The sequence below is a fragment of the Triticum urartu genome, chromosome 5 (assembly GCF_003073215.2).
Source record: "Triticum urartu cultivar G1812 chromosome 5, Tu2.1, whole genome shotgun sequence".
NCBI classification, from domain to species: domain Eukaryota; kingdom Viridiplantae; phylum Streptophyta; class Magnoliopsida; order Poales; family Poaceae; genus Triticum; species Triticum urartu.
In genome coordinates, this window is record NC_053026.1 from 191,853,842 (window position 1) to 191,925,930 (window position 72,089).

The 72,089-nt window shown below is 48.3% G+C and overlaps 1 protein-coding gene across 2 annotated transcripts; it reads left to right on the forward strand.

Annotated features, from left to right (window-relative positions):
* Positions 1-3,013: 3,013 nt before the first annotated feature.
* Positions 3,014-31,416, forward strand: LOC125508366 (tryptophan decarboxylase 2). Of its 2 annotated transcripts, XM_048673061.1 has the most exons (13): positions 3,016-3,173; positions 3,266-3,419; positions 4,378-4,450; positions 4,566-4,796; positions 8,918-9,081; positions 9,278-9,418; positions 15,357-15,416; positions 15,978-16,142; positions 16,271-16,327; positions 18,198-18,262; positions 30,626-30,749; positions 30,887-31,024; positions 31,112-31,416. In XM_048673061.1, coding segments are annotated over exons 1-13 (1,497 nt in total). In that variant the 5' UTR covers positions 3,016-3,171; the 3' UTR covers positions 31,235-31,416. The 2 variants fall into 2 exon arrangements, with proteins under 2 accessions (XP_048529019.1, XP_048529018.1); XM_048673062.1 differs by lacking the exon at positions 4,566-4,796 and having other exon boundaries at positions 3,014-3,173.
* The last annotated feature ends 40,673 nt before the right edge of the window (positions 31,417-72,089 follow it).

Here is a 72,089-nt window from a genome sequence, read left to right on the forward strand (position 1 = left end):
TCTTTCCCCGCCCGCACCTCCGACATGGTTTCATGGCCGCCGCCTGGCCCGCCTATGGAAACCGGCACCATCACACGGCCAAATCTTTGACGCCACCATGCACGGTCAAGGGGCAGGAAGCAGATTAACACGACTAAATTCATTGCCGGGGGAGCTGCCAAGGGCGACGGATCATCGTCTTCGGCGCCAGGGGCCAGCGACGGTCACGCACGACGACGTGTCTGCGATGGCGGATGGCGGTCAAGCCAGCGGGATGGGAGACGACGAGCAGCAGAAACAGTCTTGCTCCGGTAAGATCAACAATCCATGCTTCCAGTTCTTGGTTACGTTTCTTAATTCATCTGATTTGTCAGCGCCATGTTGTTGATCGCTAACGGCGCTTGCCTCGGAGCCCGACTGCTATCGCCGCTTCCCGTCGCGACGCAGGTATTAATATCCCGAAGCGCATATTCACCGCGTGTGCATCAATTTCAGTCGGGCATCGGCGCGCACCGGCCATAGGCGACCAACACCTGCTCGAGGGAGGACGCAGCCCCGCCCCCAAGCACTTCATTCAGAAGAAACGGCAACCATGGCCGACGCCAAAGCTCGCCAGAGCAACATCGTCCTCCAGAGGTTCCTCTCGTTCGTCTATGGCCCATGGCTCCTCGGCTTCGGATTGGGTAAGGGATGTCAGGGCGGAGGACGCTTGTCAACCCAAGCGCATGCACGGTGTCGAGATCTTCAGGACCAGGGACGCGAGCCACGCCCGCGCTTAGCCGCCTTGGAGCCTCGTGCGGTGCATCATCGTTATCAGCTGAGGCGCCTGGACATCCCGCGGGAGGATCTACGACCTCCTTGTCGTTCTTGGCGCTTCTCTGGTGCTCAACGTATTGTCATGCATGATGTTTTACATCATCGGCAGAAAAGCGAGTCTGGTCCGTCCGGAGAGAAGCAGGACAGGGTGAGCATTTTTCAGGTCTGTAGGTTTACATGGGTTCTGATCTGATGGTTCCATTTTTTTCATGCTATTTATTTTCTTCACTAACAGTTAGTGATCTGAATGTTTCGGGATTCAGCAAAAGGCCTTGGAATTCCTTATCTGTATACTACTTCGTTTTCGTTCGACCTAGCCCTGCTACAACATATCATTGTTATGTTCTGTTGTGCCACGGTGATTTGTGTGTAACTGAAATTCAGAATGAACTCAAGTTGGCATGTGCCAGTGCCTGCGATATTCTCAGGTTGCACGTTCTCGAATGCTGAATGTTTAGTCTTTTCAGACTCCAGATTGCCTCCAGTTGAACGAAGTCGAGCTGTCGCCCGTCACCTTGCTGCCGTTCTTCTCCCCTTCCGACCGGCGGTAATTTACCGATGCTTCCTGGCTTCAGTTATCAGTTTAAATATGCAAATATTCACCTCCTTTCGCAATTCTGGTCAGTTTAAATATGACTGTTGAGGATCCATTTATACTTCTACATGGTTTTAGAATATGGATAAAATCACTATCACAGTAATGTGATTTGTTCTGTAGCTTGTGTTTGGCACTTGGAAACAACATAATAGAAATTTGGTTGCTCAGGTAAGGTAAGGGAAAAAATTATTGCCCCATTGTTTTTCTGTTTGTCTGCTTGTGATCATAATCTTTTTTAAGCCCGTATAATTTTATGTTGTTGTGAAAGTGCTATACTTTCAAATGATCCTTCGTTATTGGATTATCCATTTGTATTTAACCCTTGCAAGTTTTCATTCTTTCATTGCTTCTGATGTAATACTATTTGTGCTATACTTTCAATTAACTGTTTTGAAATTCTGAGCTTTGTAACATTTGTTCGGAGTTATCATGTTGTACCCATGGCAAGTCGAACATACATGGCATGTTGTGTGTGAGAGAGGAAATTAGTGTCTTATATTTAGAAGATCATGGTCCTAATGTCTGATCGGTGTTGAGGCTCCTTTGCCATTATTATTTTTCTTATCCATTATACGTTGTTTAACATTTATGCTTTTAAAATGCTGATGGACAAGAATAATCCAGTTGCACATCCATTTACGTCAGGGGATTGTTCCCCATTTAAGGACGTACCAAACTCATTTGTAAATGGAAATGCAGAAAGTAATCATACTCGAAAACCTAAAAAGAAATGTAGTCAATCATGGTATGCCAGAATATTTGATGAGAGGAAAGCGGAATTCCTCAAGAAGAGTCGTGTCGCCCGGCAACAAAGAAGGTTGCAGCCCTGGGTAGTGTTAACCATGCACAGAAATCATGTGCACATGCTTCTTCAATAGGTCAGAACCCATCGATCTCGAGGTTGACCGCGTGGTCGCGCCAGAATACGAAACTGCTGCCACCGAGATAATTTGGCACAGTTGTGTCTGTCTAGAGGACAAAATTGGCGTGGTGATCGAGGAGGTCCTTCTTTGACGGGCAAGGCGCTCATGAACAATCCACCACTCATGCCATTGCGCTTTGCTTCCACTTCCATTGGTATTTCTTAGGCGAAAGAATTGTCTTCCCTATCTTAATTTTATTTCCTTGCTTGTTTTTTGAATGGTGCATCAGCTCAGATAGTTTTTGCACTCATGTTATCTGTGATGATATTAAGGTTATGATAATTTACATTTTACCCCCAGTATATATATGCTTCTAGCTGCATTGACTTAATGATCGAAAGGAATGATGTGTATGATGTTACATTTTTCCATCAATGGCATTTAGGGCATTTACAATGTCAGCCGCTTATACACACGCTTACGAGCCAACACCAGCTCAAGAACAACGTGAGTGATGTCGTGAAGTTAAATTCCTTGACTCCGTACATAAATACTTAGGTACATTAAAGAGTTTTTTTCTTCTTAGTTATAGCTCTTCCAAAACTTCAAGTACAAATTCCTTTGTAATAATATTTCTTTTACTTTTATGATTGGACTATTTTCTTTGATATACGTGAATTTTTACGTGCACGCTTACTAGTTTCATCAAAAGTGACACGCATCCCTTCCCGAGCGGGTAGAGGATCGGCCGTGATTCCGGACGGCTGCGTCGCGAGTGCTCCTAGTCCACCTCCAGTTGTCGCTGACTGAAAAAATCCACCCCCTTTTCTCTTCCTCCCACGTCTGGCGCCTCTCTCTCCACCACCGTATCCTCTTCTCCCCCCTCCTGCCATCGCGTTGCAAACCCTCGCAATCATGTGAACATCTCGCGATCCTCATGTACGCAGTTCCATGTGGGGCAATGCCCCTGCGCTAAACTTTCATGTTGTTTTTGTTGTTGTCAATTAAGGGACGGGAGCGGTACCAGCGATGGCGGGGACGGCGGCGGGTCGCTCCGGCCGATGGACGCGGAGCAGCTGCGGGAGTGCGGGCACCGGATGGTGGATTTCATCGCCGATTACTACAAATCCATGGAGACATTTCCCGTCCTCAGCCAAGTCCAGGCACGACCACTCTTTACTCTCGGCTAATCCTGCAGTACAACTTGTTCACGTGCTGCTTCCGCACCTTTATCGCCTATATTATGACTTGGCCTATTGATTGATCCATCTACTAGCTTTAATCCATGTGTTCTGTAAATAACTCTCCGGTATGGAGTATATAACTCCGCTACTAATAATGATATAAGATGCAATACCGAACAATCAGAGCCTTCAGTGTCGGCATACTTAGCTGCCACTCAGGAATACTGTTACCATCTGTTGCCGGATTTGCAGCGGGAAAACCATACAGACCAGAGCTTGAATAGAGAGGTAGAACTATGAAGACTATATCTCAGATGTGTATGGAGGCTATGAATCACCGTAACAAATATTAGAAGTGATGGCTGCCGGGAATATGAGGAAGTAGGAGTGGAGCTGACTACCGAGGATCACAAAGACAGTAAATAATGTGGACCGAGGTTCAGAAGGTACCGTGGGTTGGCGAATATAGTGAATGGAAGTTCAGAACTGTCAAAGTTTACATACAATAGATGGTGTGGCTAACAGAGGAGAAAGTGCAGATTGTGAGGGATAATATGGTACTACTGATTGTGCCACTGAGGGAATGCAGTCGCGGGTATGGCTAAGTTTTAATGGCACACACGTACAGGTAGCAATATAACAAATATAAGTCCCATGGGCCATGGCTATAGCACATTAGGTGATTCTCGGATAATTGATACTGAAGACTCTGACATATTTTTTACTCACCCAGAATCGGATTTCATGCCTTTTCTAGTTCAATTAATGACATTTTAACGGTTTGAAAACTCTGGATCCTTCATGTTGTGAAGTGGTGATGTTGCGATTAAAAATTTAAGAAAACAGTCAAATTTACTACTCTTTTTCTAGAGAAGATGGATTGTGTGAAGGAGTATCGTTGGCACTGACTAAGATCTGTGCATCCATTTCATTGCAGCCAGGATATCTAAAGGAACTTCTTCCAGATTCAGCTCCTAACCAACCTGATACTTTGGATGCCCTTTTTGACGGTGATCTTCCCTCCAGTCTACTTTGAAGTGATATCGGAATTTAAGTTATCAATTGCATTCCATGTCTTTGCCAAAAGAAACCTTCATTCATTCAGCAAATTGTTCTGATGCCCAGATATTCGTGAGAAGATGATACCTGGAGTAACTCATTGGCAAAGTCCAAGTTATTTTGCATACTATCCCTCAAATAGCAGCACTGCTGGATTCCTGGGGGAGATGCTTAGTGCTGCCTTTAACATCGTTGGCTTCAGTTGGATAACCTCTCCTGCTGCAACTGAGCTAGAGGTTATAGTCTTAGATTGGTTTGCAAAAATGCTTAAGCTTCCAAGCCAATTTCTGTCAGATGGTAAAAATGCAACCATATATTGTGGTTTGATACATAAATTATTTGTGAAAAAAGTCCATTTTACTACCCTGAATAAAGTGGGTGGTTCACTTTACCCCCTGATCTATTTTCTGCTTCTTTTGCCCCCCAAACAAACCCAAACCAGACAAAACACCCCCTGGCTAGTTTTCCTCCACCCGCTGCTGATGTGGCACTAGTCAACGGCGTTTTTGATCTGGGTGGGCCCCCCTTGTCAGGTTTCTCTCTCTCTCTCTCTCTCTCTCTCTCTCTAGGTCAGATCCGCCGCCGGCCGAAGGAGCTCGCCCCGGGCCGATCCGTGCCCGAGCCACCCGCGCCCCACCTCCCTCACCCTGTGTCGCCCAGGAGCCGCCGCCCTCTCCCTGCCATCGCGCCGGCGTCCTACCAGAGGAGCCCCGTCCCGTGCCGCCGGGGATTGCCCCGCCCCCGCGCCGCCGCCGCCTCGCTGACCCCGCCGGCCACGCCATCACGCCGCCGCGCGAGCCCGCCCCGACTACCCACCACCGGTGTTGCCTCCTGCCGACCCTGCCTGGCCCTGCTCTGCTCGCCGGTGCGCCACCGCCTCTTGCCGACCACGCTGGCCACACCATCCCGCCGCCGCGCGAGCCCGCCCCGAGTACCCACCGCCGGTGGTTGCCACCAGCGCCTCGACCCCCCGCGCCACGGCCTCCTGCCGACCCCGCCTGACCCTGCTCTGCCCGCCAGCGGGTGCAGCGGCAGCTCTATCCCAGCACCACCTGACAAGGGGGCCCCACCTAGGTCAAAACCGCCGTTAACTAGTGCCACATCAGCAGCGGGTGGAGAAAAACCAGCCAGGGGGGTGTTTTGTCCGGTTTGGGTTTGTTTGGGGGGTAAAAGAAGCCGAAAAATAGATCAGGGGGTAAAGTGAACCACCCACTTTATTCAGTGTAGTAAATTGGACTTTTTTCATTATTTGTTGATCTCAACATTATTTTTTGCAATTTAGTTCTTCTATAATATGTATCACCTCATAATTAACTGGCATGTCTAGGTAAAAAATGAATGAGAATGTTTGATTGACAAATACTGCGTGAAAACTTTGCATACTTGGTTATTCGGTATTTATTTATTGTGCGTTGCCATTCTGTATTTGTTCAACTATTTATTGTTTCCTTCTTCCTTGACATATTGAGTGTCTGTCCCTAAAAAAAAACATATTGAGTGCCTGGTCTCCTTTTATGGGTTTGAGTCCTAGAAACAGCCTCTTGCAGAAATGTAGGGAAAAGCTGCGTACTATAGACCCAAAGTGGTCGGACCCTTCCCCGGACCCTGCGCAAGCGGGAGCTACGTGCACCGGGCTGCCCTTTTTTTTTGTCTGGTCTAGTTTTACATAGAATCCTTAAGTACTTGTTCAAGCTACTCCATTAAAACATGCGGTCGTTTCTTTCTTTTCCGCGAGCGCCATAGCATGACATTGACTACAATTTCCAAATCATATAGTAAAATAATCGGGTAACTCAATATGAACAATCTGGCAACCACACACTATAAATCTGATAAATGGTACAACAACAACAACAACAACAACAAGAAAAACAAAATCTTTAGTCCCAAACAAGTTGGGGTAGGCTAGAGTTGAAACCCATAAGATCTCGTAGCTAACTCATGGTTTTGGCACATGGATAGCTAACTCATGGTTGTTGTACTCCAGTCCTTCAGATCTCTCTTTACGGACTCCTCCCATGTCAAGTTCGGTCTACCCCGACCTCTCTTGACATTATCATCACGCTTTAGCCGTCCACTATGCACTGGAGCTTCTGAAGGCCTACGTTGAATATGCCCAAACCATCTCAGACGATGTTTTTTTTAAAGGAGGAAGACCCCCGGCCTCTGCATCTAGGCGATGCATGCAGCGACTTTATTAATTATTCACAAAAGACCTTACAAAGTAATACATCAGTAAGACTGAAGCCACCGTCTAGGCAACATTTGTCGCTACTCCTATCCAATTGATGAAGAGATGCTGATAGTCTGGGCCTAATACCAAATAGACCTCGCAGCCAAACCTAACATCTAAGACCTGAGGCCCCAACCAAGCCACCTGCCGGGTATGGGGCAGCCACTGGTCCGGCGCACACTCAGAGGCCGCCGCCGCCACCTGCCACCAATCCATCTTCAGAGCTGTACTGATGCATCTACCTTGCCCGGTCTAGCTGCTGTCGACGCCACCACGATGCCAGATAGTGTCACCCTCCTGCGCGAGTCCATCATCGCACATCAGACACCTAATCTCCAGGACGCCATGCCATCGAGATCCGTCGCCATCAATGTGTATGATGAAGCACCACTCCACCGAGTCCATTGGTCCCTCGAGCCGGTGTACACCTCCAAGAATGATGCCCCCAAGGGGGAAATGAGAAGCTTTTCTTCAATCGGTGATACCCCAACTCTATCCCATATATCATCATTCCGGACCCTGTCCTTCCTTGATGTAGGGTAGGAACCCTAGGGGCCGATCTTTCACGAAAGGAGCGGATCCCGCGAAGAACACGAAGAACACAAGGGGGAAAACGAGGGAAACACGAGGGAAAAATGAGAGGAACACTCAAACTAACAAGAACAAGTCACACATGTGCTAGATCCTCGGATACATAAGAGTTCACACGGTACACGATCAACTAGGAACGATACAAGGGTAACGGTCTTCTCCGTGAGGAGGTCTTGAATCCAAAGGGATCTTCTCCGAAGAGGCCGCGGTCTCTCACGAGGAGTAGATCCGATGTGGATGAGCGAAGCTCTATCTCTCAAAATGAGCTAAACCAATGCTAACCCTAACTAGGAGGAGGTGGAAGAGTATATATAGTCTAGGGACACGAAGGGGTAAGTGGGGGATACATGGGCCTCGGGCCCGATCTCTGTGCACAGACAGGCGCCGGTCGTCCGACGGGTACCGAACGTCCGGTGGCTCACGAGGGTCCGGTCGTCCGGTACTTGTCGGACGTTCGGCGTTTCGGCTCGGTTGAGGTGGCGCCGGATTTCCGGGGGCGGTCGGACGTCCGGACGCTGGAGTGTGTCGGGCGTCCGGGACTTGTCGGACATCCGCTCATTTGGCTCGGGTGCAGGATCGCCGGTCGTCCGGTTGGTCTTCAGGCGTCGGATGTCCGGTCCCGGCCGGTCGTCCGGTGGCTGGAGCTTCTTCCGTAGCCCTTCTTCTTGTTCCTCGCGCTTGGTGTCCTCGCCTTCTGGTCCATGGGCTTCCTCTTGGTTCCTGGACATGCATAGCACACAAGTTTGAGGTAGTAGCCATGTCTCACATGTGGAAAGTGAAAGTTCGGAGAGGAGCGAGTTCACCTTGTGTCCAATGGTGTATAGTCGAGGTCTCATCTTATGTATCCTTGGGGCTTGGAGAGTAGTCGGAGTGTACATGGGGATGAACGTGGGATGCTCCGCATCATTCCTTGTGTGGCCACACATCCATCTCAACACGTGCATCTCCGCTACACCTAACTGTTGAACATGTCGCCTTTTAGTCGGCCAACAATCAGCGCCATACAACATTGCGGGTCAAATCGCCGTCCTATTGAACCTGCCTTTTAGCTTTTGTGGCACTCTCTTGTCAGAGAGAACGCCAGAAGCTTGGCGCCACTTCATCCGTCCGGTTTTGATTCGATGGTTCATATCTTCATCGATGTCCCCATCCTTCTGCAGCATTGACCCCAAATATTTGCATAGATTTCTTGGTAGACATCGGCAACTCTGTAAGACTAAGTGGGGGATGTGCTCCGGTTAGAGTTACACGATGCCACTTGATTATCCTCCTACGTGCATCGGAATCGAAATAGTTTGATGCAATCCTAGAATCATGTGATTCAGACCGTGATTTGGACTATCCCTGATCTGAGATATCTACTTTATAGATGCCGCTTTAGCACAATGTAATTCCCTCCATAAAGAAATATAAGAGTGTTTAGATCACTAAGGTAGCAATCTAAACGCTTTTATATTTCTTTACAGAGGGAGTACTTCGCTGCTATCTTTTGATATAGTACATGTATATGTTTTTCCTTAGTGTAAAAATTGCGGACTTGTGTTCCTAGCTAAAGTCATGCTTCCGAGTTTCTCTATTGCATCTCTCTTTGCAGTGCCTGGTGGAGGAGTAATCCAGGGTACTGCCAGTGAAGCAGTTCTTGTTGTACTATTGGCTGCACGAGATAGAACTTTAAAGAAGCATGGGAAAAAATCCCTTGAAAAGTTAGTAGTTTATGCATCTGATCAGACACATTCTGCTCTGCAAAAGGCATGCCAGGTATCCAGATATCTCCAACCAAAGTCCCACTAGAATGTTTTCCAGTTATTTGTTATGAAGAAATTACCTGTCTTTTGTGTTCTTCAGGTTTGAAGTTATTTCAAAGAATTACAATTAGGTAGTTAGATAAATATGCATTATGTTCATGTACTTTTTATTTTATTTTCTGTTGACCTGAAGTAACATTCTGTTGAAGATTGCAGGAATTTTCCCAGAGAACTTCAGAGTTGTCAAAGCTGACTGTAGTAAGAACTATGCTGTTGCACCTGAAGCGGTGACAGAGGCCATTTCCATTGACTTATCATCTGGCTTGATACCATTCTTCATCTGTGCAACAGTAAGCAATAAGCCATGCTTTCTTCGCGTGCAAACTTCTTTGAATTAGATAATGGAAAACTTGTATGTGAATTTCAACATTATATTGCTAGAGATATATGCATTGTTGTTTCCCATTTATATTAGGATTCCTACTTATCTCCTCTCTAGTACATGTATATATACTGGCCTTGAGCGCATGGAACAGATCAAGTTGCTTACATCTCAACATGATTTACTATACTATTTTAATGAACTACTTGAGTTAATATATACTCATATACTCCCTCCGTTCACAAATATAAGATGTTTTCTATATTTTCAATATGGACTATATACAAACTGAAATGAGTGAATAAACACACTAAAACGTGTTTATATACATCTGATTCAGAATAAAGTTAGAACATCTTATATTTATGAACGGAGGGAGTAGTTACTAAAAATTTGAGATCCTGATATTAGACCAGCGTCTGTTTATCCTATTGGTCATGTAAGTTTTTTGGAAAAGGAGGCTCACCCCCGGCCTCTGCATCTGAAAGATGTATGCGGCCATATTATTAATAAAAGGTTCGAAAAATAACAAGATCTTAGCTCCATTACAGCTCGCAAGAGGAGCGAAAACAAAAACAAAGAGAACTCAATGCCACAACCGGCAGGATAATAGGACTAGAACACTAGACGCCTATCCTATTATGAGACCGCCATCCAAACCGGTTGAATATAGCCCGTGCTACCATCTCCCACTGGGTGCACCCAGTAACCAAAGGCTCCCTGGAGTCCATAGGAGTGAGTAAGGACCACGTACGGATCCATGTTGTAGCTCTGAAGATGACCTGCAAGAATGTTAAAAAATGTTGTCTGTTCAAGATCATATCATTTCTGCAGTTCCATATAGCCCAAAGAAGCGCACATATTCCAATCCGAATACGAGACGCAGTAAGTAAATCAACTCCAGCTAGCCAGGTCCCAAATAACGCTTCAATACTAGTTGGAGGATTAATGTTAAAGGTTATATGAATCGTTCGCCAAAGTAATTTCGCGAGAGGGCATTCTATGAATAGGTGTTGTGTTGTTTCATCATGATCACAAAAACAACATCGTGCACTACCTACCCACCGTCGCTTTAGTAAATTATCTTTGGTGAGGATCACTTGCTTGTGGGCAAACCACATGAAAATTTTGATACGCAAGGGAACCTTAACTTTTCAAATATGTAGTGATCTTGGGATTGGGCCAGAATTAATTAGATCCACGTACATAGATTTTACCGTAAACACACCGTTTCTGGTTAGTGTCCAGTGAAAGGAATCAGGTTGGTCGGTTAGTTGAACTTCCATCAACCGCCTCACCAAATGTAGCCAGGAGTTCCAACGCTCCCCAACTAAAGATCTCATAAAGTGTATATTTAAGGGCACCTCCTGTAGAATATTAGCCACGTAATCCTCCTTACGTTGAACAATATTGTATAAGGTGGGGTACTGTAGCGCTAGAGGCGTCTCCCCTAACCACGTATCCTCCCAAAATCTTGTTGTCATGTCAGTAATGTTGAATAATATTGTTCACGATGTAAGTTTCTGACGATGGGAAAATATTACATGGAAAGGTTCCTCAAGTTGTAAATTACATGATAATAAGCAGAGTACAGGTTTCAATGCAACCTCAAATAACTTGTAGTTCTACGAGAGTGATTTAATCTCATCTACGAGATAAAAATGACAAAATGCACTACTGGTATCCATTGCATGGTCACTAAGCAGTTGTCTTTTTTGTGTCTCATAAATGAGATTGAATTTGATCCTTACATTTTGCACTGGATATAGGACATCCATTTTCTATACCTACTGATTATTTATGAAGTTTTTGGAACTTCTATACCATATTGTCCCAGGATTGCAACCAGGACATCCTGATCATATAAGCCATTCTAATAGATATGAACATTATAGTGTTTGCAATACACGAACTGCTCCCGCACAGAATCAGGTTTGCAGTTATTTCCACCTGAAAGATATTGCCTTAGAGGCTTAAAACCATACAATCCCCGTACCCCCCGGTTGTGTCTTGAGAACACTCCCCCTACCCCCCCCCCCCCCCCCCCCCCCCCCCCCGGGGCCGGGGGGGCTCCCCCCCCCCCCCCCCCCCCCCCCGAGCGGGGCGACCGGGGCGGCCCTCCCTCCCCTCGCCGCCTAGCCCCCACCTCCCACCCCTCCTCCCGCCGCTGCCGCCGGCTGGCGTGGCCGGGCGTTGCCCGCGCGGCGCCATGGCGAAGCCGGCGGCGGCGGCCCTCTTCCTCTCCTCGCGGTTCCCCGGCTCGGGCGGCGGTTTCCGGCGACGGTGCACCTCGGCGGGCGGCGCTCCGGTGTTGATCGGGCGCAGATTCGGCGGTGGCGCGGCCCTTTGGCAGCGGTGGCGGCTGGCGGCGGGGACTGGCCGGCGGAGCCCTGCAGGCTCAGATCTGGGCCCTTTTGGGCCCGATCTGGGTCAGGGCAGGTTGGTCTGGCCTCCGGCGGGTCTCCTCCGGCTGGGCTGGCGGGATGCGGTCGTTGGGATCGGCGGCTCTGCGCTACGTCGGCTGTAGCGCGGCAGCAGGAGCTTAACATGCCCGATCTGGGCCCGGCTGGGCAGGGGGTCCGGCGTGCTCCCGCGCCTGCGTCCGGTCTGCTACGGCTTGTGCTAGTGGAGGTTGTCCCCTCCCACGTGGCTGTGGTGCTCCCAGTCCCTATCGGCGGTGGTCTCGTTTGGTTTGGCCGGCCTCGCAGCGTCTGCGGTGGAGAGACGACGGTGGTGTCCTCGTGACTGTGGTGGCGCAGGTTGGTGGGCGGTTGGCGTGGTGGAGCCGCCGGTTGGTCCTGGGTTGTGGGTATGAGGGGTAGGGCGAAATCCCTCTCGGGTCCGCCCGGCACCGACGCGGTGACGCCTGCGGGCGCCATCAACCTTCTTGAAGGGCGTCGGGAGTACCTCTCGCCTGCTTCCCTCCGTGTACCGGGAGAAATCCTAGGATTCGTCCGGGCAGCAGCGTTGTCGTCGTCGCAGTCCTTCTTGAAGGTGTTGCTTGGTTCACGGCGACTCGATGGCATTGGAGCATGGTGGATGTTTCCGGTGGGCGCAGCGGTTGCGGGATGCTTCAGCTTTCGTTCTTCCGGCGCTGCCTGCATTTCTTTCTCTTGCTTTTCACTTGTTTTCCTTTTGGGCATGATTGTGCTGTTTGCCCCAGCGTCGAACTTCTGGCTGTATCGGGTGGTTGCTATATTAATATAGCGGGGCGCAAGCCTATTTCGGTAAACCATACAATGGCAAATCTAAGCTGACAATAAAATAAAATCTGAACTCTTTATTCCCAGTCGGATACTCTTAAGGCCTTGTTCGGTTGACAGGGAATTGGAGGGTGTTGGTAGGGATTGAGGGGGATTAAATCCTGTACAAGTCAAAATCCCCTTAAATCCCCTCCAATCCCTTTGAGAAGGGGTGTAACTGAACAAAGGCCTAAAGGCAGTGGTGCGAGTTTGTTTACATTACATAATTCCAACACCACTTACTGGTGTGGTATGTGTCCAGTGTATTTGTTAGCTGTGTAGTTTCCCCTTTACATAGGCTTCTATTTGCATATGTACTGGTTACTTTAACGATGACCTATGATCAAGAAAACGGGATTATCATGCAACACATGATCTAGTCTTAGAGGCGAGACTAGGAACCTATTTTGTGTTTATGTTTCCACACATGCTTATGAGTTTTCCTCTAAATCTCACATTCAAGAACCATGGCAATTATAGCACAGAAATAAATATTAATTACAAATGTGGAAATAAATAATAACATTTATTATTGCCTATAGGGCATATTCCCAACACACGCGGGAGGCAAATCTCCGACCATGCGCTTTACCGAACAAGACTTTCGCCCCGCTTTATATATAAAGCACTGAGCATCAGACAAACCGATAAAAACGCACACCACCACCACACACGACACACGCACCCAAGGCAAGATACACAGGTGCCGAGCACCGCCACATCACCCCAACGCCACCAAGCCCAGATGGCCACCGAGGAGGGGTGAGACAGACCACGACGGAGCATGGACTCCAAGACGGTGCCTCCAAGAAGGGAAACGACTACAGAGCGACGCCACTGTCCGATCCCGAAGATCAAGTTTTCACTCGGAGCAACGCGATGGGGAGGGAACAACCACGACGGGGCCTTCAGGAAGGGAACGAAGTCCGCGGACGCCGCCGCCGTCGACCAGTGCAAACTGGGCAAGTAATACACCCCGGCTCACCCCCCGCCATTGCACCGAAGCTTCGCCGACCACCAGCACCCATGCCACCCGCATGGTCATGGCTGCCCGCCCGCACCTGAGACGCTCGCTCCGCCCACAAACGCCGCGTCTCCCGCCGCCAGGGCCGCCACCCTGCATCCAAACACCCCCGGGACCAACCAAAGGCCTTGGCTTTGGTCCAATTGGCAGCCCCAAACCAATTGAACAACAGTAGACGCCCCGCCTCGGGGGAGCGGACGCGTCCGGACCGGCACACCCCTGTGCGAGCGACGGATGCCCCGACTTCATCGGCGCCTCCCATCCCTCCAGCCAACCTTCCCACCAGACACCCCCTGTGTCGCCCCACCACGGCGCCGGTGCAGATCCGCGCGAGGCCACCGACGACCACCTGTTCACCAGCAAGGGACACCACATCCACCACCGCCAAGCGCCAAGGATGCTCACCGGGGAGTCAACCCGCGCCGCTCGCCGCCGTCCAACTGCCGGAACCAGTCGGATTCCGGCCAGCCCGCCTCTGCTGCGCCTCCACCACCACCAGCCGGAGCCATGGCAGGGCGGACGCCCGCAGCCCGCGCTGCCTGCGCCGGCGCAGCAGCCACCTCTGAGCCCCAGGCGCGCTCGACCGCCAAGCTGCCCGTTGCGCAGCAGCGGAGTCGCAGGGACGCCGCGTCCGCCCGCTGCTCCGCCGTGACGCCCAGCACCGCGACACGCTCCGGCCCACGCCGGCCCAACGCGAGCGGGAAGACCAAGAGGCCCTGCCGCCGCCGGCAACGGCTGGGCTTCGTCCGGCCGCGCCCTCAGGCGGCGGCGAGGGAGGAGGACGAAGGGGGGGAGGGGAGGGCCGGCGACGATCTAGGGTTTCCCCCCGATCGCCTCGCGGGGGGCGACGCGGGAGGGAGGGAGGGAGGGGCGATTAATGCTATTCTATTTCTGAATACAATCGACCATGCGCTTTTGCATTGGGTGCCGGTGACCACGTCGGTGTTGGCCCAGAAGAACTACTGATAGCGCAGCAGGCATCCCTTCCGGAAGTTGCAGCCTTGCAGGGCAGCCATGGCGTAGGACGGGAGGGCAGAGAGCACCGTGTTTGGAAGGCCCCCCCTTGCCCCCGAAGGTGAAGCCCTCGTTTTGATGTGGAGGTTCTCAACGAATCCTTCCAGGATCATGCTCGCTGGCGAAGATCACCAGGCTCCGATACTAAACTAGTATGAGCCTTAAATGTGATTGAGAATTGCCGGATTGCTTGACGGGGGCTATCACTCTAGCCATGGCGCTCCAGAGCAGAGGTTATAGAATAGGTAACTGCATAACACTGTAACAGAATAATAGGAAGATATATATTTGGGGTTCTTGCTGACATTTGTTAGATAGACAGCCAAAGCATTATATAGCTGGCTTTACCACAAAATTAAGGAACTACCAACTTGTGTACCAGGAAACTAATTATATGCAAGTGATTAGTAAAATCCCTACTTGCTAAAGGTAACTAAGATACTTATCCCCTGGGTAACTGGGATCCTTATCTTTAACCCCTCTTTGTAACATGATTACATGATGAATGTTACAAAAAAAAAACTGGAATGGTGTTCTCCGATGTGTAATAAGCTTATCTTTTTATCTGGTAACACATATTTTTTGCTCCTTATTTACTTTCTAAGGAAAGCTCTTATTTGTTTCAGGTAGGCACAACATCTTCATCGGCCGTGGACCCCTTGCCTGAACTAGGAAACATAGCACAGGTGTTTAGGCCCATTGGTTGTGATAATTGGGAAATTATATTTGTATAATGAAGTAATATAATCAGTCTTTATTTGATACTTTCTCTTGCTATATTTTCTATAAGTATTTTCCAAAAAATTGACGATCTTCTGCCAGGCAGGAATAGAACACGGTTGTGTTGGTGCTAGTTCGAAACCTTGTTATGTCCACTTTTGAGGAACAAGTCTGCGCATTGATGGGTAGTAACTGGTAGCTGGTAGGTTAACAGTGTTTCCCAAAAAAACTATATGGGACCAGAACTTGAAAAATAGTCCTTGTAAATTGATTTTTTATTTTTTTGTCCATATGTTAATCCCAATCAATCTAAATTTGCGGTACAGCTAAAACTAGGTATTTATCAGCTCTCTAGTGGGAACCAATACTGTCCTATGTCTGGGATTTTTCTGGAGCATGTTTTTGGGATGTTGGTTGCACCCCCACTGTTATTAGCAACCTTGTTTTTGTATGACTTGTGCAAATTGTACATATTGTTATTCATGAATGTACTTTCACTAATTATTTCTGTTTATAATTTTTGTTAGGGCCATGACATGTGGTTCCACATTGATGCTGCATATGCTGGAAGTGCTTGTATATGCCCAGAGTATCGACATCATCTTGATGGAGTGGAAAAAGCTGATTCATTCAATATGAATGCACACAAATGGTTCCTCACAAACTTCGACTGTTCTTTGCTATGGGTTAAGGTAAGCCATGTGATACTGTTCCAATTGGGATAACATGATTTGCGCTTCTAAATAATCTCGCTTTTCTTGTTTTTTCTAAGTATATCAATATTGATATTGCACAAACTGACATCACACATAACGAACAGGACAGGAGTTATCTTGTGGAAGCATTGTCTACAAATCCAGAGTTTCTTAAGAATAAGGTTAAAATCTCCTTTCCATTTTTTTTCTCTTGGAGATTTTCATCATTTCATGGAAGTGGACTTTAATCTACTTTCGGAACTGAATTCTGGATGCTTGTTCGTTTATCTTTTTTTCTCGTACATGCATCAAAGTGCATGTCTTTTTGTATTAGGAGAAAGTGTCGAAACGATGTGCATCTTATACAACTCAAAGGAACAAAAAAGTAAACTAAATTTAACAAAGAACGAAACCTAGGCAAAGAAACGGAGAAACCGAATGAAACAAGCCAAGAAACAAAAAACTGTACAACTGCCCTACTGCTGCTGTTACAGTGGCCACGGCCTCGAGCGTCTTGAGACAATCTCCTTAGGCTTAGGGACTTTGCACCAGTGTTGATCCCCAGTTTCCAAATCCCAGTGGTAACCCGCTGGTTATCACTGGACCTGTTTGCTACCGGGAGCTATTTTTACTAGTGGAGTAAAATGCACCGGAGGTTCTATAAGTATGAAAAAGCACATGTAAGTCCTAAAAGTGGATAAGTGGTATGCACATGTAAGTCCTAAAAGTGGATAAGTGGTAGTGACCACCTGTCCAATGGAATATCTCACCCAAGCAGCAGCAGCGCGCGCTCGCCATTGCTGTCACGGCCGCGAGCTACCCCTAAGTGCTGGTCACCCTGACCAGTGTGTCCCTGTCCACCGGCCAATGTGCGTAACAGTCTACTCCTTGATCAATTCCCACTTCTGCACATTCCTATGCATATCAATTCTCTCATGCTTGGGCATTGGCGTGCTCTTGCACCATCGTGAAGCTCTCATGAAGGTGCTAGGGTGGTACGGCAAGCTGCTGGATGATGGCACCTGCAAGACCGCTGAAACCACCAGCAACATCTGGAACCACTGGAAGTATTACACACACCTGAGATGGATTGTCCAGGTGGATTCTGCTCGGAGGAATAGAACCAAGCCTGAGAGTCAGGCTACATAGTCTCAGAGGTTCCAAATGTTGCTCACTGGGAGGTTCCAAACAAGAGCTATCAACCTCTGTGGCATCCTGTCTAGTTCGAACACCTCGCTTAGAGTATCACCGGTGCAACTCTCTGAACTCACTTGGAGGGACAAACAACTAACACTTGGTGGCTCCAATCAGGAAAATCACAGAGAAGATTATGAATGGAACTTTTGAGATTTGATTGAGTTTTTTAAGGTTTGAGTTTGAGCACTTAGCAAGAATTTCTTCTCCTCACTAGGGTCAAGATTTCCCTTTTGATAGTACTGGCATATTTATGACTCAAAGTGATCCTGTATCACAAAAGTCTAAAAAGTCCTTAATCATGCTGATTTCTTTGCAAAGATTTTGAGGGGTCGAAAACCATTTTCCAACTAGCATCTTTTAGGACTTTAGCTTATCATCACTAGAGTAAATTATTTGTTGTCCTGAAATATCAAAAGCCACTATGGTGGCCTAGATGCACTTTCAGATGGGAATGGCCCAGGGTAGGGCCAAAGTGTTGGGTGATACTATTCCTGGAGAGTAAATCCCATCCTCGTGTACGAGTGTGCGGTTGGCCACTTTTTCCCAAACCACAATGTAACAAAGTGTTTCTTTTCAAACAATGGTATGCAGAGCATTTGAGTATTCAGTCCACGAAGAAAAATTATCCCCTGCAGTTTTAATTGATTGACTTGACAAACTGAAAAATATATTTTCAAAAGAACAAAAAGAGTGTGTTGAAAGAACAATGGCATGTCTGTATTCCTGTAATGTGATCAAAAGAATTACGTGTAAAAGCTCATTACTGAGTTTCTACATTTGGAAATAAGCCAGCTTTGATGAGTTTACGTAAAATTATGTTTCGATTGTGACATAACAACTGTTTTACATTTTCAGGCTTCCCAAGCAAATTCTGTTGTTGATTTCAAGGATTGGCAAATTCCACTTGGTCGTCGTTTTAGGTGAAATCTTTTTGGCGACTTTGATAACCACCATTTGTCGAATGTACTGTTTTTCTTTTACAAATTTAATAGTTTGGTGCTTCCAATTTTGATAAGGAATTAATTTTCCCATACTTATATGTATTTGTTATTTGCTCTATAATTCTTTTTCCATAGAGAAATATATAGAGAACCCAGCATTCAAGGTGTGTCAGCTAGGTTCTATAAGCATGAAAATCTGGTCACACGTACACTCGGTTTTCCAAAAAGAATAGACCCTAAAAATATATTCTAATTTTAGAGGCCCAACCGCTCACAGCTTTCCACAATGTCGGCATTGTATGTGTCTACCGGTTGCTGCTCAGCTACGTCTATTGCCCACTTTGGATGAGGTTGCCAGTCCCCCCCCCCCCACCCCCCCCACACACACACCTAGATACTTACGAGCCCCCAGGCTTCTTCGAATTCGAAGATATAATTTTGAGGGTATTTTTGTTGAAAAATAGCGCCTGTTTGGTTTTGTGTCGAATATTTTGTCCAAGGTAGGTTACAGTTGGACTCTGAGTTGTACGGTGTGTAGAGTGTAGACAGGGTACGGAGTTATGTCCTTGTAGGACACTTGTATCCTAGGCCTCCTATATCATGTGGGGGTAGACACCTATATCATGTGGGGTGAACCTATGCCAACATAATAGCACAGACACACAGGGAGAGCCAGTGGCGTGTGCCAGCGCCAGGGCGGACAGGGTGCAGTATTGCGTCAGTATCATGGGGATGTAGCCGAGTTCGGTGAACCTTGTTAAAATCTCGATGTCATGCCTCATGTGATTGCTTGTCCTCGGTAAGATCAACTGCATACCTCAGTTTTTAATTTTAACAAGTGGTATCAGAGCGAGGTTGCACAAAAATCTGCCGGAAGCGGTCTTAATACCGGACAAAGTCGTCGGCGAGTTGTGATCCAGAAGCAGACATTGGTCGTATCGTAATCTTTACTGAAGCAATCAAGAGGAGCAGGTCGATTGCTCGATCATGGTGGTGGTGGAATCATGTAGCAACAGGTGTTCTCAATGTCTGAAAGCCGATGAGATCGATCAAAGTGGCTGCCGCATAACGCGCACACTCCAGCGCGTGGTGTGGCAGCGTGGAAGGGCCAGGCCTAGAGGCCCTGTCGGTGTACAAAAGTAGGGGCTCTCCTTTTAACCCCTTCACTTGTGCACGGGCAGTCAGAGCCGCGCCCGCGGCCACACTTAACAAGGCAGAGGAGGGAAGCCAGAGGGAAACCAAAGCATAAGACGACCAAAGCAACGCCAAGGCCCAAGGCGCAAAGAGAGCAAGAGGGCGAGGTGGACTCCCCTGGCAAGACCCTTGTCGGGGTGGCTTCCGCAGCCTCGGCAAGATCCTTGCCGGGGCAACTTGCCTGACGCCAGCAGAGTGCGCCACCCTTGAGCCCAAGGGATTCCAACACCATGTTGGAACCAAGGCTCGGGAGGCACCTCCGTGGCGGCATGCAGATCTTTGTAGAGATCTTAGATACGCAAGATCAGATGAGGACCAGAAGACGACGACCCCCGGCGAGATCCTTGCCGGGGACGACCACGACGCCATGGCAAGACCCTTGCCGGGGGCCCGGCAAGACCCTTGCCGAGGACACCAGCAGGGCCGTAGCCAGGCCCACGTCTGCCAAAGCTACACCGCCGTCCCCAAGCAGCTGCTAGCTCAACCAGCTGGGCGGGCACCTGCGTGGCGACGAGAGGCCTCTACACCGACTCAGCAAGCACCTGCGTGGTGACATGCAGATCTTTGTGAAGGCTCCACCACCGCGCCAGCCCAATAGCTAGCCAACGTGGTGCCACGACACCTCGTCAGCTCAGACGCCTGTCGGAGCCAGGCGTGGCGGCGACAGCTGGGACGTGCTTCCTTGCCGTCCCCGATAAAGTGAGATGGGCACGTCGGTAGCGCATTAAATGCGTTTGTCCGACGGGGCCAGAGGATAGACCCACCTACTGTAGACCTTTCCACCTCCTGTGTGCCACTGTGACAACCCCTTTTCGCCTATAAAAGGAGGTCTGAGGCGTCCAGGAGGGGGATTCAGATCTTTTGGGCAAAGTTGCACCCCGTAGCTAGCTCAAGAACACTCTCAATACACCCACCAAAGCAGGACCAGGGTTTTACGCATCTTTGCGGCCCGAACCTGGGTAAACGATTTGTGTGCTTCCTGTCAGACCCGCTCTTTTCACAACCCCGCGCCCGCCAACCGTAGAAGGGATCCCAGTGACCCCATAGGTGTTGATTTCCCCCGACATCTTTGGCGCGCCAGGTAAGGAGGCGCAGTTGTGGGAATCCGGCCTGGACGAAGCAACGGTTTCGTCGTGGTCGTCACTTCAAGCAAGGAGACGACCGAACAAATGACGTCGTCGGTGGACGTGGCAAACGCTCACGCAGCGACAGAAAAGCTAAGTCATACAAAACCTTGAGTAATTCTTTTTTACATATATGGTTATCGTCCTCGACGATCTTACCCTGTGTATGGCAAACCTGCACACAATAGGGCCCTACCACTATTGGCAATGCCCTCGTTCTGTTTCGAGTCCGCTCAACAGTCTGAGCGGCTGCGTCAAGAACGGCAGGGCGACCTTCTGCAATTGGCAACGCTCTTGTTCTGTCTCGAGTCCGCTCGACAGCTCGAGCTGCCGCTTCAAGAGCAGCGAGGTGGTTCACCCGGCAGCAAGCATGCCCGGCAGGCCATTGAGGATCCATCCTCAAGATGCCGCCTAGGCTTCCGCGCCGGCAAACCTACCCGAATAACGTAGGGCAGACATACAAAGGGAAATCGAACAGGAAAATAACATGCATCATTTCAAAAGTACTGCAGAGTTATATTACATCATTTGTCGCTGCGGTTCTAAATAAAGATAAAAATTGTCTTGGTCTTGAACCTGCAGCGGCGATAAGAAATGGGGTGCCTAGTCCCGACGCTGGCCTTGTACCCTCCGAACTCCGCCGATGCGGCCGATGACGGGCTTGGTGCGCTCCTCGAGCGGCGCGGGGTCCACGTCGTCTGGCAAGCTATCCAGCGAAGCTTCGAAGTCGAGGTCAGGGTTCCAGTATGCTATCTTGGTGAGGACCTTGGTCATGGCGCCCCGGCAAAGCCTCCGGGCCTCTTCGGCCAGAGAGGCCGCCCTGTTGGAGTGGAACCGCTCCAGGGCCCCGAGAACACCCTCGAAGAACAGATTTTGCCTGGCGTTAGGGCTCACGTTTGGCTCTGGGATGTACCTCACGTTTGGCATCCCCATGGAAGCCAGTTGCGTGGTGATCCTGTCGGCGACATCGACGAGGCGGCTGATCCAGAGCTTCTCGCCCGCCACGAACTATGCGTGGCTGGCGGCGTCGTTCTTCCGCAGATGTTTCTCCTCCAGAGTCTTGGTCAGGGCCCCCTCCCGGGCCCTGACCTCCGAGAGCGTCCCTTCGAGGCCCTCCAGCTTCAGCTTCAGGTCCTTGATGGACTCGTTGGCCGTGGAGAGCAGCTCGGCCTTCTCGAGGACTGCGGCCTGCGCGTCAGCCAAAGCGCCCTTGGCCGCGTCCCTCTCCCCCGTCAGCTCCTGGGCCTGCCGCTTCAGCCCGTCACGCTCCGCCTCCAGCTCGTTCACCTTGTCGGCGTGAACCTGGGCCTGAGCATTGAGGGCCTCCTTGTGCCTCTGCTCCAGTTCCCGGGTCCGCTGCATGACGAGCTCTTGGACCTCCTCGTCCTTGTCGCGGAGTGTCACGGCGAGCTTCTCGGCAAGGTCCTCCTCCTGGGAGTTCAGCTCGGCCTGGTGCTGGAGCCGAGCGGCCTCCTCCTTGGCGGCCTGTCGACTCGCCGTCTCCTGGGCCTTCTCGATGTCGGCCTGCTTCATGATGAGCTCCAGCTTGCGCTCGGCCAGCTGGTCCTGGACGGCCTTGAACTCCTCACGAGCCTGGTGGAACCAAGCCTGCGCCTCGGCGACGCGCTTTTCGAGGCCCGCCTTCGCCTTGTCCACCGCTGTCATCCTGGACTTGGCCTTGTCCAGGCGGGCACGGTGAAGTGCCTGGAGCTTGTGGAAGCTGGCGCTCATGCTCTGGAGGAGCCGCTCTTCCTGAGAACCGCCGCCGCCGACACTCGGTCCGTCGACGACCTCAAGCCCGGCGGCGCCAAGCACCTCATCGTCGAATACCTCCCCCTCGGCAGGCGCCCTGGCGCTCGCCGTCCATGGGAGGTGGACAAACAAGTCGCCCACCTTCAGATACTTGCCCGAGCCTGGGGGGCGGAGGAGGGAGGCTGGTCGTCGACCACCACCTCCTCGGCAGCGGCCTTGCTGGCCTTCCCGGCAGGCCCCTTGCCGGGCTCCCCGGCGGCATCCTCAGCAGTGTCCTTGGCGGCCTCCTCGGCGGCGATCCTCTCGGCCTCCGCCGTGGCGTCCTTGGCGACATCCTCGATGATGGTGTCTGCGTCCTCCCGATCCGCCGAGGGAGGATCTGGATATCAAGAAGGGGATGAGGCGAAGCCAAGGCCAAGATCTAGAAAGAAGAGAAAAAGAAAAAGGACGGAAGGCAAGTGGCTTACCCGTGCCGGGCTGGGAAGAAGAGGCCCCCTCCCCGCCAACATCTGGCGCCGAGGTGTGGCCACCAGCGCCCAAGCTTGCCTCCTCCTCCTCAGTGTGCATGGGCTCGGTGCTTGGCGCCCTTGCCGGGGACGCCCCTCGGGGCGGCGTGGTCGACGGAGGCGGCGTGTTGGGGGTAGCCCTCAGTGGCTCCTCCTGCTGCTGTCCTCCTCCTGCGATCACGGCAAAGTCAGCGCCAAGGATCGTACCCCCGACACACGTTGACGAGGGGCGGGTGATGAGCTTACGCTGGGGGCTGTGCCGGGGGCTGCTGTCCGGACTGCTCAACACCACCAGCGGTGTACCGGAAGTGCCTGCCGGGGGCTGGCCGCCCGCCGAAGACCTGGCCCTCTTCACCCTCTAGGCCAGTGTCTCCGCATCCCTGCCAAGATGAAAACAAATCAAGATAAGTGGCACGGTCCGAAGGGACGGAGTTGACAAAAGTCGAGGCACTTACTCATCCTCCGCTTCTTCCGCTGCCTTCCTCTTCCTCCTCGGGCTAAGGGACCCGAGGTCGAAGAAGACCTCCGTGTCGTCACCTGTGGGAGGAGGGGAAGCAGGTGGAGTTGGGGGACGCTTGGACGGAGAAGGGGCAGCTGCTTTCTTCTTCGCCACCGCGACCTTCACCGCCTTCCCCGCCGCCGCGGCCCTCGTCTGGCGCATGGACACCTCGGGAGTTTCTTGTGGTTGTGCGGCCCTGCCGGGCCGGACCGGCTCACCAGAGACGGCCCGCCGCAGGACACGCCCTCTCCTCGTGACCGGGGGCTTGACAGCCTCGGCCTCCTCCTCAGACGACTCGTCGGCGTCATCTTCGATGAGAGGGGCCCCGGTGCCGGCGCCGCTGGTCTTCCCAGCGGATTCCACCCATTGGGCGAGCTCCTTCTCCTCCGCGGCCGTCGCGGCCTCGTCCTCCACGCCGCTAGCGCTGCCGGCCTCCCTGGCGAGCTCCGCTTCCGTCGCCCTGGCGGCAATGTAGTCCAACTCCGCCTGGGTGGTGTCCTGGACGAGCAGCGGCTTGGCGCGGACATACCCCTCCACCAAGGTGTCGAAGAACTCCTGCACCTTTTCCTCCTCCGGCTCGGCCCAATTCGGGTTGAGGCCGTGTGCGTTGAAGTCCGGCATCATGGCAATGATGTTGGACTGGCGAGAATTGTTGCTCAGCGGGACTACCCTCGCTGGCAACCCAAACAAGGGCCCCTTGGCGACCTTGCCGGCCTTCGCGGCCTTGCCGGACCTCTCGGCTCTGCCGTTGCGGCTCATGTCGAGCTGAAAGAGCCGCTGGCAGAAGTGAGCATGCGCCAACACCGTGAAGTTGTGGTTCAGGCCAGGGCGGAGCCGCATGATGTCGGCCGTGTTGCTGAAAAGCCAAGCCGGCCTCCCCTTGTTGTGCAGAGGAGCGATGCGGCGGCAGATGAAATCCGCCTCGATCATCTCCAGGGTGAGCCCGGCAGCGGCAAGGCGGTGGATCCTGGTGGTGGCGACCATGAGCTTATCCTGGGCATCGACGTCGCTCGAGTCATCTCTGCGAGCCGGCGGCGCCTGGCGAACCTGGCAGAACTCCTGTGGGTCCTCCTCAATCCAGCACCATCGGCTCCGCCACTCCTCCCACCTCCCCATCTGGGCGCCCTCTGGATACGTCCCCCTCTCCAGGGCCCTTGGGATCCAAGTGACACAGCCAGAGATGGCGCCCCTCCTCTGGATCCGAGGGTAAAAGTAGTGGCGGAAGAGCGCCGTGCTGGGGAACACTCCGGCAAAGCCCTCACAGAGGTGGGCGAAAAGAGCCATGCACGCTACGGCATTCGGAGTAAAATCTAGAAGGTGAAAGCCGTATGTGTGCATGATGTCATTGAAGAAATCGGAGAAACGGGGGCAGAGGCCGCAAGAAAAGTAGTCGACGAAGAATGGGTACCAATTCGGGGCGGCCTTGGCGCAATCCGCAGGGATGACACGCTTGGCCGGGTGCCCCGTCTTGACCCCCCACAGCGGCCTGAAGTTGTCCCGGAGGTGGACCACGTCGACCGTCGAGGGAAAGTAGGCGAGCTGCGTCCGCCGCGCCGCCGACTCATTCTCTGACGGCTCTGTCCCTCCGGCGTCCTTGGCCGCTCCTTTGCCCTTGCCGGTCTTGGGTGCCATGGCGGCTGCGAAAGGAGGAGGGGGAAGGGCGGTGAAAACGCAGTGGCGGCGGGCGAGAGCAGAGGCGTGAGGAGGAAGGAGGGGACGGCGGTTCCGAGATTGGAGAAGACGCAGGGGGTAAATGAGCAGCGCGCCCGTGGTCGTTCCTTTTTACGAGGAAGGCGCGGGCCGCCTCTTTACCACGATGTGACGCATGCGTGCGGGAACCGCCCCACGCATGACCCCCACGTCACGCACGACCCTCCACGTCGCGCGTTCGACGCCGGTCGTGGGGAAGCGCAGCGGACGGGAAGTTACTGCGGTAAAATCCGCCCCACCTGCCCGCGTACCGTTCTAGGCCTAGCCCAACAACGCGGCGCGCTTATGTGTGGCCCAGGCCCGGGGGCTCCTGTCGGTGTACAAAAGTAGGGGCTCTCCTTTTGACCCCTTTACTTGTGCACGGGCAGTCAGAGCCGCGCCCGCGGCCACACTTAACAAGGCAGGGGAGGGAAGCCGGAGGGAAACCAAAGCATAAGACGACCAAAGCAACGCCAAGGTGCAAAGAGAGCAAGAGGGCGAGGTGGACTCCCCCGGCAAGACCCTTGCCGGGGTGGCTTCCGCAGCCTCGGCAAGATCCTTGCCGGGGCAACTTGCCTGACGCCAGCAGAGCGCGCCACCCTTGAGCCCAAGGGATTCCAACACCATGTTGGAACCAAGGCTCAGGAGGCACCTCCGTGGCGGCATGCAGATCTTTGTAGAGATCTTAGATACGCAAGATCAGATGAGGACCAGAAGACGACAACCCCCGGCGAGATCCTTGCCGGGGACGACCACGACGCCACGACAAGACCATTGCCGGGGGCCGGCAAGACCCTTGCCGAGGACACCAGCAGGGCCGTAGCCAGGCCCACGTCTGCCAAAGCTACACCGCCGTCCCTAAGTAGCTGCTAGCTCAACCAGCTGGGCGGGCACCTGCGTGGCGACGAGCGGCCTCTACTCCGACTCAGCAAGCACCTGCGTGGTGACATGCAGATCTTCGTGAAGGCTCCACCACCGCGCCAGCCCAACAGCCAGCCAACGTGGCGCCACGATACCTCGTCAGCTCAGACGCGTGTCGAAGCCAGGCGTGGCGGCGACAGCTGGGACGTGCTTCCTTGCCGTCCCCGATAAAGTGAGATGGGCACGTCGGCAGCGCATTAAATGCGTTTGTCCGACGGGGCCAAAGGATAGACTCACCTACTGTAGACCTTTCCACCTCCTGTGTGCCACTCTGGCAACCCCTTTTCGCCTATAAAAGGAGGCCTGAGGCGTTCAGGAGGGGGATTCGGATCTTTTAGGCAAAGTTGCACCCCGTAGCTAGCTCAAGAACACAAGAGCACTCTCAATACACCCACCAAAGTAGAACTAGGGTTTTACGCATCTTTGCGGCCCGAACCTGGGTAAACGATCCATGTGCTTCCTGTCAGACCCGCTCTTTTCACAACCCCGCGCCCGCCAACCGTAGAAGGGATTCCAGTGATCCCATAGGTGTCGATTTCCCCCGACAGGCCCGAGCTGCGCGCGAGGCCTAGGCAACATCGAGAGCGCGCGTGGCCCAAGCATGGGAGCAAGAGAACACAACCCATGCGAGCTGAGGCAGCAGGCTGATTGGCTTCAAGACAAGACAAGCACGTGAGAGGCTGCTTAGGCACGAGATTTGTTGGAAAAAAGACTGCCAAGGCTAAGCCCAGGTGTTCGGTCTTTTCGGTTTGCTCTGTCCGGTCTTTTCAGTCTTTCATAATTGACGACCGAAATTATTTCGGTCTTCTCAGTTCTCCACTATTCAGTCTTCGGTTTTTATAGGATGGTGTTCGGTCCCGACCAAACAGACCAAATTTTATGCTACAACTCAGACCATGTACATTATAGTACTAGTACAAGTGTATGCAAGCAGAACTCAGACAAGCTATGTGTAACAGGTGTATGCAACCAGAATTCAGAGTTCAGATAACATGTGTATATAGTAGATGTATGTAACCAGAATTGTGCCATAAACATCCAGATCAGGCAAAGGATTGTGCTAATTGTTCCATAAATATCCAAAGAGTTGTGCTAATTTGGTCTACCTGGTTTATTCGGTCATCCAAAGATGAAGACCGGTCCGACCGGTCTTTATGGGTTTGGTCTCGGTCTTTACGGGTCCAGTCTTTGGTTTTTATGCCCGGACTTAGCTAGGGCCAGTGTGTGTACAGGAGCAGTTTGGCTGGATCAACTTTGGTCTTTTTCTGCTACAAGGTGCATGGAGAAGCTACAACAACAAATAGAAACAATAAAATAATATTGTGCAAAAGCTTGAAACACGTGGACAGGCTACGGAGGCGCGCGGACAGCCGTGTCAATGGTTGCAGTCGCACAAGTTCTGTAGGGGCATTGAGTAATGCATGAATATGTTGGGCTGACACGATGTGGGATGAAGCATGATTGCAGTGGCACAAGTTCGGCTCAAGTTCGGCTGAGGTCAGACACATAAGGCGGGTGGGCTGAATAGTCCGGCGGATTGACAGGATATCGGTTGGAATAGAAGACGGTGGTGATATCCGTGACAATGACATGATGTTGATTGTGGCCGACTTCTAGGCGTGGAAACAAGAGCGCCGCCCCGAGGGCTTGTGTGCTTCGACATGGTGAGTATGCGGGGTTGATTCAAACATCAAAGCATGGAAATGACGGTGACCCAAGGGTGGACTCGTCATTCACCATGGCGTCATGTTGAAGGTGGAGCTGGAGTCTGAGGAAAGACTTCACTCGACACTGAGGAGGGGATACGACATAAATCGATGGAGAGTCGAAGCCTATTTCGGCGAGAAGCGAGTAACATATTGTTCGGGCTGGAGCACAGTGGTCTAAAGGATGCGTGAACTTCGCAATCGGTCGGTGATGATCGGTGGTTCTCTGCAGTGGGGGTTGGTGGTGTGGGCTAGCTACCCAGGAGACTTGACCGAGACAGCAAAGGCTCCAAGCGGTGATAGTGGCGAGGCGTGCGGCAAGCACGGGACATGACGACATGCCAAGGCATTGGTGGTCAGACAAAGTGTGCAGAGGGTGCTGAAGCAGCGTTGGCCATACCAAATTCAAGTTGGTGACTGAGTCTATCGATACCGGGAGATGGATGCGAGTTGACCATGGAGAATCCGAGAAAGTGGTGGAAATTATGAAATGTCAAAAACTTGAAGAACATATGGCCGTATACTTTGTGGTGTTCAGTGCACATGACAAAGTGCGGATGACAAGTACAGAAGGAGGCGGATTGCTATAGTTGTGGGCATGTAAAAGACTATCCGAAAAAGAGGGTGAGACAACTGCGAGGATGTTGAGTTTGAGTAACTCTTATATGTGGTCCAGTAGTTTATTTGTTCACTTCCATGCAGATCTGCAATTAGTGTGTGATGGCGTTGAGAGGATACTCTAAGTTGGGAGCGAAAACAAGAGTAAAGAGGAACTTTATTTCTCTCGAGTGTTGACTGTGGTCAAGAAAAGAAGAGACTCTAGTTGCAGGTGGAGTCGTGTGGAGTCTGGGAGTAGCAGTGGTGCTCATGGAATAAGCTCTAGTCCAATGTGCATTGAAGTTTGACACATACACGAACTCAAGGTGGCGAAAATATTCGCCAAGGTAGAGTTTGTTGGAGTATCGAATATTTTTTACAATGGTTGGACTCGAGTCGTACGGTGTGTAGACAGAGTATGGAGTCATGTCCTTGTAGGACACTTGTATCATAGGGCTACTATAATGTGTAGGGGTAGACACACAATGTAATCAACCTATACCTAGTAATAAAGAGGGGACTGTTTCTGCCTGTCCGTAGCGCATTTTGCAGAAAATCCCCTGAATTTTTAGGGAATCAACCCGCAGTCCACCCTTAAGTGGCAGCAAACAATTTTTTTCACAAGTGATAAGTGCCACACGTCAAGTACGTGGCACTCCGGCTCTGACATTTTTTGATGACAATTCCAGTCATGGCAAGGATGGAAAATTCCATTGACAGGACAAGTTTCTGTCAAAAATAAATTGAAGCACGAAAGTTGCCATGCTTGGCAACTAAAGTTGCCATCCTCACGTCATTAAATTTGCCATAAAAAATGTTTAGAGTTGACATGTGCTCGTACCTGATGTGTTGCACTTATCAGGCCCCCCTGCCTTCGCTAGCAATTAACCAACAGTCCACCTTTAGGTGACAAGAATTAAAGTGAAAATCCCTTGATATTTGGGTTCATCAACCCGCGGTCCTTCTACAATAAATGCTTTTCAAAAATATTCATATCTTTTAAACCCTAACTCCAATTTTTAACATGTTATATATGAACTTTGATTAGAAAAATATGTAGAATCTAAATATGATGTTACCTGTTAACCATTTTTAAAATGCTTTTTAGGGTGCAATCTTAATTAATAGCGCATGATCTGTCTTTTCTCATACCGGCGCCAATCCGGATTGCAAATGAACACCTCAACAAAACCAGATTGGAGACGAAAGAAACCATCAATAATCACGCATGCATGCCTTAAAACCTCATAGGGGAAATAAGAAAACAGATTGCTCATCTTATGCCGAGAGAGAGAGAGACGTCTTAGGATTGACCACATTCAAACGTGTTGTGGTTGTGTGAGCACTGAGGACACTGTCGGTGAGGGTGGGAAGGACACCGTCGGTGAGGGCGGGAAGGAGGATAAATGGCAACACATATGGGATACCATGGTCAAATAAAGGACCTGGACCTATTGGGGTCTTGAGTCATGGTTATTGGGTTAGGGGCATGTGGTATTTTTTTTCTCCGGTTGCAATGCACGGGTTCTTTTGCTAGTGCTAATATCATAGCACATGGACGCAGGGAGGGCCGGCGACATGTGCCGGTGCCCGGGTGGCTGGGGCGCGGCGTTGGTATTATCATGGGGAGGAGCGCACATAGTCAGCCCCAGCGGTGTAGCTAAGTTCGGTGAACCTTGTTAACAAATCCCGGTGTCAACAAATCTCTGTGTCGTGCCTCGTGTGATTACTCAGTAGATCGACTATGTACGTCGGATTAATTCTAACACCACGTAGGCAAGCCATAGCTGGGTAGGGCCTGCGATGAACCACTTATCCACATTTAGGACCTAGATATGCATTCTCATACTTATGGGACCGAACTGACACAACTCAAATACTTTCAGGACCTCCGATGCCTCTTACTCTAATATATGCAAATGGAATTGAAATAATTAGACAGCTTACCCAATTACTTTCTCATTGGTACCCATGGTGTTGACGTCATTGGATTGAGTTGCCATACATGATCTTTTCCCTGACCAAGCCATTTATTTTGGTGTCCAAAATAATTCAAGAAATGCATAACTAGCGTGACATGGATGCATTGAAATGATTAAGAACCCAACTTGTTCACCAAGCAGTCAAATATGGCTATATTATCAAAAGAACATGAACCAGTATGGCTATTATAGAAAGAAGAATCTTACAATTAATGTTGTTCAGCACCATATATCCATATAGTTGACCTCTGACTTTCTAAATGCAGTCACTATGACAGTATGAGTCATCGCACTGTTGTTGACATTATATGTGGTAGTTCCTTGCATGACAATTAAATTGATTTCTCTTACCAAGTGGAACCTTTCTTTTAGATCACTCAAGCTATGGATGGTCTTGAGGCTTTATGGCGTGGAAAATCTGCAGAGTTATATCAGAAAGCACATACAGTTGGCTGAACAGTTTGAACAACTTGTACTATCTGACTCAAGATTTGAGGTAAAAGAATATATATATATATATATATATAATGATATTATTAAACTCTCTCTGCTGTAGTTTAAAGGCACATCATAGTTTATTCTTCAGTTGGAAATCTTTATTTTACAAATTTCTTATTTACTTCATTAATTCAGGTTGTGACTCCGAGACTTTTTTCCCTTGTTTGTTTCCGCCTTCTGCCCCCAACTTCTGAGGATGAGGGTGGTCGTCAACTTAACTATGACCTAATGGATGCTGCTAACTCAAGTGGGAAGATCTTCATCTCACATACGGTTGGTTATTAGCAATCTGTCGATGATCTGGATATCTGTTCATGAAGCATAATCCACTGATTTCCTTTATGGTTCCTATTTCAACAGGTTCTTGCTGGTAAGTTTGTCTTGAGATTTGCGGTTGGAGCACCGCTGACAGAGGAGCAACATGTGGATGCCGCTTGGAAGCTCTTGCAAGATGAGGCCACCAAGCTCTCAGGAAGTGCGTAGGTTACTATAATGGCAATTGTTCATTGATTAAGCTGCACTGTTCAGGCCTATTATCATGATAAGCTTTTACAGCTGCTCATACAAACAGTTTCTGAAAGAAACTTGGACAGTTGAAATACGAAACTACTATACGCATACGATCTTTCCTTGTCATGTTAAATCCAATGCTTACTGAACTTTCATTCCATGCGCCAACGGCTTGATTTGTCGTATTGGATAGGAATCAATCAGGAAAAATCCTTGAAATAATATTAACCCCCATATTAGTCCGAAAATGAGCACATTAATTTGACCTGGGAGCAGTTATTGCGATAGTCCAGCTACCTAACCACCCAAAAATCAGCCAAATTCAAAATTTGGTTTATAATTTATTGTTGGAACTAAATGGTAGAGGAGGATCATTACGTTGTGTGTTAATGGCATGTAGAAGATAGCATGATATACATTCGACTCTGACGCAAAATAGAGTTCTATGTTTCTTGACGCATCTGCGGAGCAGAACATGTCACATATATTTGGCATGCATCGTCCATGGAATATTTGATTTGATGTGCACCTGTGTTTCTTTACGTTCATGTGCTGGTTTAAACAATGTTGGCTATATGCATATTCCAGAAAAGGGTGCGGGTTTAGAGAATGTTGGCTCAGACTGTAGAATGTAAAATCTTGTATTCCCCCCGTTCCTAAATACACAAGTCTTTTTAGACATTTTAAATGAACTATAACACATGAATGTATGTAGACATATTTTAGAGTGTAGATTTATTTATTTTGCTCTATATGTAGTCACTTATTGGAATCCAATATGAATTACATACGGAGCAAAATGAGTGAATCTACACTCTAAACTACGTCTATATACATCCATACGATAGTCCATCTTGAAATCTCTAGAAAAACTTATATTTAGGAACGGAGGGAATATTTAGAAACGGAGAGAGTAGATCGCTAAACATATTTTGTTTGGAGGGATACTCATCCCGAAACATCATTATACAGTGTTTCTTCATACACTCCGGTGCAAAATGGAGAAAAAGGGAAAGAGTTAATGGGATCAAGCAAACGGTGTGTGCTGGACTAACAATCTAACATGATGTGGGCTAGGTCACGAATCGGGCTCCATTCATGACGAATTCAAATCACAGGGACCCGCAAAAAAAAGAATTCAAATCACAGGGAGGATTTGGAAAGAGGAGTTCCTCTTTTACAAGCCACACGCACGCACATTTTTTTTTGAGGCAACCACACGCACGCACATGAAACTAGTCGCTTGCCAGCTGCCACTGATTTCCTATCGCTCTGCGGTCTAAGTACACAAGGCCAGTTTAGGCCCATTCCGGCCAGCGAGCCGAGCTGGCAAGTGAGGCTGCCACTTGGCCTGTTCTTCTGTTTGAACTACGACTTGGCGCTCCCCTTGATCGCTGACAATCCATCCTCCCTGGAAATGGCTTGCCTCCATGCCGACGCTCTCGGAAACTTCTGCTTTAGCGTGACCTAGTCTTCCCAAGTAACCATGTCCACAGGTGTAGCGTTCCACTCGACTAGAACTTGGACGATGGAATCGGAGCCATGCCTGGTCACCCGTTGTTGCATAATTTGTTCTGGGAAGTGAAACTGATCATTAGGCGAAGGAAGTTGAGAGAGTACCTGACAGTCTGGGGCAAGAACTTTCCAGAGTAAGGAAACGTGGAACACCGGGTGTACTTTGCTCGTTGGAGGCAAGTCCAATTTATGTGCTACTACGCCGACGCGCTCAAGGATTTCAAACGGGCCATAGAACTTAAATGCCAGTTTGTGGTTGGCCCGCGGCGCCACCGGTGACTGCGGATAGGGTTGAAGCTTGAGGAAAACCCTATCTCCCATTGCAAAGACACGATCAGTATGATGCATGTCTACTTGATTTTTCATACGTTGTTGGGCGCAGAGCAAGTGTTGCGCTAGAGACTCCAGCACAACGCTCCGATCTTCAAGCCACTATTGCAGATCAGGGGACTGTATCTTATCATCAGCAGACAGACCAAAGTGGCGCGGGCTATGCCCATAGATGATCTCGAATGGTGTGTTGCCCGTAGCAGAATGCCAATTTGTGTTGTACCAGAGTTCACAAAGGGAGATCCACTTTGCCCAATGCGGCGGATGCCCACTAACAAAACAACGCAAGAAACATTCTACCTACTGATTGACGCGTTCAATTTGGCCGTAAGACTGTGGATGGCAGGCAGAGCTCATGCGGAGAAGAATACTATATTTCTGAAAGAGTTGACTCCAAAATTTATTGGTAAAAATCCTGTCGTGGTCAGACACAATCGGCTAGGGCATACCGTGCAGCTTGTAGACGGAGTTTAGGAAAGCCTCAACAACAGTTTCAGCAGTAAAAGAGTGGTGCATGGGGGGTAAAATGCCTGTACATGGAGAGCTTGTCAATGACCACAAGCAAGCAATTGTAACGACCCGAAGGAGGAAGCCCTTCAACAAAGTCCATGGTGACCATCTCCCAAGGTAGACTGGGCACTGGAAGGGGGGGGGTGAAGCAAACTTGGGTAGGGGATGCGTTCAGGTTTTGCCTGCTGACAGATCAAACATTGTTGTACATAGGTTTTATAAATCCTCGCATGCCCTTCCACCTGAACAGTTTCCTGGCACATTTAAATGTCATGGGGAAACTCAAATGACCACCCAAGGGGCTATCATGGAAAGCAGCAACAACTTTGTCGTATAGAGCTAGGTCACATCCAATCCAAACACATTTCCCTTGCCGCATTACACCAGCTTTGAGAGAAAACTTATCATCAGAAACAGGGGACACTAATAGACGTTGCGGCAATTCCGAAGCAAGGGGTCATTGGTGTAACTCTGAATTATATCATCAAGCCAAGCATGCTGAGCAGAGGAGTGGCCTTCTGGACAGTGAGTCAACTGCACTATTTTCAACACCCTTCTTATATACAATGGTGTATTGCAACCCTAACAGCTTAGTCAGTGCTTTCTGCTGCAATCTAGTGTGTAGTCTTTGTTCAGATAAACAAGCTAGACTATGTTGATCAATTTTAATGATAAATTCAGAAAGTTGCAAGTCCTAGCGCCAATGCTCAAATGCAAGAGGATGCCAAGTACTCCTTTTCATAGACTGATAAAGTTTGGCTTCTGGGCCCAAGGGATTTACTAACATAAGCAAGGGGTGCCTATCTTGCATGAGTACTGCTCCTACACCCACATCACATGCATCAATTTCTACTACAAATGTCTTTGAAAAATCTGGAAGAGCAAGAATAGGAGCCGAAACTAATGCCTATTCAAGGAGCACAAATGCCTATTGCTCATTATTTGTTCGGTGAAAAGGAACTCCCTTCTTTAGAAGGTTCGTTAAGGGCTTGCTCAACATGCCATAGTGGGAAATGAATTTCCTGTAATACCCAGCAAGACCAAAAAATCCTCTAACTTCCTTAGCAGAGACAAACATTGGCCACTCCTTTATAGAAGAATTCTTAGAGGGATCAGTAGCAACTCCTTGACCACTGATTATATGCCCCAGGTAACCAATTTGAGTCTGGGCAAATGCACATTTGGACAGCTTGATCTGCCACTAATGTTTGAGTAACAGTTGTAGCACTTCTGCCAGATGTTGTAAGTGTTGTGCATAGGAAGCACTGAAAACCAGGATATCATCAAAGAAGACCATTGCATATTTTTCGAGCCAAGGAGACAAGGTGTCATTCATAGCAAACAGAAAAGTGTTACGTCCTCCAGTTAAACCAAATGACAAAACCAGGAACTCAAAATGGCCAATGTGAGTTTGAAAAGCAGTTCAATGCTCTTCTCTAGGAGCCAGCCTGATTTGGTGATAACCAACTCTAAGATCTAACTTGGGAAACCAACTGGAGCCTGCCTATTCATCCAACAATTCATCAATAACTTGTATTGGATACTTGCTTTTAACAGTGATAGTATTTGACTGCCCATAGTCAAACACAGATCTCCAGGTCTTGTCCTTCTTCTATACTAAGATCACGGGGGAGGAGAAAAGCATTGTTGCTATGTCTAATCATCCCAACTCCAAGCATTTCTTGAACTTGTTTTTCCATCTCATCCTTTAGGGCAGGAGTAATCCTGTAGGGTCTGATGGAAATAGGTTGAGCTCCAGGGATCAAGGGAATGGTGTGATCATACTCTCTTCTGGGAGGAAGGCCAGTATGAGATGCAAAAACAAGAGCAAACTCATCAAATAATTGTTGGGGAACGTAGCATGCAATTTCAAAAAATTCCTACGATCACGCAAGATCTATCTAGGAGATGCATATCAACGAGAGGGGGAGAGTGTGTCCACGTACCCTCGTAGACCGAAAGCGGAAGTGTTTGACAACGCAGTTGATGTAGTCGAACGTCTTCACGATCCAACCGATCCAAGTACCGAACGTACGGCACCTCCGTGTTCAGCACACGTTCAGCACGATGACGTCCCTCGAGCTCTTGATCCAGTTGAGGACGAGGGAGAGTTCCGTGCGCACGATGGCGTGGCGACGGTGATGATGAAGTTACTGACGCAGGGCTTCACCTAAGCACTACGGTGATATGACCGAGGTGTTAAACTATGGAGGAGGGCACCACACACGGCTAAGAGATTGTCTGTTGTCTATTGGGGTGCCCCCTGGCCACGTATATAAAGCAGGAAGGGAGAGAGGCCGGCGGCTAGGAGGGGCGTGCTAAGGGGGAGTCCTACTTGCACTCCTAGTCCAAGTAGGATTCGCCCCCTTCCTTTCTTCCACCGGAGGGAAAGGAAAGAGGGGAGAACGAGAAGGAAGGAGGGGGGCGCGCCCCCACCCCTTGTCCAATTCGGTTTGGGCAGGGGGAAGGTGCGCGCCACCTTGTGGCCCTTCTTCCCTCTCTCCACTAAAGCCCACTAAGGCCCATTAACTTCCCCGGGGGTTCTGGTAACCCCTCGGTACTCCGAAAAAAATACCCGGATCACTCGGAACCATTCTGATGTCTGAATATAACCTTCCAATATATGAATCTTTACCTCTAGACCATTTCAAGACTCCTCGTCATGTCCGTGATATCATCCGAGACTCCGAACAATCTTCGATCATCAAATCACATAACTCATAATACAAATCATCATCGAATGTTAAGCGTGCGGACCCTACGGGTTTGAGAACTATGTAGACATGACTGAGACACGTTTCTGGTCAATAACCAATAGCGGAACCTGGATGCTCATATTGGCTCCTACATATTCTACGAAGATCTTTGTCGGTTAAACCGCATAACAACATACGTCATTCCCTTTGTCATCGGTATGTTACTTGCCCGAGATTCCATCGTCGGTATCATCATACCTAGTTCAATCTTGTTACCGACAAGTCTCTTTACTCATTCCGTAATGCATCATCCCGTAACTAACTCATTAGTCACATTGCTTACAAGGCTCATAGTGATGTGCATTACCAGAGGGCCCAGAGATACCTTTCCGATACACGGAGTGATAAATCCTAATCTCGATCTATGCCAACTCAACGAACACCATCGTAGACACCTGTAGAGCATCTTTATAATCACCCAGTTACGTTGTGATGTTTGATAGCACACTAAGTGTTCCTTTGGTATTCCGGAGTTGCATAATCTCATAGTTAGAGGAATATGTATAAGTCATGAAGAAAGCAGTAGCAATAAAACTAAACGATTATTATGCTAAGCTAACGGATGGGTCTTGTCCATCACATCATTCTCCTAATGATGTGATCCCGTTCATCAAATGACAACACATGTCTATGGTTAGGAAACTTAATCATCTTTGATTAACGAGCTAGTCAAGTAGAGGCATAATAGGGACACTTTATTTTGTCTATGTATTCACACATGTACTAAGTTTCTGGTTAATACAATTCTAGCATGAATAATAAACATTTACCATGATATAAGGAAATATAAATAACAACTTTATTGTTGCCTCTAGGGCATATTTCCTTTAGTCTCCCACTTGCACTAGAGTCAATAATCTAGTTCACATCGTCAAGTGATTTAACACCAATAGTTCACACCTTTATGTGATTAGTTCACATGTCCATGTGACTAACACCCAAAGGGTTTACTAGAGTCAATAATCTAGTTCACATTGCTATGTGATTAACACCCAAAGAGTACCAAGGTGTGATCATGTTTTGCTTGTGAGAGAAGTTTAGTCAACGGGTCTGCCACATTCAGAGCCGTATGTATTTTGCCAGTTTTCTATGTCTACAATGCTTTGCACGGAGCTACTCTAGCTAATTGCTCCCACTTTCAATATGTATCCAGATTGAGATTTAAAGTCATCCGGATCAGTGTCAAAGCTTGCATCAATGTAACCCTTTACGACGAACTTTTTGTCACCTCCATAATCGAGAAACATGTCCTTATTCCACTAAGGACAATTTTGACCACTGTCTAGTGATCCACTGCTGGATCACTATTGTACCCTCTTACCAAACTCATGGTGAGGTACACAATAGGTCTGGTACACAACATAGCATACTTTATAGAACCTATGACTGAGGCATAGGGAATGATTTTTCATTCTCTTTCTATTTTCCGCCGTGGTCGGGTTTTGAGTCTTTACTCAACTTCACACCTTGCAACACATGCAAGAACTCCTTCTTTGATTGTTCCATTTTGAACTACTTCAAAAACTTGTCAAGGTATGTACTCATTGAAAAAACTTATCAAACATCTTGATCTTTATCTATAGATCTTGATGCTCAATATGTAAGCAGCTTCACCAAGGTCTTTCTTTGAAAAATTCCTTTCAAACACTCATTTATGCTTTCCAGAAAATTCTACATCATTTCTGATCAACAATATGTCATTTACATATACTTATAAGAAAGGTTGTAGTGCTCCCACTCACTTTCTTGTAAATACAGGCTTCACCAAAAGTCTATATAAAACCATATGCTTTGATCACCTTATCAAAGCGTATATTCCAACTCCGAGATGCTTGCACCAGTCCATAGATGGATCGCTGGAGCTTGCACACTTTGTTAGCACCTTTAGGATTGACAAAACCTTCTTGTTGCATCATATACAACTCTTCTTTAAGAAATTCATTAAGGAATGTAGTTTTGACATCCATTTGCCAGATTTCATAAATGTGGCAATTGCTAACATGATTCAGACAGACTTAAGCATCACTACGAGTGAGAAAATCTTATCGTAGTCAACACCTTGAACTTGTCGAAAACCTTTTGCGACAATTTGAGCTTTGAAATGTTGGGGATATGACTATTAGGCATGACCCGCCCAGGAGGGGCCGGATCATCCCTATGATGATTCACTATAATGAAGCCCAAGATTGTATGGCGGTTCACAGATAGGCTTAGTATAAGGCCCAGGCCCGAAGGCGGCTCAAGGCCCGTAGAGATAAACCGTCGTATGTACATGACTTGTATTGTAAGGCAGGAATAGTTAGAGACCGAGCCGGACAATGTTTATGAGCCGGCCGAGACTCTGTGAGCCGCCGGGCGTCAGCCTTTGTATATAAAGGGATGACCTGGGAGGCGGTTTAGGACAAGAAACAACAGATCGAGAGCCAGGTTAAGCGTATTAGCTCCCTGGTCATCGAAACCCTAGCAATATCACCTCAAACTGGACTAGGCCTTTACCTTCACCACAAGGGGCCGAACCAGTATAAACTCCGCGTGTCCTTTGTCCCGTTTAACCCCTTTAAGCTTCCTAGTTGCGATGGCTCCATGTTTAAGTCCTTTCACTAGGACATCTGCCGTGATAATTCCACGACAGTTGACGCCCATCGTGGGGCTAGCGCACGGTGGATTTGAGTTCTTGAAGGACAGCTTCGAAGGGCTCAAGGGATACGTTGTGGGTCGGATGACCATGAGTCGTCGCGGCAAGCTCTACATCGACGACGCGGGCTGGGCCCCCGACGCCGGCTCAATTGAGTACGGGTACCAGGTCCCCTTCGGCGGGATCCATGTCTTCATCGGCCGGATTGGTGAGCCGGGCCCTGAGCCGGACATCTGCACCGACATCGTCGAGACGGCTTAGCGTGCGAGACCCGCCCGGGCTCAGCCGGCCGTGAAGCGTGCCTTCGTGGGATGCATCCATGGAGGGGAATTTTCTGAAAGATCTGTGTCTGGTGGTGAGACGGCCGTCCAATATGATGGCGAGTCATCCACAGGTGAGACAGATTTGTTGTATCAACTACAAGATGATGGGCTCGGGGGCTGTTCCGATGGCAGCAGTATTCCGGACCCCTTTGAGCCGCCGAGCAGAGTGGGGATCTTCATGGCTGGCACGCAACTCATTCAAAACTCTACGGCTGCGGCAGCGATAATCTCCGGATCAGCGGCAGCTGGGGCAGGAGGCCCTGTGCGCCCGCCAGCTCAGGTGTTGATGGAACTCATGGATAGGATGACAACCCTGTTAACCGCCGTGGTTACTCCGGCGGATCAGGATCAACATGATGCAGAAGTGGCCCGGTGACGTGAGGAGGTAGCACAAGCCAAGGAAAATCTATCAGCGAAGGACGTCAGGATGGCCGCAGAGCGGGCGACTTTGGATGCTCGAGCACATCAGATTCAATCCGAGGCTTTTCAGCTTACGATGAATATGAACGCATCAAATGAGGTCATGATAAGAAGGCACCAAAAGGCTCAATCCCGTCTGCCTCTGACATACGATCCTAGAAACCTCTTCCGCACACCCGGTGCAGGCCCCAGTAACCCGCCGGAGGTAAACCACGTCGCAACACCCGGGGCGGGGACGCCGGGTTAGCCACGGCCGATGGAACCTCCTCGGATGAATACTGCTCCACCTCATTATGTACCGACGCCGCCGGGTCATTATTCTAGCCCTTTGGAGAACATGATTGCCACGGCGGCACGATTGGCGGCTCTCCCGATGGAGGGCGACTCTCCGACGGCGGTTGAAACACGAAGGGCCAGAGAACTTCTTCAGACAGCTTTAGCACAGCAGGAGGCATATTCTTACAGTCAAGACAGGGTTCATTCGACCCCTCGCCCAAGCCGGAGTCCGAGTTATAGCCGACACATGGATTTAGCAGCTGTTTCAAGCAACGCTCGGTGCCATGACCAGCCGGGCGGGCATGACCCGACGCGTGATGGAGCTCTCAATTTGGTTAACGAGGACATGATACGCCAAGAAGCTGAGCGGGCGGTTCAGCAGGCGGCTGAGCAGGCGGCTCAGCGGGCGTCTTACCAGTCTTTTCTGGTTTATCCGACGACTTCTGTTGAAGCAGGCATAACTGCGAGGACTAGAGGTGTCCCTTGTTTGGTGCCTGCTCTACGTAATGAGCATTTGCCCAAGGATTTAAAGGGGCCTCGAAAGGTAACTAATTATACGGCCGATTTACAGCCCGAGGCATGGATTGAGAGTTATGAGATGGCCATGGAATTATTAGAAGTCAATGATGCAGCAATGGCCAAGTACTTCACCATGATGTTGGATGGGACGGCCCGCACTTGGTTAAAGGGGCTGCCACCCAACTCCATTAGTTCGTGGGCAGAGCTGAAGGCCCGATTTATTCAGAACTTCAAAGACACATGCAAGCAGCCCATGTCAATTGTGAATTTGACTAATTGCAAGCAAGAGGAAGGTGAGTCCACGACCCATTGGGTGCATCGGGTCAAGGCCATAATACATTCATCTGATAAAATGGATGCCGGCTCTGCAGTCTTAATGTTGGAGAAGAATTGTCGTTTTACGCCTTTGAAACAGAAGTTGGGCGGCTCAAGCGCAATTGTAATGACATGGGTCAGTTAATGGCGGCTCTAGTCAAGTACGCTGATTCTGATAGTACCAAGGATCCCGAGTCTGACGAGGAGAAGACAGGGAAGGGAAAGAAGAATGGCAATGGTAAGGGTCAGCAACATAACCCGGCGAATCAAGGAGGCAATAATAAACGTAAGGCTGACGGTAGTTTGGAGTTTGTGGCTAATGTCAATGCACAGGGCAGCAATCAACGACGTAAGGGGAGGCCACCTCCTCGGTCCGGCGGGTCAGGTCCCACTCTTGAGCAGTTATTAAACGAGCCCTGTCCGAGGCACGGTACTCAGCAGAAACCAGCCACTCACCTATGGAAGGACTATGCGATCATGAAGGCTTTCAAAAACTCTAACGTGTTCGACGGCAATCATGGGCCGGGCAGTGGCTCAGGTGGCGGCAGTTTTCACGGCCCGGGCAACGGTTCAAATTCCAGCTTTTAAGGCTCTCAAGGAAATCAAGGTGGCTATAACCAGCAATCTGGTCAGGGAGGTCAGCAGCAGCTCAGAGCAACCCAAAGCAGTTGAGCAGTGGACAATATCATGTGTTCACCACCAGTTTGTGCAAATGGGACCAGAAGCTTCATAAGAGGGCTGTAAACGCTGTTGAGCCGGCAGTTCCTTGTTATTTAAGATGGTCCGAGCAGCCTATTCTATGGAGTAGGGCAGATCACCCTTCCCGGGTTGACAATCCGGGTCACTTGGCTTTAGTGGTGGCGCCTCAAGTTGGTGGATATAAATTCACTAAGGTGCTCATGGACGGAGGCAGTAGCATCAAAATCCTCTATTATGAGACTTTCCGACGTATGGGGTTGACTGATAAAAACCTTAAGACGTCTAACACTGTATTCCATGGAGTAGTGCCTGGTAAGTCGGCATATCCAGTGGGTAAGATTGAGCTGGAGGTAGCCTTTGGAGATGAGCATGATTCTAGGGCTGAGAAATTAACTTTTGAAGTGGTCAAAATCAAGAGCCCGTATCACGCCCTGTTTGGACGGCCGGCTTATGCCAAGTTCATGGCGCGACCTTGTTATGTTTGTCTGCAGCTTAAGATGCCGGGTCATAAGGGTACTATCACCGTGCATGGGAGTCGGACGATAGCCTTGGAATGTGTGGAAGGCTATGCTGCCTATGCCGAATCTGTGTGTGCGACAGAGGAATTGAAGTTCTATAAGGACAATGTTGACCCGGCATACATGACGTCTTTGAAGAAGCCAACCATAGAACATGAGCCGATGTTAAAGTTTAAATCGGTTGATGAAACCAAGCTTGTTGATTTTGTCCCAGGCGACTCATCTAAGCAGTTCAATATCAGTGCTAATCTGGATCCTAAATAGGAAAGCGCGCTCATCGAGTTCATCCGTGAGAACCGGGACATCTTTGCATGGAAACCTTCTAACATGCCAGGTGTACCGAGAGAACTCACTGAGCACTCTCTCAATATTGATCCAAAGTTTAAGCCGGTCAGGCAGTTTCTTCGGCGGTTCAATGAAGAAAGGCGCAAGGCCATTGGTGAAGAAGTGGCCTGGCTCTTGGCGGCCAGGTTTATTATTGAAGTTTTTCATCCAGAGTGGTTGGCTAACCCGGTGCTCGTGCTTAAAAAGAACGGCACCTGGCGTATGTGTGTGGATTACACGGACTTAAACAAGGCTTGTCCGGCTGATCCTTTCGCTCTCGCTCGTATTGATCAAATCATTGATGCTACGGCGGGTTGTGAGTGTTTGAGCTTTTTGGATGCTTATTCTGGTTATCATCAGATCAAGATGGCAGTTAAGGACTAGGAGAAGATGACTTTTATTACTCCGTTTGGAGCCTTTTGCTATGTGTATATGCCTTTTGGGCTTAAAAGTGCCCAGGCGACTTATCAGCGATGTGTGCAGAACAGTCTTCATAATCAGATTGGGCGCAATGTTCATGCTTATGTGGACGATATAGTGGTGAAGTCTAGAGAGAAGGAGACCTTGATAGATGATCTGAAGGAAACTTTTGATAACCTCCGGGTCTACAAGATGATGCTTAACCCGGCCAAGTGCGTTTTTGGAGTGCCAGTGGGCAAGCTTTTGGGTTTTCTGGTTTCTAATAGAGGTATCGAGGCTAACCCGGAGAAGATCAAGGCAATCACTTCTTTGGCTAAACCGGCGTGTATTAATGATGTTCAACGTTTGGCGGGTCGTATTGCTGCTTTAAGCCGGTTCATAAGCCGACTAGGTGAGAAGGCCATATCGTTGTACCAGATGAGGAAGGTCAAGAAATTCTTTGTGAAATCCATGAAGGGGATTGTGGCCATCATGCCGGTTCAAAGTCCCTTGTAGCCAAAGCCTTCCGTCATGGTTTTTACTGGCTGACGGCTCACGCTGATGCGGAGGATCTGGTCAGTAGGTGTGATGGTTGCTAGAAATTCTCACGACGCACACATGTGCCGGCTCAAGAGTTGCGGATGATTCCAATTACTTGACCGTTTGCAGTCTGGGGGCTCGACATGGTTGGACCTTTCAAAAGATCCAAAGATAAAAAGACACACCTTTTGGTGGCAGTTGACAAATTCACAAAGTGGGTTGAGGCAGAGCCGGTTAGTAAGTGTGATGTAGCCACGGCATTTCAATTCATGAAAAAGGTGATCTTTCGTTTTGGCTTTCCACACAGCATTATAACTGACAATGGTACTAATCTATCCAAGGGTGCTATGGAGGAATTCTGCCAACGTGAGCATATCCGGCTTGATGTTTCATCAGTAGCTCACCCCCAATCCAATGGTCAAGCTGAAAGAGCCAATCAGGAAATCCTAAAAGGTCTCAAGCCTCGGCTTATGATTCCTTTACAACGGACGCCGGGTTGTTGGGTGGAGGAGTTACCCTCTATGATATGGAGCATCAATACTACTCCTAACAGATCTATGGGTTATACACCTTTCTTCATGGTCTACGGAGCGGAGGTAGTCTTGCCTAGTGACATCCGTCATGACTCACCCCGCGTGGCGGCTTACGTTGAAGCTGATAACGAACGAGCCCGTCAGGATGCACTTGACCTGTTAGATGAAGAGCGTGACTTAGCAGCAGCTCGCTCGGCGATTTACCAATAGGACCTGCGCCGTTATCACAGCCGCCGAGTTAAGTCCAGAACCTTTCAAGAAGGTGACTTGGTGCTCCGGCTCATCCAGGATCAAACTGATGCACACAAATTATCCCTGCCTTGGGAAGGACCTTTTTTGGTCAGCAGGAACTTGAACAACAGGTCATACTACCTTATCGATGTTTGAGAGCACAAAGACTCGCGTAAGTCAGAGGAAGAGACCCGTCGACCGTGGAATATCGCTCATCTTCGGCCTTACTATACTTGAGCCACTGGCTCTCATGATGTACATACTTTGACGATGTATATATTATGATAAGTAATAAAGCAGGACCTTTGCCCTTTTTCCTCAATAATCACATGTCTACATCATTATAATTTCAAAATGACCAACTGGGGGCTGATTGTGTTCAAATCCAGCTTAAACCCTTTGGTCCGGCTCATGATAGTATTCGAATCTAGCCGTTAAATCATATGATCACTAGGGGGCTTCCTATTCAAACATAGGTCGTATTTGAACCAAAGAGAACATAGTTGTCGGTACCCTCTTGGTCGGCACAATGCCAAACTCACTAGGGGGCTTCTTGATCGTATTCGAATCACAGCTTAACCCCTTTTGGGTCCGACTTGGATCGTATTCGAATCAGGGTTGTGAAAAACCTCTCAAGATCATTTGGGGGCTTCCTATTCAAACATAGGTCGTATTCGAACCAAAGAGAAGATAGCTGTCGGTACCCTCTTGATCGGCGCAATGCCAAAGCCACTGGGGGCTACATGATCATATTCGAATCCTAGCTTAACCCCTTTGGTCTGGTTTACTGATCGTATTCGAATCAGAAGCCTCCAAATTCCTTCTTTATGTTTGACTTACGTTTTTTAAAGACAATCTTTGTTCTGCGGTTTTCGTCTAGATCTAAGTATAAGTATGGTCTCAATTTAACCCGGCTTGGTTTTTTGATGGTAAATCGCCAGTGTATGACAGTCATCATAATTATGGAAGTGTTGGCTTCTACAAAGATTGGGTTATCACCCTTACTGTTCAAGTTACGTAAACCGACAGTTCAGATTCAAGATCACAAGTATGATATTGTCGTTATGTTTCAAAGTTAAAATTCATAACAGGCTAATTTGTGTATCTTCAATCAGAGGCTTTCCAGCCTTAATAATTCTTACATCCAGCTTTAATAATTATTACATTCAACCTTATTTATACAGTTATGTTGGTCTCCATGGTTGTGTATTGGGCGTTATGACCCGTCCGGCGATAAATCGCCAAGACAATTTTAATATATTGAATGCAGGAACAGATCCAACACTACTGATATTGTAAGGGATGTAAAGCATATCTTCATATGACGGACAAAGGTGTTGTACGCAGCAAAATATGCACGATGGCATAGCAGAACAAGAAGTTTCAACGCTAACCTATTACAAGGTGTTTTGGAGCCAAAAAAAGGATAAAACTGTTTGTCTCGCGTACAACAGGTGCTAAGTTAAGCCGGTTCATAAATCGTGGCCTAGCTAGCTTGATGTTTGTGGATCATCCCTTGCCGGTTCGTCTTCCTCCACCGCCTGGAAATTGGATTTGGTCCAATCAAAGCCATGTTGGGTGATAAATTCAGCCTTGTCATCTATCAGACCAGACAGGTCAATCTCAGGGGCAAAGGTGTGCTTACGATTCGGTGGGATTAAATCCATCACTTTATATGCAGGAGTTGCTAGTCTCTTATTTTCAATATCAAAACCCGGCTGATATTTGTCAAGTTCGGTCTCATTGACAAGGATTGTAGCACACGGGCGAATTTCCTTCACGCAGGTAGCAAAATCTTGTTGGTCAAAAGGTGTTCCATCTTCCTTGAGACTAGGATATCCTTTCATTATATCAGCCGGGTCTAGCTCTGGCATCCAGGCTTTAGAGCGGCTTAAAGCCGACACAGCTCCGGCTCTAGCGCATGATCGCTTGATTTCTTGGAACCTACACTACAAAAAAGACACATCCATGACATTTTGGCCGAACAATTTTTTTTCTGTCATACATATGACACTTCTATGACGATAATTGTGACAAAACCCGGTATCATCATAGATGTGGTGGGCTCCTACTTCTATGACAAAAAATCATGACAAAAAATGGGCTTTTCGTACTGAGCGGGCCGGAGAGGCAGCTGCATGACATTCTTTGGGCCGTCCATGACGGAAAAAACTGTGGTAGAAGCGAGGGGGAGGAAAATTTTAGGGAGTTCCCGGTTACAGTGGGAGATCGGGGGCTGAGTGATGCGTGTTTCTCTCGTACACGTACGCACATGTGTGCGAGGCGTTGGCTCTAACTGAACTCGAGCGAGGCGTTGGGCTCTAACTGAACCCGAGCGATTGCACTGCAGGCAACGCGTTACTGAACCCGAGCGATCGATCGATGGCTGTTAACTGAACCCGGTCGAGCTATTCCTTCGCTAGTGCTACTAACTGAAGCCGATCGATTGGATGAACGGTGAGCGTTGCGGGGGGGGGGGGGGGGGGGGGGGGGGGGGGTTGGATGAACAGTGAGCGGTGGCGTTGCCTCTGGATGAACATGACCCCGTGGTGTGGTGGAGGGCTGGATGAACAGTAGATGGTGGAGGGGTGCCCGTGGAGGGGTGGTTGAACAGTAGCTGGTGGAGTAGCGCGCGGTGGAGGCTGGATGAACAGGAGCCCATGGAGGATGGAGGAGGTCGACGGTAGCCCGTGGAGGCTGGAGGAGGTCGACGGTGGAGATGAACAGTATCCCATGGAGTCCCGTTTTGCGGTACGCCACACCCCTCCTGATGAACAGGACCCCCGTTTCGACCGTAGGAGGTTCGTTTCATCTGTTTTGCGGTACGCCACACCCCTCCCGATCAACAGGACCCCCGTTTCGACCGTAAGAGGTCCGTTTCGTCCGTTTTGCGGTACGCCACACCCCTCTCGATCAACAAGACCCCCGTTTCGACCATAGGAGGTCCGTTTCTTCCGGTTTGCGGTACGCCAGACCCCTACCAATCAACAGGACCCCGTTCCGAATGTAGGACGTCCGTTTCCTCCGTTGTGCGGTATGCCAGGCCTCGTTTCCATCGCCTGTTCCGTCCAAGCCCTCCCGATGAACACGACCACGCATTCCGTTCCGACTCAGCCGGTTGGCTCCCACGCGTTCCGTTGCCTCCCGATGAACATGACGCATTCCGTTGCCTCCCCATGAACACGACGCATCCCGTTGCCTCTCCATGAACACGAAGACAATGTTGTTTCTCCGTTCCGACCCACCCATGTACACGAGCCCTGGCCGTACGTATGCGCGAGTAGGCGTTCGAGACCCCGCCTGTATGTACACATACGTGGCCGTATTTTCTTTCTTGCACCCTGGCCGCTGTATGTACGTGTACATGCTACGTGCGCGCCTCTACTACAACACGTACGCGCCTCTACTACGACACATGCGTGCCTCTACATCCACCAGTATATATGTACGTACACATTCGCGACCAGAATGACAACGCTACGTACGCTTCGACCAGGTGGGTCCCGACTGTCAGGCACTTCCTTGCCTGCGAAGATGTAGCTGGTGGGTCCCAGCAGTCAGGGGGGCGAATCGTTTTTTTTGCCCGGACGCACTTCCTTGCGTGCGAAGATGTAGCTAGTGGGTCCCAGCAGTCAGGGGAAACGTTTTTTTCTCGAAATACAGTGGCCCGTCCGGTGGGTCCCAGCTGCCAGGTGGAGGAATCATTATTTTCCGCGTAATAAGGAGGCACTTCCTTGCTGCGGCCGTGGACCCAGCTGTCAGCCTCTCCACGTACAGTCCATGTCCGATGGAAGTTGTTCCTTGACCATGTTGACCACGCCACGCCGAGAGCACCAGGGCGGTGGACGACAGCGAGGCCTAGGAAGGGGACGATGGGGAGCCCGGGAAGACAAGGCAGTGGAAGCCCGCGCGGAGAGGGTACGAGGGTTCACTGGTTCGGCTGCGGTGTGAGGCTGCCGTCGCCGCAGGGCCTGGCCAGCGGTGGGAATACTAGGGGCGGTGAGGCCTCCGCGGCATCACAACCGGCCATGGGAGGAAGGAGCATGCGGCACGACCGGCGCTGCTTTGGGCGGCTGGAGCAAGAAGACCAGAGGTTGAAGAAGCAATACGACCGTTGGATGGACATCGTACGGTCACTGGAGCTAGAATCATTCATATTGACCAAAGTTGACAAAGGCCCCCGTCCCAGTCAACTTAGTAGGCCCACAAGTCAGTCTCCCACCATGGTGGGTCCCAGCTAGCAGGGGGAGTATTCATTTTTTTGTGCGTAATAAGGAGGCACTTCCGATGGGTCCGAGCTGACAGCGGGGGGAACGTTTTTTTCGCGAAATACGCTGGCCCGTCCGATGGGTCCCAGCAGTCAAGGGGAAACATTTTTTCGCGAAATAAGGTGGCCCGTCTGGTGGATCCCTGCTGTCAGGTGGAGGAATAATTATTTTGCGCATAATGAGGAGGCACTTCCTTGTGGACGCCTGGACCCAGCTGTCAGCCTTTCCACGTACAGTACTCTTCCGATGGAAGTCGGTCGTTGACCACGCCGCGCCGAGAGCACCAGGGCGCTGGTCTGGACGATAGCGAGGCCTAGGAAGGGGACGGCGCGGAGCTGGGGAAGGCGCAGCAGTGGAAGCCGGCGCGGAGAGGAGTACGAGGGTTCACTGGTTCGGCTGCGGTGTGAGGCTACCGTCGCCGCAGAATAACAGGGGGTGTGGGTAAGTAGAGGGATGGCCTGGCCAGCGGTGGGAGTAGTACGGGGCGGTGAGGCCTCCGCGGCATCACAGCCGGCCACGGGAGGCAGAAGCACGCGGCACGACCGGCGCTGCTTTGGGCGGCTGGAGCAAGAAGACCAGAGGTTGAAGAAGCACTACGGCCGTTGGATGGACATCATACGATCACTGCAGCTAGAATCGTTTATATTGACTAAGTTGACAAAGCCCTTGGTACGCGTCAACTTAGTAGGCCCACAGCTCGGATTTGGCAGAGAACATATAGCCCATTTGCGATTTGTAAGAATGTACAACCCATTTTTTAATTCTAATGGAATTTACTATAGTGCATTTACAGTTTGTTAAAAGTACAACCCAACTTCTAGCTAGGACAACGATTAATAATTTCAAACAACTGCTCAAAACAGAATTCAAAAAAAAATTCCCACATTTTGATGGGATCCGAAATATTTTTATCCGAAATTTCTAGTCAGGTTAAATATAATTTCAAAATAAAGTTGTATTACGTTAAAATCCAACGAAATATTGCGCGTGCAACAAGTAATGAAATTAAAATTTTCAAATTCCAAAAATAATATATTTTTCAAACTAATTACGTGTTTGGTGCATAGTAACTGTCCAGTTATTATAATTACATCCCATTTATTATTTCTGAAAGTCCATTTTCTTTTTAAGCCTAATGCATACCTCCTAGGAAACTTTGCAGCCCAGCGGGGCGGAGAATAACAAGTTGACCCGGATATTGTGTACAACTGTCGGCCTAGTTGCATTGCTGATGTTGAAAAAAAGGCCTGTGTAGTACAGTAGAACCTAACATGGTTACTCAGCCCACATTCAGCGACGCCGGAAAGGCCCAAACAGGGCTTCTGTACAACTTTTTGAAGTCACTGAGCTCAATTAATAACTTAAGAAAAAGTTAGATTACCGTGGAACCTAATTAAAAGATGTCACGAGCAAATAAATAATTCAACGGGTCCCACTTGTGCGTGTGCGCGTGTGTGTGCATGTGTGTGTGTGAGAGAGAGATAGAGAGAGAGACCCATCGGTCGATGCTCGTAAATACATCTTTCAGCCATATGCATTGCGGATGCTCAGTAAAAACTTATATAGTTGACACAATCATATAGAACACCATAGCACACTGAACTTGCATACAAAAATTTCACGCAGGCGGCACAATCAGGATGGAAGCAGTGGATCTCTATGGGAAGGGCTATGTTGAAAGCAATGAAGTTGTACATAACGGTTCATCGTCTTTATCAATGACGGGGAAATATCTTGAATGTTGTGCAAAGAAAACAGACAGACAACACAATAAGTTCTGCTAGCACATTAAGTTGATGTACAACCCTTTCTAAAAAAAGTTCAGGTATAAAATTAGAACAGGTCACAATCAAATGTATTGGCATATCAGTGCTTCACACCCATAGCTCGGATTTAACTAGTATCTGACAAGATTCAGTTGTTACCTCAAATTAGAGCACATCCAGGCAGCCAGCCCTGCCTCTTCTCCCAAAGAAGCAGTGGCCTCCACTGAGCGATGGAGTAGGCCCTGTGCCATCCATTGTTCCGAGCAACACGGGGAAAGTCTGACGTTGACTCCTGTAATGGATGTCATCAACGGACCCTGGCACCAGCGGCGACGGTAGGACTTTGATTGATGGATTGACCACTTCTTCGACATGCACGAACACTTGATACAGGTACATCCCTAACGTGGTCCGCGGCAGCCTTGGTGGCGACGAATAGTACAACCCCGGTTCCTGCACCGGTATCTCAACACGAATCACCTTCGGTATGGTGGACGGCTTCTTCATCCATGCCATAACCGTCAGAGCCCAGCTGTCTGGAGGAACAAACATACTTACGAGCTCACCTCCAAGGTCGTTGATAAGCTCGTTCATGGACTCGCTGTTCCAAGCACGTCGAGGCATGCCGTGGAAGGTAAGATTTGTTAAAAACTCAAGCTCAGAGGGCACCGAGCCCCATCCTGGGTGCCACCGATCAAAGCTCACCAGCGCGCCATCGCAGAACTAACGCCGGGAAGATTCGAACACACGACTGTAGTCGAAAGTTGTCCGGAACCTGACGAATAAATCAGCCGGTGGCGGACAGACTTTGACAAGCAAGTCACTTATTTGGATGCCATGCGCAATGCCAAGAGCTTTGACAAGGTCGTCCGTGTGAGACGAGGGGCCGGTCACCGTTGATGGTTACCATCAGCACTTTGCCGGCAAACTAGTCGTCAAGCGCTGCCATGCCACTGTTGAGCGACAGCACGCAGCGACCGAAGGCAGGACGGACCTCAGGATCTCCAGCTCGGAGATCCGCGTTGACCGGCGACATGATAGTGCGCTTGAGTATAGGGAGTACATGAGGGGGATTTGGGGGAACTGGAGTAGGAATCGAGATTCCAGAGGTGGGGGAGGGGCAGGAGACTGGGGTTGAAAAGGTAGCATGAATTTCGAGCACACGCCAATATGCTCTTGGCGCGCAAGCACACGAAAACACCGATGACGCCCACATGTCGGCCTAAGAGTCCTTATTCTTTCTTTTTTGGAGAGCCCGACCTTTTTTTTCAGGATCTTTTGAGAGCCCGGCCTAAGAGTCATAATTGACCTGTTTGGCATTGCGTTACTACTCGACCCATATTCAACGACACCTCACTGGCCCAAACAAGTGTACATCATCGAAAAGACACTAAGCTCAAATTATATAACTTGAAAAAAGGAGATATACTCTGAACACCGGAGAATGGTGATGCCCTCATTTAGCCCACCAGTAGTCCGAGACAATAAACAGTTCGAAACAACGATATATACAACATTCAAACACTGACTAGTGACTACTACTGACATAAACAGCAAGACATGATAGTTCATAAGAAGTCTTGCTACACCACCAAAACGCACCCATCTGCAGCGCTCAGGCTCTCGTGATCTAGACAAGAATGACATTCTAAACAGAAGCAACTATTACATAGTAAGAGTGACATAGACGAGAATGACCAAATGACAAGGAATATGCATAACAAAAGAAAGAACTACCCATCCGAACCAGCAGCAAAGACAACAAAGTCATCGAAGAGATGATCCAAAACCATCATAATTTGCAGCCCCGCTTCAGCGACCAGTGATCCGGAGACACCAGTACTCCACCCTTTGGATGCAACAGCCCAATTACCTATCAACCTGAAGGCTTGAACCACATCACTGCCTGTCGTAATTGAGACATCCAAGGGTCAAAGTTAATCCGGATGCCTTTGTCATTCTCACCTTCTTTTGGCTGCAGGCTGTATCGTTGACAATCAGGGGAGTTTGCTCCCGAACTCCTAGGGCTCGCTGTGTAGACACAATTTTCCATAGCAAGCAGAGCCTCTCTGCCATCGAGGTCCTTGCCAACAGTGATCTCCTGGTTAATTGGATAATTGAGTCCGAGAAACAGAGAGTGTGAACCAAGGCTGTTTACCCGCCTCCAACTAAAAAATCCTAAAGGCCCCAACAAGCTGGTATCCTACTCATAGACATATTACACGGTGCTGTCCGGATACTCACGTATTACACGGTGCTTGTATACAGTGGGGTTTTTGCAATATAACTTTTTCGGCTCATGTGTCCGAATGATCATCAGTCTTTTGCCGTCGTCTGATCGATCGAGGAACCAGTTGTGCTTCCCTGTTTTTGGCAAAGGTGGTGTGATTACAAAGGGCAGTAACTGTAGGGACACTGCATCATATCAAAAAGGACATGCATTGTTAATGTAAGATCAACATTGTTCAGAGTATGAGTAGGATAATGCAAGAAACATCATTGTATAGCGGAAATAGGTCCCCCGTGCTAGCATGCCTATTCACTTCATCGTTCAGGTATCATCCATATTGCGAGCAGAACCAAATTCTCGTGCATGCCCAATCAATGCCCTGTCGCGATGCATGCAGTGTTCGTTCTGGTGCATCAAGGACGGCATGCAAATCGTTCCACACTTGAGAAGAGGAAAAATGGAAAGGTAGAACGCAGCAACAAAGGAAGAGAACGTTGGCTAACGAGGCTGGGAGGGGATCGAGTAGGAAGTTAATGCTCCATGCCTAAAGGTTTTGGGAAAACCTGATTTTCATAAGGTGACTTATACTCACCTAAACGGAGGGAGTATTCCTTAACCAGAGAATGTTGTGTCTCCCACTCACGCGCTAAAAAACTACAACACATTTTTATCTGTTTGCATAGGTCCCACCTATCAGGAAGGATGGGCACGTACACGAACAGGTACGACTCATCAGTCTACCCGCATAGCCTTTTCGTTTAGTTTACCTAGCCGTCTAATCAACTGCCTGCACGCCACTTCTCCCATTTACTTCTCCATCGGGAACCGATTCTCCTCGGCTTCTTCACCTCCCCTTCGTCTTCATTTGCATCCAAACCCCACTGCGTTCACATTGTTTTAACCTCTTTAAATAATCATCTACTACTTCAGTTAGACTAGCCATCTAATCCTAATTCTCCAAACCATAGCCCTCCGTTCCAGCGGTTCCAAATGGCGAAAGAGATCGAGATGCAGGTTTTTAGCGTCCAACATGTCCTCGTCGAAGGCTCGATGCGCATAGTTGCCACCGTCACCGTCCACCCAAGGGTTGTTCGGCAGTGGATCAACAATGTATCCAACTCACTCGAAAAGGTAGAGACGAGGGTCATCGGTCTCGACGCAGAGTACACGGAGCGTGCCCCTTGGAAGATCCAGTGCGCCGTCGTCCTTCAGCTGTGCCTCGAAGATGATGTTTTAGTGTACCACATCATACACTCGCCCTCCATACCAGGTGAGCTTCACGATTTCTTGTCTCGGGAGGATGTATACTTCTGTGGGGCAGCCATTGAAGGGGACAAACATAAGCTGGAGTCGTACAACCTTGATTTGAAAAGCATCGCTGACCTACAAACCAGAATCAAAATTCCTGCAGAAGATTGTGATAAACAGACACCATCCCTATTCGACGTAGCAAATTTTGTGCTCGGTACAAATCTTCAGAAGGGTGACGAGACGGTGGCATTAAGGTCGCATGGATGGGAGAATTATCCCTTGACATACGAGCGGATAAAATATGCTGCCCTCGATGCCCGTGTGAGTTTTGAGATAGCTGCAAGGTCCAAAGAGCTTGTTGCGAAGCCGTCTCCCACAGAGAATGAGAAGAATAGGCTGCGCCAGCAGGAGGGCATTATGGATGGATGAACTATTTCCTCTCTTGTAAAAAAAATTATTCCCTCTCCGTGTATATTGATATAGATGGACTATTTCGATGGTGTGCATGTCTTTGGAACAGAGTAGTAGCGTGGATCCGCTTGACTATAAGGAACTATTTATCTGCATATATAGCTTTCTCTGCTACTCCTTCCAGTGATCGGTATGCAGTGCATGTGTCCGTAGACATGACAACTTGTCCATGGAAGTTCAACTACGGCGACCATCACGTTTCATCTCGCGATTCCCACGACGCCTCTCCAACCCACGGCACCACGCCCCCCGACGTGCACCTCACCCCTCTCGGCCGCACCGCCCCTCTGCCTTTGTGTGCATGACATGTGGGCCACCTAAAATGCGGCGAGCATCAAGTTTCTACCACAGCCACCCGCGATTCCCACGACGCCGCTCGAACCCATGAAACCACACGTCCCCCGACCTGCGGCTCACCCCTCTTGGCCCCACTGGCCCTCTTCCTACGGGAGCATTACATGTGGACCAGTCACCTATCTGGTCCACATGTTATTGACTCAAAGGTAGGTGTAGTAAGGTGCTGAAGCTCAGTCCCGACGGCCCTGAGAGGGAAATGTAACTCCTGCGCCAGGGCTTGTGGTGCTCCCACAGCATGAACTCGTGCCAAACTCGAGATTTGTTTCTTTACTATACATGCATGCAACGATTTAATGGACATTGTAATCTTAACATGTGATGGGGAGCTCTAAATTTGAATTTGAAACTTATAAAACGAAAAGATTCAAAACAAATAAACTGGGAGAGAGGGAGTATATCATAGGATGTGTCCCATACAAAATAAGTCCCCTGGTTTGTCACCGCGAAGATGCGGTTAGAAAGGAGCACAGCGTCTTCCTACTCGTACGGCAACAAATCGGCCGTAGACAGCATGGTCCTCCTTTGACCGCCATGTGCAAGGTTCGTGCTATCTTATTCAATCTCACCGTGGTTCCATCGTACCAATTCATGCGGTGGCCCGTTGCATGGCTGATCCCAATGTTGGACAAAGGTTCTACATGAACGGTGTCACCGTTGTAAATGTTGTGCAAATTGATGTTGGTACCCTCCCATACATATGCAAGCCAATCTCCACTCGCACCGAGCCTAACCTATGAAACAGTGGGCAGGGGGAGAATTAGGAAATGGGAATGGAAGTAGTCTTTAGAATGCATCTACTACGTGATCAAACTCATCTTACCTGCTCATCGGAGGAAATCCGAGTGCCCCTCAACGTCGGCATCTCAAGGGGCGTCAACTTGCAACTACGGCCACGCCGCGCTGGAGATACCCCCAAGGAAACATCCTCGTGCGTTCCACGGAACATCAAGATGCATTTGTATGAGTAGTTTATCTTGTGAGAGAAAAGGATGAACGAGGGACGGCCTCTAGAGATAGAGATGGACACTACTACTACCAATGTGCTGGCCCGTGCGTTGCAATGGATCCAAAGTAGTAGAATAATACTTGTTCACGTGCTTGAAATATAAACACTCTAGTTTTGATATACATGTGTTAGCAGACATGATAGCTTGTCCATGGAAGTTGAACCACTGCGACCATCACGTTTCTTGTTTCTACCACTGCCACACCCACACGCGATTCCCACGATGCCGCTCCAACCCACGGCACGACGTCCCCCGACGTGGACATGAATCCTCTGACGTGGCTATCACTGCCTTGCCCTGCCTTTCCTTCGCTGACAGGTGGGACCCACACTTATGGGTCCCACATGTCAATGACAGAATGGTAGGATTGTTCGCGTCAGGGGATCCTCATCCCCCTGATGTGCCCCTCATCCCTCTCATCCCCACCGCCCCTCTGCCTTTGTGTGCATGACATGCGGGCCGTCTGAACTGCGGCGACCATCAACTTTCTACCACAGCCACACTCGATTGGACCTGGTTTGCCTGCTCCGCTGCTGTGCTCCGATCCGTACTCCCACACCATCGAATTTTCATCCAGCGGCTGTGACACATTTCGTCCCGGGCATCAATCCTCAGCTGGAGTACTTATGTACTACAGGTAGTACCCGCCGATGTGGCCATCTACGCCTCGTAACGCCCCGACGCCTAGCTGTGGCACCCTCGCCAGGGCCACGCCACCACCGGTCGGTTCATCTTGAACGAGTGAGTTGCGAACCACGCCACCACCATGAGAATGACATGTGGGCCATCCACATTTAAGGTCCACATGTCATTGAATCATAGGCCGGGCACTAAGCCACTGAAGTTCAGTCCCATGGGCCCCGAGAGGGAAATGTAACTCCCGCGGCAGGCCTTGTGGTGCTCCCGCAGTACGAGCTCGTGCCAAAACTAGAATTTGTTTCTTACTACTACCAACTAGTACTAGTAAGGTACACGTGCATTGCACGCATGAGATTCTGGTGGTTTGTGCATTATGCTTCTACATGTGGAGCTTTCTGGATTCTAACATGTGGCAAAATCTGGTGGAATGTAAGGTTATGAAAGTTTGATTAACTTAGGTGAGTGTTTGGTTCAAGCCACACCTTAGGAAAGCCACACTAAGGCCCCACATGACATACACACAAAAAATGTGGCAAGATTCCCTTAGGCTTGCCAACTTGTGGCTCTCATTTTGATGAACTAATATCTTTGCCTAAGCTTAGTTGTGGCAAAGTTAGTCATGAATTAAGTTCAACCATGGAGTCTTCTAGATTATACATGTGGCAGAATCTGGTGGATGATATCCAACGACCAGTAGTGCTCGGATTTGCCATCTTTGTACCGTCAGATTGGCTTCATCCAACGACCAACTTTCAAAGTTTTTCACACACTATATAGGGGGTATAGATATAGATGTGCCGGTCCGTTGCAATGGATCCAAAGTATATCTATTTAGTGGAGTGCACTCTAAACACATTATCTATTTATTTTTCTCTAACCTTCTGTAGCCATGCAACCAAGCCACATAAGCTTCATGGGTGCCCCCACATCATATTATTCATACTATGTTGATTAAAAAAAAGATAAATCACCCAAAACAAGATTTTCCCGTTTTTTGTTCCTATGATGTTGTGCCGTGCATGTACCTACTAGTTGTATAGTGGTAGTACTAGTAATATAGTATTAGGAGTACAAACTTGGTACTAGTAGGAGTAGTACTAGTACGGAATGCTCCTACTCTATCAACGAGCCCTGTCTGACACCAAATTTCTTGGCTTCCATGCTACAGCTAGATCTCCCCCCCGTTTCTGTTTTCCAACCCGGCGGCGGGCGGGGTGTCGGTTTGCTCAACGACGGTCCCACATGAAAGTGAAAATGCTAGGCAACACGCCTTCCCTAAGCTATGTGTCGTGCCGGATGGGCCGTGTTGTACTCCCGATTCCTGGGTGTGTGGGGGTGCGACGCGAACGCGATAGGCCTTTTCCTTTTACCAGCAATGTGCCCGTGCATTGCGATGGATCCAAAGTAGTAGAACAGTAGTATTTGTTCACAAACTTGAAAGAAATCACTATTGTTTTGATATACTCCTAATATATTACTCCCTCCGTACCTAAATATTTGTCTTTTTTGAGATTTCAAATGGACTATCACATACGGATTATATAGACATATTCTAGTGTTTCTAGCAAGATGCCCGCGCGTTGCACGAAGTTGATGGAAAAGGTAAGCACAACTTATAAATTGACGGATGGAGTACTAGTTACAGTGATGCATATAATTAAGCAAAGGGATCACACATGTTGGTATTGACTGGAACGAGAATGCAACAACACAATAAGAATTAAGGCCATGATGATGCGATCGCAGTGGTGGTTACAGAAGGCAAGAAGAAAGATGGATCCACGAACGTACGACCTCCTCCTCCTCAACTTAGTGCGCTGGGCCACTGACCGGTGGCTAAGGAGTGGCGGCTTTTGTGGCGAGGTCGAGGTGCTTCTCAGCAAAGGCATCCAAGGCTTCCAGCCGGTTGAGGAAGGCCAACATCGTAGCGTCCTCACTGGCCTTGTAGATACCTATGTACACAATTTGCTCATACACATGGATGTGTAGGTCGAAGAATTCTTGCAGGGCGAGGCGCCTCGCGGCGAGCTCGACCTCCAGGTGGACATTCTTCGTGGCGTCGGCGGGCAGTCGTAGGGCCACCAGTGCTTGAAGGAGGTTCCGGCCATGGAGGCCGATTAGGGTGGAAGGCAATGAGGAGCCTGGGCGCGCGGGCTGGAGGAGTACAACAATGTCATCTGCGGGCTTCTTGAGGACGGTGAACTTGTTGCTGGTGAACTTCTTGAGCACGCTACTACTCTAGTCCAACTAAGAGTCGTAGTTGGCATTGACGGCGGCCATCCACCAGCCGGTCTCCAACACCGTCTGGAGATGATCCTCGGCGCCATGCCGCAGGCCGGCGTCGTGGACCATCTGGTGCAGCTGCTGGCCGCTCACGCGCATCGCCGCCATGGGTCTGGAGTGAGCTCTTTTGCGCTTAGTGTAGGTGCTTAGGAAAATGCTTAGGTGTGTACGATGTGGTAGATGCATTGGAATGGAGGGGCGCCTTTATAAGAGGGCAATGAGGGCAAACTGCGTTGCATTCACATCGTGCAGCCTCTTTTCCTGGACCTACTCCCATTACTTCCCTCATGCATTAATTGAAAGAGGATGCATTGGCCGTTCAACATATCGGGAACCGCTACTCCCTCCCTTGTCTGCATTAAAGCCGTATCGGGAACTGCACAGCCCGCTGTCAAATCGAATACTCCCTCCGTCTAGGTGAGTATTAAGTCATCTTACGAAAACCAAATAGTAAACACATAGGCGTGGTGCATTAACTCTCACGTTGTTTCTTATTTTTTGACATAAATAGAGGAATCAACCAAGAAGAGATGTGGGGCGTGTATGCTTTTAATGACTTGAGACTATCAAACATGACATGCAATGGTTACTTTGTTGCACAAGAACAAATACAACTCACGTCAGCACACACGCATATTATATAGCATCACATCCAATGGCTATAAAAGATGAATGAGACCAAATTATATCTCATCTAGATGAGTTCTAGCAAAACTGTATTAATAATACTTAGTACTCCTGCGCCATGTATCATATATTAGTATCATGTAGTACTTTATTTATTGCCATGTATGACACACAGTACTCAACTCTCTCTCTCTTTCTTCATTTAATTCTATGACACCTCATCAAAATTGCTAAGGCTAGTACCATTACAACCAGCCTTAGCAAATACTAAACGTTAAGTTCTCTCGTTTTCCTCTCCACCTTGGTCACCTAGACGGAGGGAGTATACTGCGTGGGCTTTTCCTGTGCGGTAGGCAGGGCAGTTCCGCCTAGTCGGTTCGACAGAGACGCGAGAAGACGAGGGAGTAGGCTGCTGCAAACGTAGGGCTGTGTGATTTGACAGCGAGTTACTGCTGGATGGGTGGGGCCCCGTGATTTGACTTGCCATTATCATTTTAACTGCGGCGCTACGACCGGCGTGAGTCTCCCGATTCCTGACCACCTCCATACAGGTGCCTCTCCCAATGCTCCACCATGTAGTAGAGGCTGGCTCTTGCATGAGAGCCCACTTCTCCACTTTTTACTTGCCTCTCTTTCCTCCACATATGCAAAAATGCCATGTAAAGCGCACTATTGTACTTACTTACTCCTACAGGTGCTTAAGCTTGCCACATAGGCATAAAGTCTGATGTGGCAAGTTAATCAATAAGAGAGAGACTAGTTTGGTGACCCAAGGAAGAAACGGTGCTAAGCGTGTATACCTAGGTGAAAAGACAATTTTGAGGCTATAGCTAATTAAATGAAGCAAACTTAGCAACACCATTTCATTGGAAGAGGTCACTCCTTGGCAAATGCAATAAATACTAGTACTCCCTGTGTCCCATAATATAAGAACGTTTTTGGCACTACACTAGTGTCAAAACGTTCTTATATTATGGGACGGAGGGAGTACGAAGAAAGAGATAGAGAGAAGTAAAAATAATAAATACACTCATAGCCAACCTTATAGCCAAAACCTTGTTGTAGTATGAGTGACTAAGTGATGACTATGTATGACATGCCAACATCAGATAGCCTAACACACCGTGTTAAATCTCCAAGGGCGTGACTGCACGAGCGACACGACAGTCGTGGTAGGTGCGACCACGATACAGGCTGCTGGCAGCCCTTGGATCTGAGATCAAACGGTCGCATGCTAAGTTGCTGAAAATTTGCAGAATAACCCTCCAGGATAGGATATTCACCCATAGGTCTAGAATCACGCCATGCAACCATTCTATCTCAGATCCAAGGGCTCTCGAAAGCCCGTATCATGGGAGAATGGAAAGCCACTACCCTGCCGTTCGCATGCTAGCAGTTCGCTCCTACTCGTCCCCGCACGTCCTTCAATACTACGGTGGTTCACTCCTAGTCGTCCTGTCCATTCACATTACGGCAGTTCCACTAACCCTAACCCTCCTCCCAAATCCATGGCGTCCCAAATCTCCCCGATCGGCGGTGAGTACAAGGTTAGAACCATCACCGGCGATGAGTTCGACGTCATCTACACCCGTTCTTTCGCGACGGTGAAAGGATGCCTTTCTCGCTTCAGACACATGTTTGAAGACTCAGATGATGAGTGGGTCGCTGGGCTAGATGTTGAGTACACCACAGTCCTGGGACGAGAGAAGGATCTAAAGGACGAAGAGAGGAAGAAGCCCGCCGTGATCCAGGTTTGCGTGCATGCCGACGTTGAGTGCCAGGATTTTAAGGACTTCCTCGAGAGCAACCTAGTCAAATTTGTTACTGTAGACTTTGGTAATGACAAAGAAGTCCTGCGTCGGATAGGTCTCGTTGTAGGCAACACCTTCGACCTCCAGAAGAATCGGCTGGTGTCCTCTCGTCAGCCTTGAATCCTGACCCTGGCAGGAGCCATGGTTCATCCTTCGTACGGTAAACTGGAGAAACCTCCATACACGTTTCATCGTCATGCATGGCAGCAGAATGTACTAGATATAGACCACACCCACTACGCTGCAATGGATGGCTACCTTTGCTTCAATATCTACAAGGGTTGGATGAAGAGCAACAACCAAGTGTGCGGTTCAAGCAAAGAAGTATCGGCCAAGAGGAAGAGGGACAAGGACGAAGTCGAGGACGTGGACGAGGACTCCGAGTAAGGTGGCACTGTCGTTGCTCATGGTGGTTCTAATGCAGTGTCTACCAGAATAGTTGCAAAGTTTAATTTCAGGTGTGCTTAATTTAATTTGAGGGGTGTGTTGTGCTGAGCCCCCAGCAGAACTATGTTATGTTTCTTCTTGTTACTTTAACTCTTCAGTACGTACATACTAGTATTTCTTACATTTCATCTTTTAGTTGGTATAGTACTACCACTCGATTCTTCACATTATATACGTACAATATATATGGCCAACATCATATAGCCAGCAGTTTAGTTGTCAAAGAATTTCAGGGTGCTTAGTTTTGTCAAAGAATTCCAGGGTGCTTAGTTTTATTTGAGGTGTGGGTTGTGCACTTGTGCAGGACACCATTATTGTGACAAGCCTTTTTAATAGTACTATATGCATAATTTGGTGACGAGCGCTCTCTACATGTACCACCTTTTTTTTAATTTCAAGTTTTGCTCCATGGCGCAACCCATCGATACTACTATTGTACAAAAGTGGAGTATATACATTTTTTAAAAGGTAGAGGGCGGAGCAGTCTAGCTCGGTCGGTTTCACGAGAGGCGAGGGCCTTTGTGATTTGACGGCTTTTGGACTGGTGCAAGCATCTCAGAGTTGGAATATACGCTTTGATAAGTTGATCAAAGCATATAGTTTTATACAGACTTGTGGTGAAGCCTGTATTTACAAGAAAGTGAGTGGGAGCACTACATCATTTCTGATAAGTATATGTGAAAGACATATTGTTGATCAGAGATAATGTAGAATTATTCTGCAAAGCATAAAGGAATGTTTGAAAGGAGTTTTTCAAAGAAAGACCTCAGTGAAGCTGCTTACATATTGATCATCAAGATCTATAGAGATAGATCAATACGCTTGATAAGTTTTTTCAATGAGTACATACCTTGACAAGATTTTGAAGTAGTTCAAAATGGAACAGTCAAAAAGGAGTTCTTGCCTGTGTTACAAGGTGTGAAGTTGAGTAAGACTCAAAAACCCGACCATGGCAGAAGATAGAGAGAGAATGAAAGTCATTCCCTATGCCTCAGCCATAGGTTCTATAAAGTATGCCATGCTGTGTACCAGACCTATTGTATACCCTGCCCTGAGTTTGGCAAAGGAGTACAATAGTGATCTAGGAGTAGATCACTGGACATTGGTCAAAATTATCCTTAGTGGAATAAGGATATGTTTCTCGATTATGAAGGTGACAAAAGGTTCGTCGTAAAGGGTTACGTCGATGCAAGTTTTGACACTGATCCAGATGACTCTAAGTCTCAATCTGGATACATATTAAAAGTGGGAGCAATTAGTTAGAGTAGCTCCATGCAGAGCATTGTTGACATAGAAATTTGCAAAATACTTACGAATCTGAATGTGGCAGACCCGTTGACTAAACTTCTCTCACAAGCAAAACATAATCACACCTCAGTACTCTTTGGGTGTTAATCACATAGCGATGTGAACTAGATTATTGACTCTAGTAAACCCTTTGGGTGTTGGTCACATGTCAATGTGAACTATGGTGATGTGAACTATTGATGTTAAATCACATGGCGATGTGAACTAGATTATTGACTCTAGTGCAAGTGGGAGACTGAAGGAAATATTCCCTAGAGGCAATAATAAAGTTATTATTTATTTCCTTATATCATGATAAATGTTTATTATTCATGCTAGAATTGTATTAACCGGAAACATAATACATGTGTGAATACATAGACAAACAAAGTGTCACTAGTATGCCTCTACTTGACTAGCTCGTTGATCAAAGATGGTTATGTTTCCTAACCATAGACATGAGTTGGCATTTGATTAACGGGATCACATCATTAGGAGAATGATGTGATTGACTTGACCCATTCTGTTAGCATAGCACTTGATCGTTTAGTTTGTTGCTATTGCTTTCTTCATGACTTATACATGCCTATGACTATGAGATTATGCAACTCCCGTTTACCGGAGGAACACTTTGTGTGCCACCAAATGTCACAACGTAACTGGGTGATTATAAAGGTGCTCTACAGGTGTCTCCGAAGGTACTTGTTGGGTTGGCGTATTTCGAGATTAGGATTTGTCACTCCGATTGTCGGAGAGGTATCTCTGGGCCCTCTCGGTAATGCACATCACTTAAGCCTTGCAAGCATTGCAACTAATAAGTTAGTTGCAGGATGATGTATTACGGAACGAGTAAAGAGACTTGCCGGTAATGAGATTGAACTAGGTTTTGAGATACCGACGATCGAATCTCGGACAAGTAACATACCGATGACAAAGGGAACAACGTATGTTGTTATGCGGTCTGACCGATAAAGATTTTCGTACAATATGTGGGAGCCAATATGAGCATCCAGGTTCCGCTATTGGTTATTGACCAGAGACGTGTCTCGGTCATGTCTACATTGTTCTCGAACCCGTAGGGTCCGCACGCTTAAGGTTTCGATGACAGTTATATTATGAGTTTATGAGTTTTGATGTACCGAAGGAGTTCGGAGTCCCAGATGAGATCGGGGACATGATGAGGAGTCTCGAAATGGTCGAGACGTAAAGATCGATATATTGGACGACTATATTCGGACATCGGAAAGGTTCCGAGTGATTCGGGTATTTTTTGGAGTACCGGAGAGTTACGGGAATAAGTATTGGGCCTTATTGGGCCATACGGGAAAGAAGGAAAAGGGCCTCAAGGGTGGCCGCACCCCTCCCCTTGGTCTGGTCCGAATTGGACTAGGGAAGGGGGGCGCCCCCTTCCTTCCTTCTCCTTTTCCCTTCCTCTTTTCCTATTCCATATGGGAGGTGGAATCCTACTAGGACTAGGGAGTCCTAGTAGGACTCCACACTTGGCGCGCCCCCTCCTAGGGCTGGCCTCCTCCTCCCTTTCTCCTTTATATACGGGTGCAGGGGGGCACCCCAAAGACACAACAATTGATCATTGATCTCTTAGCCATGTGCGGTGCCCCCTTCCACCATAATCCTCGATAATATTGTAGCGGTAGAACATCAAGATCGTCACCACGCTGTCGTGCTGACGGAACTCTTCCCCGACATTCTGCTGGATCGGAGTCCGGGGATCGTCATCGAGCTGAACGTGTGCTAGAACTCGGAGGTGCCGTAGTTTCGGTGCTTGATCGGTCGGGCCGTGAAGACGTACAACTACGTCAACCGCGTTGTGCTAACGCTTCCACTTTCGGTCTACGAGGGTACGTAGACAACACTCTCCTCTCTCGTTGCTATGCATCACCATGATCTTGCGTGTGCGTAGGAATTTTTTTGAAATTACCACGTTCCCCAACAGCTACAACTTCGTACAGAAAGTTAAAAAGAAACAAGTCCATCCTTAATCTTGTATTCTAAGTACTCTGTGGGTTCCACTGTCAGTATAGTAGCGAAAGAAGTGTATATTAAATAAGTAGAGTAATATATAATATAAAAATATAAAGTTAAAAGACAGAATTCGAACTCATTTCATCGCGTTGCGAGCATCCGGCGCTAACCAGCCCAGCACATTTTTGTTGTAGACCATGTCGGAGATATATCTCCATGTCTACTCTTATATATACTCCATTCGTTCCTAAATATTTGTCTTTTTCAGATTTCAAATGGACTGCCACATACAGATGTGTATGTAGACATATTTTAGAGTGTAGATTCACTCATTTTGCTCCGTATGTCTTTTCAGGAAGGGGTCAGATTTGTCCTTGATTTATTTATGAGGTATCCATATGGCACTGCACCGCCAAGAAAAGAGGGTAACATCAAAATTATGGACTACTTTTTTGAGTATGTTGGTAAGGTCCAGTCATAGTCACTTGTTGAAATCTCTAAAAAGACAAATACTCCCTCCGTCCGGAAATACTTGTCATCAAAATGGATAAAAGGAAATGTATCTAGACGTATTTTAGTTTTAGATACATCTCTTTTTATCCATTTTGATGACAAGTATTTTCGGACGGAGGGAGTAGAAAACAAAGTTGGTGATGATGGTGTGTGTGCCATCCTGCAATATAGGCCGTCGGATTTATATCTAACGGATAGGAAAGAAACTATGACAATTTTGCAAAAATATACCCACACGTCTCTCCACGTTCGCAAATAAGGCCTTCCCTTGTTCAACCTTTTCTCTCACAAGATAAACTACTCATACAAATGCATCTTGATGTTCCGTGCAACGCACGGGCGGCTAGCTAGTTTCTTTTAAAATAGTTGATGCGATAATTGGGTTGAAGTGATATATTTTATGTCTGCCCCGAATGATTTCAGATTCACTAGTAGTAACAAAGAAAGGTTGCCTTTTTAATCAACAGAAAACAAGGTGAAAACTATCCCATGAGGCCGGTAAAAACAAGGCACACTGGGTTCAGCGTCATCGTCACTACAACTGTGCGCGCGCGAGAAGTCTACATATCGAGGGGGCTACCGAGCGAGGCACCGAGACACAATGTTTGAGAGAGAAACCAATTGACAGATTATGATCAGATCGAGTTGTCACCCTTCTGTTGTCATTGCTGGGGGGAGGGAGAGAAAGACGTATCGAGAGTGTGCGCGGTAGGCACAGAGGCACAACTAGCGTGTGTGTGTGTGTTTGAAAGAGGAGTAGATAGATTATTATCAAGATCGATGTGCCACCCTACTCCTTCGGTGTTGGGTAGTGTGTGTGTATGTTTGAGAGAGAAGCTAGTCGATAGATTAGTATCAAGATCGAGGTGTCACCCTACTCCTTCGGTGTTGGGAAGTGTGGGTGTGTGGGGGGGGGGCAGTGACACTCACATATCTCTACTCTTCTAAAAAAATAGAGTTGGTGATGATGGTGTTCCTGCCATCCTGCAATATAGGCCATCCAATTTATATCCGACGGACAGGAAGGAAACTATGGCAATTTTGCAAAAAAGATACCCACACCCCTCTCCGCATTTGCAAATAAGGCATTCCCTCGTTCATCCTTTTCTCCCACAAGATAAACTTCTCATACAAATGCATCTTGATGTTCCGTGCAACGCATGGGAATCTTGCTAGTAGGGAGAAGGAGTTTGTGTGACACATATCTAGCTATATTAAGGGATAGGTAGATAGCATATGTGTGAGAGACATTATTATACTTTGAGACATTAGTGGCTGTGGGTGGGCGGAATTAAAGGGGTGGGCGTGTTAGACATAGAGAGAGTGTGTGTTTCTGTGTGAGAGACTTGTAGGACAGGGTAGAAAGACGAATTTAACCCTGGCAGAGGGAGAGAAATACACGAAGTGCGCGTGTGTGATTCCGATGCCCACAGGGAAATGAGATATGTATGCGTGTGAGAGAGATTGCACAATTCATTCACGTATCACTATCTAGCGATCGTGGACGTGCATCACTTGAACATAAGTCAATATCTACTTCTTATCATGGCCAATGGTACAATATCGATTCAACGCTATAAAGATTGGACACTCACATATCACATTTTTTTCTATTTAAATAAACCTTTTCAGTTGCGCATGCCAAAGTTACAGTGATGTTTCTTCAAACAACCAATGTAGCTATCATGTACATGCACCATTGTTACTCTTGCATTCAAATTCATTAGTCTTGGATGATTTAAGTTTCTATTTTGAAGTAATATATGTAATATTCATATATGAATTCAATGGGTATGCAATTTATGAAATGGAGGCTATGTAATCATATGAGGTAACACTTTTAAGTAGCTGACTACAATATCCAATTCTTTTTGTGCGCCTCTACACTAACACGTCAATGCATTATGTTTAAAGTAAATAACCAATGGCACTAAATTATCTATTTACACGAGAAATACATAGGCTGAGCGTTTGATCCCTTTTTTTGTGAACGCGCCACTACACCCGTACGATTGGCCACGCCCGTGTGAACGTCCAAGTTATTGGCGCATCATCCCGAGTTATTGTCTTTTTCTGGGGTAGACTTCACACCAGTTATTAACTGCTAACGCATGCCCCGTGTACACAATCTAGAATGACCTTCCCACTAGCACGGTCCAAAATTAGTTGAAACTGGATACGAACGATCCCGCGGGCGGCAAAATCTCCCGCCTCCTTCTAAAATTTCCGCCACCTTAGTCTTTAGCATGCGAAATCCCCCTTTTATCCTTGGTGCACGGAGACCAACAATTACAATACCGCCCTCATCTACATGATAGGTCGGGGCTGCTTTGGTAACTTCCGGTTCCCCCACTACACGGCACCCCCATTTCCTCTCCCCCTCCCGCAAAAACGACTAACTCCACAGCACCAGAGCATCTTACATCACGTCGTCCATACTTCATCGCTCTTTCTCCCCTCCCCTCTCCAAACCCTAGACTGCTCATCCACTGGCGTACCATAGCCCATTCACTGCCAGCGGCGTCCACCTCGCCGGATCTGCTTCTGCGGCCGCATGTACCCCTCCCACCTCCCCTAGAAACAAGTAGACTGCTCATCCACCACTGTACCACAGCCCATTCAGTGCCGGCCTTGTCCACGGCGCCGGATCTGCTTCGCCGGTACTCTCGTCAACCGCCGCGCATCTGTAGCGGCTCATTCGTACTCCCCACCGGAGACGCTTCGTCCACACCCCCCCGGAGCCGCCCCACCGACGCCCCCGTCGACGGCCTCTGATCCTCTTCGCCGACACCTTCCTCAACCCTACCAGAGCCGCTTCGCCGACACCATCGTCAACCCTACCGGAGTAGCTTCGCCTATACCATTCTCAATACTACCGGGGCCGCTTTGCCAACTCACAAGTCCACGGCCTCAGATCCGCTTCCTCGCACCCTCATCCAACCTACCGGAGCAGCTTCTAACGCCCCGTCCACGGCCGCAGATCTGCATCGTCGACACCACCCTTAACCCAACCACCGGAGCAGCTGCTGACGCCCCGTCCACGGCCGCAGATCCGCATCGTCGACACCATCCTTAACCCAACCACTGGAGCAGCTTTTGATGCCCCGTCCACGGCCGCAGATCCGCGTCGTCGACACCATCCTTAACCCAACCACCAGAGCAGCTTCACCTACGCCCTCGTCCACGGCCACAGATCCGCTTCGCCCACACCGTAGTCCACCCTACCGGAGCCACTCCACAAACACCCTACTCGACGGTTCTAGATCTCCTTACCGGACCCCGACAGCTAGTGCAGCGTCATCACCCTCGACGTTTCTAACCTGATTCCCACCGTCTAGAGAGATGCCAAGCACCCGCCACGTCCTAGGTACTTGTCACCTTTAAATCCGTCCAACATCACCTGCCCGATGTACTTCAAATATACTAACCGGTCGCTGTTACCTGTTATGCAGCTGGCAAAAACTACAAGGACGATGTTTCTTCTGGATCTAACAGCTTGGCCAACCAAGATCCTGAACTGAGGCATTGCTATGATCTTGTAAGCGCGTCTCTCTCTCGTATTGTTCTGTGCCTGCCAGCGTGCTTTGCTAGGATTTTCGACTAGTAATCCCTTTGTGCAGACAATGATTTCTACTACTGGCTGCTAAATTAGATATGTAGATGTCATACATGATACTACCTCATACCTCCATTCCTAAATATAAGTCTGTCTAGAGATTCCACTATAGGCTACATACGGAGCAAAATGAGTGAATCTACACTCAAAAATGCATCTATATACATCTGTATGTGGTCCATACTGGAATCTCTACAAAGACATATATTTAGGAACAGGGGCAGTACATTACACAAAATCATAGGTGGCATGTAGGAATTCCAGTGCACTACATTAGGCTCCCTTAGAGTGCCTGCTAGTCCAGCATACAGAGTCATGGCTAGTTTATGGTACGCACACAATCGTTAATTGGTGGTTTAAATATGCGCAAGGGATATGCAATGTAGTATCATGTAGAGATGTCTGAAATTAGCCGTGTCAACTTGCAGATAGGGTTACACAATGAAAAAGTACAAGATGTATGTGGCAATTTCATGGAACATCGCAAAAAGGAGAGGCAACGGTGAGCCTATACAGTGTGTTATGGTACATCACTCCTCCATTTCAATCATCGTGACATGTTATTTGTATGCCAGTTCTATTAGCCAAGTTTCTTAGGAACAGTTATTACGAGTTATCCTAAAAAAATAAGCACCTGTGAATATAAGCTCCATGTAATAAGCCAACAGTTATTTTCATTGCGTTTTCAGCTTATCTTTGGTATGATTAGTGGAAAGTCTAGATTGCATTATATTTTTTTATTTTGCTGCCCATATGGAAATTAATTTGACTTGCAAACATCACAAATTGAACCCAGTGCAGTAATTAATATGATAGGAAAACAGACCATCACTATTTGCTCAAAATGCAAATACAAAGATACCATCTACTTGGCACAATCTACTTTGGTCAATGTTTTCCATAGAGATCCCATTGCCTAATTTAAACGAAGAATGCATGACCCGCATTTAAATGAAGAACAATTATTTATTGAAATTCGATGGTCCAAGTGGCTGGTTATTATCGTATAGCAGCACCACCTAAAAGCATCATATAGCAGCAACAGCTCATAGCAACTCATCATACAGCAGCAGCAGTCTGCAATTCATCATATACCAGCAGCAACTCATAGAAATTCATCATATAGCAGCAGCAGGAGCAGCTCATAGCAATTCATCATATAGCAGCAGCAGGAGCAGCTCATAGCAATTCATCATATAGCAGCAACAGGAGCAGCTTGTAGCAACTCATCATATAGCAGCAGCAGCTCATAGCAATTCATCATATAGCAACAGCAGCAGCTCATAGCAACTCATCATACAGCAGCAGCAGCTCATAGCAATTCATCATATAGGAGCAGCAGGAGCAGCTCATAGCAATGCATCATATAGCAGCAGCAGAAGCAACTTATAGCAATTCATCGTATAGTGGATCAGAATGAAAATTTGGCAAAAAATCAGAGGAGATCCTCACCTTATTGGATGAGCTCATCCTTCAACAGCACCTCAAGGCCATGGCCTGGGAGGAGGGGAGGGGGAATAAGGTGCCTTCTGCCGTAGTGTGGCATCAACCATAGTTGTGCAGCGCCCGCCGGAGTAGTGCGTTGGACGAACCACAATGGAGCAGCTGCTGGAGACCATGAGAATGAGGGGCGGCGCTAGAGGGAGAGTAGCCAGGGAGATTTGCCCCTACCCGCCGGCCATGTAGCCTGGCTGGACATAGCATCATCGAGGACCAGGCCAGATGGGACCAGTGGCGACGGCTCGCTGGAGGAACCCTAGTGCTGCAGGCAGGGGATCGAGGTAGAGGGAAAGGGGAGAGGAGATGCAAGTGGGCAGGGCAATGAATGCTTGCGTGTTTGTTTTTACTTGAGGGTCAGGTGTGACACGGGCGTCAGTAGTTGCATTTTGAGTGTAATGTAGGCAGACAACAGAGTCATTTCACTATTCCCCTTCCCTTCAAATTTTAGTGAGGTTCTACCCGAAACACCCCCCTCCAAAGCGAAATTAGTTAAGCCCAAGCCCATAACTCAAAAATGACTTCTTTACATCTTTTATGGCTTATTTTGTCAATATGCCTTGAAAAGGCGGAATCGAACTGGCCCTTAACCTGCAATTCAATTGTGTGTGCAATGATGAATCACTCATGCCTGCTATCTATACATTTAGGCATCATCATACATGGCATAACCTAATACATGTGCATTCCATTGTAGAATCTGGAATATGCAATGTTTATGTTAGTTCATACGTTGCACATGATGTTTAAATGCCCCTTAAATCTGGTCAGTCAAGTGATGGTCTTTAAGCCTCCTTCTTTGCTTTTTTTCTTGATATGTAAGATTTTCTCACACATCTGTTCAATTGCTTGTTTGCATCAGCCAACCATACTAGGACTGTTTGCTTTGATTACTTGCTGTTCTTGACCTAACACTCTAACAGAGCTTGTCAACAATTTAAACACTAAGGGCTGTTGTAGTGGGGCCTTGTCTAACTCATAGGTGACATAAAGGTTTGGCTGTACACTACAGTAGACTCTCCAAGAGTACCTGGAGATCCAGTTCAAAGGTATGCCTAGTTTTTACATAGTGCAGACATAGTAAATGCTCATTTCATTGTGTGCAAGTGCAAGAGATGCGGCATGTTTCATTATGTGGTGTTGTTTTGTTATAATCTCATCCTTTTGTGTTCACAGACTGGAAAGTATGCATATTTATCTTCCAAGGAGACGAGTAACTAGTTTGTGCACCTTGCAGAGGGGGTGCAATGAAGATAAGATTGAGGATTTCCAAGTACAAGATGTTAGGAAGGAGCCTTGCAAGAGAAGTAGGATCTACACTGAGCCTCTTCAACCTGCTAAGGTAAGTCACTGTATGCAACTCAACAGTTCAATTCCTTGTTTGTTTCAGGCATAGTTAATTTTCTCTTTTCAATTGCTTTATTTGTCCTCAGTTAATGAGATGCCCAAATAATCATGCCTGATGTTCGGTACTTATATCACTATTAGTTGACATAATTAAAGGCCTTACCATTTAATTACTCTGTCGAAGTGTGCCTGAAGCTTTGAAGTCTATTAACCAACTATTATTGCATGAGGCTCACAATCTAGTTTATACTACGCTAATGATTGCATAGTTTTGCCTGCTGTAGTATGTTTGTATGAAACCTCTGTTGTTCATTATGCTCCCTAAGACTTTAATTAAGGCACAGAATGGCCAACTGCTTGCTTACTTATACGCAACATGTTGTCTAAATTTGTAACTTGTCTGTGTTTTCGATTGGGCCCCAACATCATGCTCCTCTGGTGAGCTAAGAGGGATTTCTGTATGCAGGCTGCACAGACTATCTTTTTTATAATTTTTAAAATATCGCCTACTTATGCTTCATGACGTGTAACATTTTTTTAAAGTGACGTGTAACATTATTGTTAGTCATGTTTTGCCATGTAGTA

Bases quoted from the DNA above. Each gene is read 5' to 3' on its own strand.
- LOC125508366 (XM_048673061.1), top strand. The intron at 9,082-9,277 runs GTATCCAGATAT...ATTCTGTTGAAG, and splicing joins CTCTGCAAAAGGCATGCCAG to ATTGCAGGAATTTTCCCAGA. The intron at 16,328-18,197 runs GTTAAAATCTCC...TTACATTTTCAG, and splicing joins CAGAGTTTCTTAAGAATAAG to GCTTCCCAAGCAAATTCTGT.